The sequence below is a fragment of the Chenopodium album genome, chromosome 22, assembly GCF_948465745.1.
Source record: "Chenopodium album chromosome 22, dcCheAlbu1.1, whole genome shotgun sequence".
NCBI lineage: Eukaryota > Viridiplantae > Streptophyta > Magnoliopsida > Caryophyllales > Amaranthaceae > Chenopodium > Chenopodium album.
In genome coordinates this window covers 13,162,919-13,226,750 of record NC_137855.1, presented here as the reverse complement: position 1 = coordinate 13,226,750, position 63,832 = coordinate 13,162,919, and the positions used below count along the sequence as shown (strand labels likewise).

Below are 63,832 nucleotides of genomic sequence, written 5' to 3'. Positions count from 1 at the left end.
CCATAAAGGTGCTGAGCTCTCAACTCGTCTCTGTTGCATGACGTACCACGCGGAAAACCCCTTATCTGGTCCAAAACAACAACAAGAGTACCAATAAAGGAAAGATCAACAAGAATATCCGGTAAGATGGGAGCCGGAGGTGCTTAGCTTGTAAATCTACAAGAGTAGCATCATTGTAAGGGGCAAGACCAGAAGACAAAAGAACCCTGACCGCCGCAGTGTAATGTCCGTCACAAATATTTCTCTTACATTGCTTAATATTACGCTCAGATAGATCATGGTCCTCATCAACATTCTATAAAGGTGGAGACACATCAACCAACGTGTCCCGCACAAGTTACACACAACCGCCAGACTCACACCAAGAACGAATGGCAGAGGAGTTATCCTCTTCCTGTCGTTAACGCCTGATACCCAAAGTACACTCACGATTACTCCGCGGAGAAAAGGTTTTAAGAACACAAACAGGCAACACAAGCAATTGAATCCAACAAGAGATAGATGTCATCAGGCTTGTAAATCACCTTATCAAGCGCACCTTTAATTTGAGAACCTGAGAAAAACCCAAGCGACACTTAAGAGGGATAGATTTCACCGAACGAAACTGCTTAGATAGCAAACTATCAAGGAGAGCAACATTGAAAGCAAAAAGAGGCTCACGATGCACACTAGGAACAAGATCAAATACCTTAGAAGATGAACCATGCGGTTTAGGAAAACCATAAAGAACAAACTGAACAACACCATCCCTAGAATCAAGTGGGTCCACAAAATCATCTGAACTAGGACCATGTCGACATTTCATACAAACTGTACAAGTCTTGAAACACTCCCCATATAGCCAAATTCCCATACGACAATAGCCAAATCGGAAGTAAGAGATTATTATTATTATTATTATTATTATTATTATTATTATTATTATTATTATTATGAAAATAACAAAAACCTACAAAGTCAATCAATTTACAAGAAATTGGTGGGGAGCCAAGATATAATCTGGGCCCCCACCCCTCTAGCTATAGCGAACCCGATCCTGCTGAAGATGTAAGCAGCTACACGAGCACCAATATCTTGAGTCTTAGCGAACGCCTGAACCCGCTTCAGCAACGCAATAGCATCCTTCTCTAATTCCCCCAACAAAGAATAGGAGAAAGGAAGAAAACCGTAGCCAATAGCCCTACAACGCGCCCCATACTTGTCGCGCTTCCACTGAGCCGCCGCCGACACAACACGACCGGGAACGAAGTCAGACAACCCCGATTGTGTCAAAGGTGAAGACCCCGTCAAATCAACACATACATCAAGGCCTCTATCCCAGGAATAAAGTAGCACATATGCTGGTCGTAGAGCCCCATCGTTTCCTCCAATCAACCCAATGTTAACCTCCTTTTGAGCAGAAATCCCAGACTGAAAGCAAATATCTACAAGGTTGTCACAAACGACATTGTGCCGATGTTTAATACCCATCATCCCAGCACAAGACATTGCATGATCCCCATAAATATCCCCGTCAAAAACCCTTGAGCAAGCAGAACACGGTGTAGAAATGGAGAACAAAGGAACACCCAACCGATATCAAAGAACACCACAGTAAGTCTTACCATTCATAGTCTGACCCAAACCCGATATTGGGACCGTCCGCAACCAAGCCGAAGAGTGATCCCCCTACTAGGACTTCCATAAGGCTACCTGACGCGGAGTTAAGGAGAAAGTGGAATTCGCAGATGCAGTGACCTTCGTGAAATATATATCTGCCAACTTTTTCATGAGTTTGGGGGCAGCGATCTCACTAGGGTTACTCATAAGGTCAGTCTCCACAGCCTTATTTCATTATTATTATTATTATTATTATTATTATTATTATTATTATTATTATTATTATTGTTATCATTATTATTATTATTATTATCGCATTATTATTATATTCATCAAATATTAATTATATATTATTATTATTATTATTAAAATTATTATTATTATTATTATCATTATTATTATTATCGCATTATTATTATTTTTATCAAATATTAATTATTTATTTATTTATTATTATTATTATTATTATTATTATTATTATTATTATTATTATTACTATTACTAGATTACGGTAATAACAATAGATTTGTTTGCAATATCATTGGATTAACTACAGACCAAAATAAAAGATTTTAAATACATATTTAAAGATTTTTCGTCAAAAAAATACATATTTAAATATCATATATAGCATACAAAAATCATAAGCTTATACACAAAATAACAAAAATTATTGTGAAGTATTAAATCCAATCCAAAATAGTGCTGACTTTAAATTGAGGAACTATCCATGTAAAGATGTAATCCTTCATTGAAGCTAAGACTCCTTAGAAGCTTAAATGTGATCACAAACTTCAATCCTCTAAAATTTTAAGATTTTCACACACAACCGACAACTAATGCAATATATAAAACCTTTATTAAAAAAATGGAATAAACAAATTCCAACTTGAGGAACAAACCCAATTTGTTATACCAAAATACAATTAGCAGCCATACCATCAATTATTCCGAAAAAAACTTACTTATCTTCATTATAAAGTAAATCATCATATCAAATGTTAATCGTATTAAAATATTTCGTATTTATTAGAGTTTGGTTGTTATATTTATGTTAATATTGTATATTTGGCAAGTTTATCTTGTTAGGAGTTTTAGGCAAGTTATGTATTGTGTATATATATGTGATTATTATCAATACAAAGGTGAAGCCGTTTTCTCCAATATTTCTTGAGTTTAATATGGTATCAGGCCTCTCTAATTTCTAGAGATTTTTCTTCGATCTTGGTTAGTTTTTTTTAATTCCGCATATTGTTTGTTTGATTGAGAATTTAGGCTTCAATTTTTTTTTTTAAAAGAAATTTATTCAACCGCAAATTTAAATTAATTTGCTCGAAATTAGAGCTCACAAACCCTAATTTCAAATCTGTTTGGTTCATTTTTTTTAACACACACGCATCTTTGTGTGTGCTGGTTTGTGTGTGGTGCTCCGAGAGAGTGCTACGAGGTTTTGTTTTGTTTTTGGTGTGGTGCACACTAAGAGTGTGTGCTGTGCGTTGGTGTGGTGCACGCTAGGGTGTGTGCTGTGCGTTGGTGTTTGTGTTGTGCGGTGCTAATCGTTGTTAGTGCTGCGTGTGTGTGCTGCTAGTGTGGCTGCGTGCATTCAGTTTTGTTGCCTCTGTTTTCCTTTTGCTGCTGCTGTACCGTGGTTCGTTTGTTGGTGCAACGCTTTTGGTGCTGTGAGGTTTGTTCTTGTTTCGTGTTAGTATTGCATTTTCCTTACGTGCAATTCTTCCTTGAGGTAGGTGCTTGCCTCTTCATTCTATTTGCTGCCAATTTTCTTCATTTTTGGAGTCCGTTGGATTTTTCTTGGTTTGTGGGCTTTGGTTTGTGGATTTTGGTAGTACTATTTGGTGGTTTTTGTGCTTCCTATTGGCTTGTATTGTTCTTTGGTTCCATTGCTCGTGTCTGAGTTTGTTGGTTGAGCTAGTTGGTGTGTTTGAGTTTGGTGATCTTCGGTGGTTATATTGAGTTATTTGGTGTTCTCTTTCAATAGGGGCTCAATCTAACCGCATATTTGAGCGTCTTAGTGACGCAGATCGTAGGAGTGTTCCTACTATCACCGATGAGCAATGGAAAGAACTTTTATCTGTCGTTCAGTGCTCGAGTTCTTCGTCTATCCGCACCTATAATTCTGTCGATTGGCTCATTGATACTAGAGCTTCAAATCATATGTCTGGTAATATCGATTTATTTACAAATTTATCTGATATTTCGTCTCCTGTTGGTTTGCCTAATGGGAAGAGCACTACTGCTACAAAAGAAGGGAGAGTTATTCTGTCTGATAATTTAACTCTTCGTAATGTTCTTTATGTTCCTGCTCTTAAATGCAACTTGTTGTCTGTGTCTCAGTTGTTAGAAAAACAATATTATTCTGTTATGTTCACTGACAAACTATGCATTATTCAGGACCGCAATTTGAGGAACCTGATTGGAGCGAGGGAGCAGTGTGATGGGGTCTATATTTTTCGTCCGGTTCGTGCTCGACCTTCTCAGGCAAACAAAGTGGTGATTTCAGATGCGAGTTTGTTATAGCACAGACGTCTTGGTCATCCATCGATGCAAGTGGTTAGTTCCCTTCCGGGAGTTTCTCATACCTCTCATGATCATAATAGTTCTTCTGGTTGTTCGTTTGATTGTGATATTTGTTTTATGGGGAAGCAACCCCGCAATTCTTTTCCCTTGAGTATGAGTAGGGCATCTGGTATTTTTGACTTGGTTCATTGTGATATTTGGGGTCCGAATAAGATTGTTTCTAGTGGTGGTGCTCGTTATTTTCTAACCATTGTTGATGATTTTTCTCGTGCTACTTGGGTATTTTTGATGGTTGGTAAATATGAAGCTTCACAGTTGATTCGTGAGTTTTATGCTATGGCTAAGACTCAATTTGGTCGTAAGGTGAAGGTGGTCCGTAGTGACAACGGCCAAGAGTTTCTCAGTTAGGGGTCTTTCTTTGCTAAGAAAGGTATTTTACATCAGACGTCGTGTGTTGACACGACTCAGCAGAATGGTCGGGTTGAACGGAAACATCGTCACATTTTAAATGTGGCACGCGCTCTTCGGTTTCAGGCAAAGTTGCCTAAGTATTTTTGGGGTGAGTGTGTTATGACGGCTGTACATTTGATTAATAGGACTCCGACTCATGTTCTCAAGGGTAAGACACCTCACGAGTGTTTGTTTGGTCAAAAGCCGTCATATGATAGTCTTCGGGTTTTTGGTTGCCTTGCTTATGCTGCGAATCGTCCTCGGATTAAAGATAAGTTTGATTCTCGTTCCCGAAAGTGTATGTTTGTCGGGTATCCTCATGGAAAGAAAGGTTGGCGTTTGTTTGATTTGGATACAAATGATTTTTTTTATTAGTCGGGATGTGACATTTTTCGAGGACAAATTTCCATATCTGGATTCTCTTCCTGATGATCGACGCCTGTTGTGGGAGAAATATTTTTCCAACCCACCGTTGTGGGAAGACGACGAAGTTGCTGCATTTGAGCATAACGAAGTACATTTGGGGGGCGACACCACCAAAACAGCGGGCACCGCAGCCGGGCCGCGGGAGCAGGCGCCTAGCCGCAGCTCACCTGCGGACCGTACTGTCCAGCAGCCTGCAACGCACCCCACATCAGGCCCCTCCACAGCCCAGCCGCGGCAGGCAGCTCCTACACGCAGCCAAGCTGTGGCCTGCCGTGACCAGCAGGGTGCGTGCCTGGGCAGGTCTGCTAGTAGCACCTGCGAGCAGCAGCAGGTGGCTGCCCAGCCGCCACGTGTGACTGTCCAGTCGGGACCAGCTCCGGCGAGCTCCGGGCAGCTTGGTAATGCTCCGGTGAGCTCCGGACAACTTGGCAATGATGGTGTTCACTTGGGTGAAAGTGTTATTGTTGATGAAAATGCTGAAATTTTGCCTTCGAATTTGAAGGGGAGTTCCGGTGAGGTTAGTCGTCAAGGTTTAACCTCGGGAGTAGTTCTTGAGCAAGAAATTGTCAACAAAAATATTTTTATTAATCCGGAATTTTTGAGGGGGAGTGCGTCGGATACTTTGGGTCGTGGTCAACGTGAAAAGCGGCCTCCTTCGTGGCATCGAAATTATGTCACTCATACTATCATCACTGAAAATATAGACCCCTCTACATCAACTGTCGTCCCTCCTCAATCACATTCCTCAGGTAAACCTTTCCCTATAGCTTGTCAGGTTGAATATAATCGTTTTTCTAACAGACACAGGTGTTTTCTGGCGACGATCACTAAGGGAAAGGAACCGTCTTCTTTCAATGAGGCGGTTAAAGACGTCGGTTGGCGTAAGGCTATGCAAGATGAGATTGATGCTCTAGAACGCAATGGAACATGGACCGTTGTGGATCTTCCTCCAGGCAAGAGGGCTATTGGTAGTGGTTGGGTGTATAAAATCAAGTACACCGACAAATCCAAAGTAGAATGTCTCAAGGCTCGTTTGGTTGTTTATGGCAACCGTCAAGTTGAAGGTGTTGATTATAATGAGACGTTCGCTCCAGTTGCAAAGATGACTACGGTACGTATCCTGTTAGCTGTTGATGTGTCTTTGAATTGGAAGTTACATCAGATGGATGTTCATAACGCGTTTCTTCATGGTGATTTGGATGAAGAAGTATATATGCAGTTTCCTCCAGGGTACGGTACTCCGACTCCTGGCAAAGTTTGCAGGTTGGAGAAATCTTTATATGGCTTGAAACAAGCCCCGAGACAGTGGTTTTCTAAACTGTCAAGTGCTCTACGAGGTTTTGGTTTTAAAAATTCCCATGCTGATTACTCTCTATTTAGCTATGTACAGGGCAGTGTTTCTTTGCACGTTCTTGTATATGTCGATGACTTGATTATTGCAGGCTCCTCTCATGATGCTATTGTTCGATTCAAAGCCTATTTGAGCAAACGCTTTTATATGAAGGATTTGGGTTTGCTTAAGTATTTCTTAGGCATTGAGGTTGCTCGGAGTCCCGAGGGCATCTTTCTTTCCCAACGAAAGTATGCTCTAGATATTTTGACTGAGGCAGGTATGTTGGGTTGTAAACCCATTGATACTCCGATGGAGCAGAATCATCGTCTTGCTCATGCTTCCGGTGAGCCGTTTGCTCATCCAGAACAGTATCGTCGTTTGGTTGGTCGTTTGGTCTATTTGTCGGCCACTCGACCGGAGTTGAGTTATTCAGTTCATGTTTTGGCACAGTTTTTGAGTGTTCCACAGGTTTCTCATTGGGATGCGGCCATTTGTGTCTTGCGCTATCTTAAGGGTAGTCCGGGACAAGGTATTTTGTTGCGCTATACAACATTTTTTTTTGTTTTTTTGTTTTATAAGAAAAGCATACAACCTATTCATTTCATGCAATTCAAAGTCTAGACTGTTGATACACTAAATTATATGGCGTAACACAAAAAGAGCTCAATTCATATCATTTTGCAAATAGTATCAATAATCTGAAACCATTTTTAGTCAAATTTTCTAAATTAAAATTAAGACAGCATTAAAAATTAGATTTAAAAAAAAAACGAATAAAACATACCGACCGATACTGTTGCCGCAACAAAGTATAGAACCCAATGTCATCTCTCTTTCTCTCCTGTCAAAAATGTACGTTTTTTTTAAATTTTTTTTTTAAAATCCCGATTTAAAAAATGAATTTTTTTTTCTCACAAAAAAATGAAGAAACCCACAAAAGTAATTGAAACCCATTTCGCACCACACCAAAAACCCCAAGGAAATAAATTTTGATTATATATAGTAGCATAACCAAATAAGGAACCATCAGTAGCAACAACAATAATACAAGCAATGACAACATAAGATATCACCTTTCATTTGTAATTTTTTGCTTTCTCCTTCGCCACTACCACCGCCCCCATCGATGATGTTGCCATTACCGCTCATCTCTTGCTAGAATGAATGAATTCGAACTATAATATTTTTTATATGTATATATGTATGTATTTCTTTTTTTTCGGTAATAAGTTATATATGTAATTACCAACTACCTTACAAACAAATAAGAAATGAGGACATGAGAGAAGAGAAGAGGAATGCTAAAAGTGATTTTGATTATATACAGTAGTGGGAACTAGCTTTTTTTGGTTTTTTAAAAAAAACAAAATCTTTTCTTAGAAACAATTTTGTACTCTTTTCTCTCTCTAATGTTACTTGTTTTTTTAATAGAGGACTTATTAGTTGGTACTTGTATTAAAATAACTTGTAAATCCAAATATTGTTTCTACCGTATGGTTTTAGAAATTAATAAATAAATCATGTTACATGCAAGCACTGCCATTGGAGTAATGTAAAAGATATTTTTTCCTCTCTCATAATTAATGAATTGACTTCATGGTTTCTTTTATACGTAGTACAAAACTTAGCCCTGAATCTTGGTATTACATAAATGAGTCAAAGGTCAAAGCTAAATACAAATAATTATTGACAATTTAATAACATCAATTCCCAATTTTAAAATTTTATACTCCCTCCGTCCCCTTTTGATAGTCCCTTATGGGCAAAATTTAGTCCCAAAATATTCACCTCATTTGTTTTTCCCAAAAACTATTATGAACCAATTTAATTTAATTTAATTTTTTTTTTTAAAAAAAAGAACTAAACATAAAGGACTTCAGAAAATTGATAATATTAAATTGCAATATAACAAATAATGAATTCAAATATGAACAAATCTAAGTGCCCAAGTGAAGGAAATTGATTTTGGTACACCCTTGATTGATATTGGCACACCTTCATGTGAGAAGAGTATACAAAAAAAATCTTTTGATCTCACATAAGGTGTGGCACCATTAATTTATGGTGTGCCAAAACCAAAATCAATTCCCTCAAGTGAATAATAATTTTTTTTTCCATTAATTACACAACAAATTGAAATTAGTTCTATTATACTTTGCTCTCACATAAACATATGATTTTAAATAGTAATTGGGTGTATAATATGAGAGACACTAATAAGATGATCTACTTGATATGTCTAGCTAATACACGGTAGGAGTAATAGTTTTGTATCTTATCATAATGTTTCTCCAAAAAAAGAAAAGTTATCATATCATAATCAACATAAAATCATGTTAGTGATTGAAGTTAAAAGATGGGTGTTGGGGTTTAGATTCAGAAGAATCCCATGAAATAGAAGGTTGAAATTAAGGAGTAAATAAAAAGAGGGGACCAACCAATTACATGAAAAGTTGAAGTGATTGGTATTTGGAGAACCAAAAATATTGATGGGTGTAATCATTTCATGTCTGACCTAAATACATTGATTAATCATACCACTCGCATACGCATCACGCTTTATGCATGAACCCTTTTGCCCCCTTTGTTAAAATTCTTTCATTATCTTGCATGCAATGACTACTTTGTCCTTAGATCCAACTAACTAATTAATTAGCCATTTTAACTACAACGAAACCAACTTAGCAACCCCATCCATACATACCATATTCTTAAAATGAAACTAAATCAAAGGAATATATTAGGGTAGTAATGATATCATTATTCCACACATTACAAGTATACTTCGCATAAAAGAGTATAAAGTTGGTATATATCATTTGTTTCAAGAAGAGTCCAACTAAATACAAGTATATTCTAAATCATATAATCATGCGTTTACATTTTGTTATCATATCAGCCTTTATGAGTTTAGATAAGTTAAGGACCTGTTCACATTTACTGATTTGTTTTCCCATGTACTTTTATTACTTTATCTCTCTACTTTTTTGCATACCCAATGTCAATTTACTTTTTCAATGCACTTTTACTATTCTTATTTGTGTTTATTAATTTCCGTGAAAAATGCCCATAACGGACTATCAAAAGGGGACAGAGGGAGTAGTTGTCGCTCTACAAACAACAAGAAAAACTAAATTTAAGTTTTATAAAAGTTAGATAATTGATTTATTGATAACACTTACTGGGTATTTACTTCACTATAATACTTCCTTCTAATCTAGATGGGAGAAGTGTACCGCATGATGGGTTTATATCCATTAAATGATGACAATGGTTAGGTGAGATACTGTAGCAAAAAAAAGAAGTAATTGTTTTTGACATTATTAGTACTTTACTTTATAAAACAGAGAAATTAATTAAAACAAACTCAAATACTTTAAAGCAATTAATATAAATGTCAATACATCTTTAGATTACTGCAATACCATCCTTTACAATTTAAAACTACTTACACTAAATAGATTACGCAAATAAATGTGATAGTTAATTTTTGTATATACTAATTCTTTATTTAAAATTATTATGTCCTACATTTGTTTTATCTATTTTTGCTATTATTTAGTAATACTAAATATGTCAAGTCAAATCAGAATTAACGACATGAAAAGACCTCCGAAACGTGCGTACGTTCTTCCGATCCCAACGCTTTGTGAGCATTGTGGGGTAAAATTGTTCAGAGGTGAAACAATTAACCTATGCTGCAACCAAGGGGAGATTCGACTTGTCCCTATCCATATACCAGATAGTCTGCGCAGCCTTTTTTTGTCACTAGACAGCAGTTCTGAAAGTTTCCGCAAATACATTATTCTATACAATAACATGTTTGCGTTCACATCTTTGGGTGTGAAAAAAGACAAGGAATTAGCACAAAGACATCGTGGTATTTATACTTTTAGAGTTCAAGGACAAGTTTATCATTACATAAATGATATACATCGAAATGATGAGCAGCCACGATATCTACAACTATATTTCTACGACACAGATGTCGAGTTTCAACATCGGGTGTCAATGTTTAAGGACCTTGATCCACATGTTATTGGCCAATTAGTGCGACTAATGGAGCTAAATCCGTATGCCCAATTTTTCCGCTCGCTCAAGGATGTTAACATGACTGACACGAGTCAAATTATAATCCAATCTGATCCAAATCAAGATCAACGCACTCATAATGCACCTACTACTTCCCAAGTTGCAGCAATTTGGTTAGAGGATGCAGGTTCATCTGCTCCACTTGAGCGCGATATTGTGGTTCGTGCACATTCAGGTGTAAACCATCACATACTGCATTATTATGGATGTTATGATCCAGTACAGTATCCGCTTTTATTTCCTTACGGGCAAACTGGTTGGCATCGACGGATATACAGATACAAAACAAAGTATCAAAAACGACAAGAATGTCCTACGTTTCCAATCAATGAGGTTCTGGTTCAGACTGTTGATGATCTGCTTGAAGCTGAAGAACAAGGTGCACTATTTACCAGTTTACGTGTAAACAAGGTTACTTTTAAGTAACAAAAAAAAAGGCTAATTCAATTTTTTGTCTTTTTTTAATGTAGGAATTCACTCTTCCGTATCTGAGAAAAAGGTTTCTTGCAGAGAGTATTACTGCTATCGATTACAGATTCGCATAAAAGATTCCTCCTTTCTTTTGCGATGTGGTCGTTTACTACAGCAGTTCATTGTTGATATGTACATCAAAATTGAAACTTCACGTTTAGATTTTATTTGCCGCAACCAGGACACAATCAGAGCCGAACTTTACCAAGGTATTCTCGACAGCTTGAATACTGGTATCTTACACGGCTCCAATATTGGACGCGACTTTATTCTCCCTCCATCGTTTATTGGTGGTCCGCGAGATATGCGGCGAAGATATCTTGATGCAATGGCTTTAGTTCAGCACTATGGCAAACCTGATATTTTCTTATCCATGACCTGTAACCCATCATGGCCTGAAATCACAGACGAACTGCTGTCAACTGAAGAGGCGCAAAATAGGCCCGATCTAATTGCTCGAGTTTTTCATGCAAAACTAGCAGAACTAAAAAAAGACATTGTTGGAAAGAAACTGTTTGGCGAGGTTGCAGCGTATGTTTACGTGATTGAATTTCAAAAAAGAGGATTACCACATGCACACTTTCTTATTATTTTAGAGTCATCCGCTAAGATTAGAACTTCAGATCAATTTGATGAACATGTTTGTGCAGAAATACCCGAACAAGCACATAATCCTCATCTTTATGAAGCTGTGTTGAAGCGGCCCCTGTGGAAATGATAATCCAGGAAATGTATGCATGTGAAATGGAAAGTGTAAAAATCATTACCCCCGAAGCTTTGCGGAGACAACATCAACGAGTCACAACTCATACCCTATATATCGGCGTCGTGATGATGGAAAAAAACATTTGGTACGAAAAGTACAGCTTGACAATAGGTGGGTAATACCATATAATCCATATTTACTTGCAAAATATGATTGCCATATAAACGTAGAAGTGTGTTCTACAGTAAAGGCTGTTAAATATTTGTATAAATACATATACAAAGGTCATGATCGAGTTGTTTTCGCACTATCTAACCCCGACGAAACTAGCATGGTAGGTGACGAGATCTCATCATTTCAGAAAGCAAGTTGGATATCACCACCAGAAGCTGCTTGGAGGATTTTCAGATTCCCTTTGAATGCCATACACCCACCCGTTGTTTCTCTACAAGTACATCTGCCGAATATGCAAACAGTGACATTCCGTGCACAAGAGAACTTACAGAATATTGCATCAGCTTCAGCCAGCCAACGAACTATGCTAACTGCATTCTTTGAGATCAACCAAGTTGATGCTTTTGCGCGTACATTACTGTACCAGGAATTTCCTCAACACTACACATGGCATCCAAAAAAAAGGGAAAAATTCTGGCAACGACGTCGATCGAAAGCTGCTGCGATTGGCCGTATTGTACATGCGCATCCCTCAGAAGGTGAACGCTTTTATTTGCGGCTATTACTTGCACACATTCGTGGTCCAACCTCTTTTGATTATTTGCTGACCTTCAACAACATAAGATATTCTTCATTTCGAGAAGCAGCATTCCAACGAGGTTTACTTGAAGCGGATGACTCTATAGACAAGTGCTTACAAGAAGCTTGTCAAAGCCAGATGTCGTTTGCTTTGCGACGGCTATTTGCTACATTGTTAGTACACTGCAACCCTGAAGACCCTAACAGTTTGTGGGAAAAATATTACCAATATCTCTCTGAAGATTACAATCATAATTTCCCTACTGACAAAAAAAAGGCTCGCAAACTAACTGTGAAAAGCATTTGTTACCTTGTTGAATCGATGGGAAAGTCTTTTGATACTTACAATTTTGGCTTACTAGAACTCAAAGAAGACGACTTGGAAATAGGAATGAAAGAAATTGAGGAAGAACTTCAGATCCCTATACGTCCAGAAGAAATAAATGCAGTTGAGTTGCTTAATGATGAACAAAAACTTGCGTACAACACTATCTACAATAAAGTGTTAAATAATAAACCAGCTGCTTTCTTCGTAGATGGGCCTGGTGGCACTGGAAAGACTTTCTTATATTCTACACTACTTGCTAATGTAAGAGCAAAGGGTATGATTGCTTTAGCAGTTGCGAGTTCTGGAATTGCTGCATCGGGCTTGTCTGGAGGTAGAACTGCAAATTCTCGGTTCAAAATCCCTCTTGATGTTGACGAGATACCAAGCCCCAGTATTTCTAAACAAAGTTCTCTAGGACAACTCATTCGTCTTGCAAGACTTATTGTATGGGATGAAGCGCCAATGGCAAAGCGACAAACGATTGAATACTTTGACAGATTGCTACAAGATGTTTGTTCGAATCAACAAAAATTTGGGGGAAAAGTTGTTCTATTTGGTGGTGATTTTCGACAAGTATTACCTGTCGTACCGAAAGGAAGTCTGCGTGAAGTTGTTACAACGAGTTTTGTGATGTCTCCTTTATGGCACGAGCTCCAGAAAATTCACTTAACACAAAACATGAGAGCAATCAACGACCTACCTTTCTGTAACTTTGTGTTGCAAATCGGAAATGGCACGCCTCCTTATGAAGATGGGAAAAATATAGAGCTACCCAAGCCGTTAGTTATTCCATACGACAATGAACAGTCATCTCTGCATCTCTTGGTGAATAGTATCTATCCTGATATAGCGAATACGACTTCTGAATCATTCTTTGCAACAAAGAGAGCTATTTTAACCCCCAAAAATGAACATGCTGCAACAATAAACTCTCTATTAGTTCAACAACAGCCAGGAAAAGCTTACGAGTATAGAAGTTTTGACGGATGCATAGACGAGTCGAGCGAACAGTACCCAACTGAATTTCTCAACAGCCTTTGTCCATCTGGTCTTCCGCCTCATCATTTAACTTTGAAGGTAGGCAGTCCAATAATTTTACTTCGAAATATAGACTTAACATCAGGCTTATGCAACGGAACAAGATTAGTATGCAAAGCATTTTTCCCTAATGTTATTGATGCTGAAATTATTGTTGGACATCGTTGTGGCCAACGGGTTTTTATACCTCGAACCCCGTTGCAGCCTTCAGCTACGGATAAGTACCCATTCAGATTTACTCGCAAGCAATTTCCAATCAATCTGAGCTTCGCAATGACCATCAACAAGTCTCAAGGTCAAACACTTGATAGAGTTGGCATATATTTACCACAACCAGTTTTCTCTCATGGTCAGCTGTACGTTGCATTGTCTCGTGCTAAGAAAAGCAAACATGTTCAGATATTGATAAAGCCCACCACAGATGAATTAGATGGATGGAAAAGAACTAAAAATGTTGTATGTTATGAGATTTTAAGGCGCGCTGGAATATTGTAAACCACTCTTTTTAAGTATACGGTATTAGCAGAAGGTTAACACACTTATTTTTTCTTTTACTTTACATTATATGATGCTGTTGCTATTTTATTGCTCATAACGTGTACTGACAATGCATTGATGACAGGTTCAAATTATAGTGCAGAACAACATAATGGCTACTCAACAACTTACCCTCGCCAGACTGACAGCCCAGAGCAGAAACTTTACTGTGACCGCTAAACTAATAAAGAAGCACCCACCTAAAAAATCCCGTAGCGGCACAACAAATTTACAGCAGCTGATTTTTGAAGACGCAGAGGTATATATATACAACTTATAGAATATTCATTATCTTAACATATTTACCAATTATTTAATATTGAAATTGCCAGAAAACACAAATGAGGGTTGTGATCTTTGAACGAGATATCGAGTTATTTTGTAATCTTCTTCTTGAGGGAAAAGAATACAACATTACCAACTCTATCATAACTCGTACACCTGAAATGTTTACTGGACAACAGCAATTGTATCAGATGACAATCAACTCTGCAACACGAGTCCGTGAAACACAACAACAGTTTGAACCAAGCTCATACTTTTTCCCACTTAACCAGGTTTTGGATCTTGTTGGCAGATCCGATCAAATAGGTAAATATTACTTACTATATACTAAAATGTTGTAATTACTATGTCTACATAGTGACTACATCTAAATTAATTGACATATGATTAATTTTTTGTTTTACTTTTTTCCTAGATATCATTGGAATTGCTATTCACGTACATGATACAGAAACCATTCGCTCTAAGAAATCTGGGCTGCCTAATGACGTGCGTAGGATTGAGATAATAGATTCCAAGTATGTGTATACACTATATTAATACAAATTGGTTTTCCACTACGTATGTTCTTTAACTTAATTAAATCTATGCTTATTGAACATTTAATTTCTTCTATTTTTGCCAGCATGAAGCGTGTTAAATTATCAATGTGGAATAGTTTGGTTACACATGAAGCTGTTGCTATTGCTGACATTATAGACACGATGCCTGTAATAGAAGTTTCTCGCGTCAAAGCATCAACTTTCGATGGTATACAACATTAACAAATATTTATAAAATAATGAGTACGACTTCATTAATTATCTTTTGCACATATGTTTACAGAGGGTTCATTCAACACAACCTTCGCTTCTACAGTGAAAATTAACCCAAGTAATCCAGAAGCACAACTTCTGCGAGACTGGTAAGCAGAACTTCTAAAACTGGTTCTATTTAAGTACTAATTTTTACCTACCTAACAATGTTCCTTTATAGGGCGGAAAATAATAAGGATGAAATTCGAATCCTTAAAAATTCATTCGCAATCGTAGCAGCAGAAAGCTCGCAGCAATCTGAATTAGTGATTCCAGTTTCACAATTACCTGAACAAGAGGTAAATTACATAATATGTTTCACTACACAAATTAGAGTGAACAATATAATGTTTTGTATAACTATATCATGTATTTTTTTTTACAAGTCTGGAAAAACACTGCGGATCGTTGGACGCATTATTGACATCACAAACAAAAACAGTATAGTATACAATGCTTGCAATGTCTGTAGCAAACGATGTGACGTTGAAAAGGGATCGGTATTTAACTGTCGCGCATTTAGCTCCCCGCATGTAGGGACGTCCGAACCACGGTAATTGATAAATCACTACTAACAACATAGCATACAATCACTGCTTTTCTTTATTCTGTTAACTATATAATCATGTGTAATTATACGCGTTGTAGAACTGTACTGCATATTACTTTTGCTAATGATAGTGGCGACATACCGATTACACTTTTTGGTCATCTTGCTGAACAGCTGATACATGATCACGCTAATCACATAGCTACGCTCACACTACAGGTACGTATAATTTGACTTATTACTATTACCTAACAATTACAATTTATATTAAGTTCAAAGCTATAAACAAACTTAGGAGAAACATTAATCATTTTTTGCACAATTACAGGAGCAGAGATCTCTTGTAGACAGCTGCATTGCAACGTTGAAAGACAGGGAGCTTACCATGAAGATGACCACATACATGTTGGGAGAAGGATTTCAACAGCTCCGCTGGAAAGCTAAACGCATAATTGAAGCTTAGATGTATAACAATTTTTAGTCGTATTTATGAACGTATGTGTATAATTTCACGCTTTTAGTCCGAACTTTGTTTCCTCAGACAATTTCAACTTTAAAATGTATTATAAATAATGTTTGTTTGAATACATATGTATTTTTACATGTAGATTCACATTAAATAACCTTTTGTTTTACGTATTTATCATGTTTTAATGCTTTACTCTACAACATAATCAATCCTGTACAATTTATTGGGATACCAAATACATAAAATTAATATAATATATTCTAAGCACATAGGATTTAATAATAAATTAGAAATGAATACACACACACACGTGTAAATTGTACAATTTACACTATAGACACTTGTGCAGTATACATAAAACATAATACATGTCTGACATGTGTACTGTAAAACAATTTTTGTTTTGACACGCGTGTTTGAAACTCAATACGTAATAAAGGTTCACTATGAGGTTTTTAAAGTATGCCTATAAACAGATATAGAAACTGAGATTTTCTCTCAAAACAATAGCTACTGCAATTCACTTCATACGTAAAAAATTCATTAGCTCACATTAAAATACTAAGTTCTTAACCAGCATATAATGGATGAACCACGAAGAGTCCTGGAAACAAATATCAAAATAATTCTACACGATATACTACTTCAGCTGGGATTACCTCGAGCAGAATTCGGTATATATGCTGTCACCAACGATGAAGTAAAAGCTTATATAGATATAAATGGTATTCCTAATGTCCCATGTCCTGTACGATTTATTGGGACACCAGCTACTCGAATTGGTCCATCACAACAAAACGCTGCTAGACAAGCACTCAAATTTCTTCAGCAAACTTACAACATAGATGTTGGCGACTATAATTACTATCAATTGAAATTAGAAGAACACAATTACAAACAACTTTTACAACAAATGCCAGCAAATTTTACTAAACTAAAGCTTTCAATTATATTTATACATGTACTTATCTTTAATAACTAATGTTATATATATATATATATATATATATATATATATATATATATATATATATATATATATATGTGTGTGTGTGTGTGTGTGTGTGTGTGTGTGTGTATACTCTCAAGAGTTTATATTATGTATAATATATTTATGTAAGGACTTTTATAACATATATAGGTTTAGCAAAATTTAGATATTTGTTCTGCAACAAGCTTTACTTATGTAATACAATAATTGTATTGTAAAAATAAAATAATATATACAGTTTGTACATCTATTCTTTTTCTCCCAACTCTTTCATATTTTGTAACTATTTGTATAATACTTAAAACTGTCAAACATCAATTGGTTAAAAAAAAAAAACAAAAAAAACTTAAATATATACTAACCAAGTTGTTGCCCGCGTGCGTAGCACGCGGTGCCACAACTAGTAACTTAAAAAAAATAGTTATGCACTTATGCCACATTACCTTCACCCCACAAGGCCACAACCCGTAACAATCTAATATGGTCTAAAGCAATAAAATAAAAAATAAATATATTGCTGCAGCCAGAATTCGAACCAGGATCTTTGCTTAGTAAGATTTAGCCGATGTGCTACTGCAGCTTTTAGTGATACTTATTTACAATCAAAAATATATACTATGTAATCTAGTAGACACATTGGAACTTGCAAGTAGGGCTGTACACCGGTCCAAAACCGGACCGGACCTGGACCGGACCTGTTAGGACCGGGACCTGAATTAGCCAATTTTGAGGACCGGGGACCGGACCTGATTCTACAGGTCTGGGTCAGGTCCAGACCTGAACAATCAGGTCCGGGTCAGGTCCAGACCTGAACAGACCTGTTTTGTGTTTTTTTTTTTTTTTTTTTTTTAGAAAATAAATAACGTGTTGGACGGCTTGGACTTGTTTACATAAAATCTGAAAATATCTCCGGTCCCGGTTTTAGACCTGATTTTTATTTTTTATTTTTTATTTTTTTTACTCTAAAAAAATCAAATTGAAAATTAAAAAAAGTACCTACTAACAAAATTCAACTAATAGTTACACAATTACATTGAATTAATTTCAGACTTCAGATTTCACATTGAAAAAAAAAAAAAACCAACAGGAAGCACTAAAGCAGGCACCACAACGTCCCCACACCGTGAGCCCAGATCTGGTGGTTGCTGAGTCGCGGAATCACGCGATTTGGTGGGTTCTGGGTCGCGCGATTTGGGGGTCCCGATCTAGTGGTTGCGATCATTGGAGCCGCGGGACCTAGTGGTTGCGATTGCTGGATCGGAGCCACGCGAGAATGGTGGATAGCCGCAGCCCGTAGGTGTCTTCGTGGTGGACTGGTGGTTACCGATGACTTAGTGAGGCCGTGAGGACTTGAGGGAGATTGAGAATTTGAGGAGAGAAGGTCAGAAGGAGACCATGAGAGAGAAAGGAGAAGATTGAGAGTGAGATATATAATTGAAAGTTACTGCTAGGGTCTGCTACTATTGATAATTTACAAGAAAAAAAAAGCATCTTTTCGGTTTTCAGGTCCAGACCTGAAAACCCCGGTTTTGGACCTGATCCGGACCGGGACCGGAAACCTTGAATTTTAAGGACCGGGACCGGACCTGAATCTACAGGTCCGGGTCAGGTCCGGTCCCAACAGGTCCGGATCAGGTCGGTTTTCAGGTCCGGTCCTGTTTATGTACACCCCTACTTGCAAGTAAGGGATTTCCTCTTTTCAATAGTAATCAATTAAACATTTCCAATTTTCAAAAAAATAAAAAAAATTAAACATTTCCAGAAAATTGATTTCAAGACTTTTTCGCTCTCACTCAGGTAAATCAATGTTAATCCTAATATCATTCAAATATACATTAATTTTTTCAATTTTTACAAGTTTTCCCCCAGGTTTTGGGGTTCAGTAGCCTTGAATTGAAGCTGAATTTAATGTAATGGCAATTCAATTAGTCAAATTCATGTTTAAATTCTCAAATTCTGTATCATTTAGTTTAAATTCAACAATAAGAACGATTTCTTGTCTCTTCGGAGACATCTGATAGAATAAGAACGATTTCTTCAGTACAATATGTAACATCTAGGGCAAGAGACCCAACATTTGAGAAGTATATGGATCATTACAAGAAGCTTGTTAAAGTAATTGCTATTCAAGACTTAATCTTGGCAAACCCTAACAAAAACCCACCTTCAGTTTCAGTTGATTTCTTGTCTAGGTTGTCCCAAAGACTTCACCTTAACAGGGGTGCACCGTCGTTTCTTCGTCGGTACCCTCATGTTTTTGAGATTTTCTATGATCATACTAAGTCTATGCCTTATTGTAAATTGACTGATAAAGTGGTTGAGATTGCTAAATTGGAGGCGGGTGCTATTAATGAGTCTTTGTCGTTGGTTGTGGAACGATTGGTTCGACTGTTGTTGATGTTAGTGTCTAGGTCAGTGCCGTTGAGGGCGGTTTTTAAAGTGTGGAGGGAGTTGGGTCTGCCTGATGATTTTGAGGAGTCTGTTATTGCTAGGAATCCTCAGTTGTTCTTGCTTTGTGATGGGAATGAGCCAAATACCCATGTTTTGAAGCTTGTTGGTAGTTACCCTAGTGATCATTTTACTGCCGCGGTGGAGGATTGGCGGGTTTTGGAGTGTTGTAAGGAGGATTCGAAGGTTGATAGAACGGAGTTGCAATATAGTTTTAAGCAAGGGTTTCCACCTGGAATGAAGTTGAAGAAGACTTTTAGGACAAAGGTTAGGGAATGGCAGAAGTTGCCATATGTTGGGCCGTATGAGGTTGTAGGAGAGAAGAAGAGAGCAAAGGTTGGTTTGAAGGGGTTGGAGAAACGAGCTGTTGCTATTGTTCATGAATTCATGAGTTTGACTGTTGAGAAGATGGTGGAGGTGGAGAAGATAAGTCATTTCATGAAGTGCTTTGGGATTGATTTGAATATGAGGGATTTATTTTTGGATCACCCTGGGATATTTTATTTGTCTAACAAAGGGAAGATGCATACAGTTTTCTTGAGAGAAGGTTATGAAAGGGGACGATTGATCAACCCAAATCCGGTTTATGAGGCCAGGATGAAGCTTCTTTATCTTATTATGATGGAACGCCGTGGAATGTTAACTATGACTCAACAGCCAGTCAATGGGAAAGATGATGTGCAAGACAAAGATAAAAAAAAAAAACAGATTTCTGCTTCTTCCGTTTTAGAAAATACTGGCAGAGATCAATGATATCAGAGCTAAGATGGTGGGTACATGCTTATCTGTTTCCATCTTTTTGATCATTCTAATCTAAACAACAATTGTTGATAACAATGTGAAATTAATCTGATAAGTTTACTACTGTCTCTTTAGGTTAAAATGCTTGACTGATATTGGTGTGGAGAGATCTCTTTTATCTATAGTTGATTACATTTCACATTGCAGCATTTCATCAAAAACCTTATTATTATATTAACAAAAGTGATTCTGTTTATTCATAATTTCATGCTGAAATTTGTAATTTCTAACATTTCCAGCTTTCTATCTTCTGAGATTTAGTGCAATATGTGATGCATATTTTAACTTTATGAATCTTTACTCATTTATTACGGCATATACTTCACATCCGTATGAGATGTATATTAATTTTGAGGTATTGACATATCATCATTTCAAATTGGTTACTTAAGTATTGTCTTAACAATTTCTTACTCCGTAGTGTATTATGTAGAGAAATGTATGATAGATTTTGGTAAAAACATATAAGGATGACTATAACTGGTTAGTTAATGTATTCCCTACAGACAAGATTGTTTTTTGTTATTTGATGTACTCTTACCCCCTCTCTTTTGGTTGGGGAGTGGGGGTGGAGGAAATATCATACATGTGCTAATGTGCTATATAAAAAACCTGACATATCTCGTTAGAGACTAGAAGGGCATAAGTGATCACATATACATCTAGTCATATATATGTTCCAAATCATATATCCTACTTTTTTTAATGCTGTTTTAACAGTGGGATTTTATCCGTAACAGTGGTATTGAATTCTAGCGAACAAAATTTTGAGGGATATTTAGTCAAATCATTCCGCCTTTCAGCCCTTAAATTGGGATGGGGGCAATTCTGAAAGGACTGTTAGATTGTACTTCCCCTCATAAAGTTGAAGGGAACTTGAACTATATGGTTTTGTTCTGTGGTGGATGCTTTGTATGTTTAAGAAATACTTGAATTCAAGTACCATTTGTGTTGCTTGTGAAATTGTTTTGTTTAACTGTTGATGTATGCTGCTGCAGATCAAACTGTTTGATTACTGAAAACATAAGGTTGGCAATGGAGCCTATTCAATTTATTGCCATAGCTCCTAGTTAAAATTCCATTACTTTGGAGTTTTAGAGGGTGATTTGCAGTTGATTAGAAGTCAGCAATCCAGAAGTATATTAAGACTTGCAGAAAGTATATTCAATTTATGCATGACAATCTTGATAGGTGAGCAGATGAATGATCATGTTTGTAAATTTGTACCTGCAAATTGTTCCATTTTCTGGGTTTGATTGCAGCTGCATAAAGATACAATGTGATCCATTTTACTCTATGTAGATTAATTCTGTCTCGCTTTGTTCTTTCAGAAATGATCTTGTCTTCTACATGTTTCATTTTGATCATGGTTACCATGGATACCATGATCAGTTCATGAATTTCTCAGTTGGATGTATGCCTTCTATTTTCTCTCTTCTTTTAATCTTTCCTTTTCCCAATGGTTAGATAGATGGTGAGGAGAGAGATCGTTGTTGGAGGAAAGAGTGGAGAAATGCCTAGCTATTCTGCTTTTCCTTTTCCCATGAATTTCTCAGCATTTGTCTGCATAATATCATTAGCTTATCTGCTTCACAAACTTCAGTTTAATGCTGATCATTTTTCAGGAAAAGCAGTCCATAAAATACGATACTGTGTCATCCTTTTGTTAGCTGCACTTATGGGAATGAATTTTAAGATATCTTAACATTTGGGATCTGAACTTTGAAATCTTGTCATGCGCCAAGGCTATCTTAATCACACAGTGACTAGGTATGTGTTCTCCATTTGGATACTTTTTTATGCTTGCACTTGCAGCTTTATTATTGTTGTTTGAATCTCCTCAAGTCCTCAAGGCTATATGTATTTTGCTCTTTTTTTCAAGTAGAGTATACCTGTGCTAATGCACAAGGTGTGTCAATCATATATAAACTTATATTAGAAAAGAAAAAATAAATAAGATCAACATAAGTTACTGTTTGGAAGTTCTCATCAATTATAATTTATTTTTTTCTCTTGGGTAGTTATATTAAGTTATGAAAAGTTGTATACGAAGTTTTTTGGAAGGATTGCTCGTAAACTCACCAATAAGATTTTTGGAGAGATTTGGTGATAGCATACTCTATTACTTCGTATTATATTTTGTATAAGAGTAGAATGCATGTTTACATGCAAAGATAAACGATGTTGAAAGTTATGGGAAATTATTGGCTCAAGATTGCACATTAATTGAGGATTACAGGCTTAGAGAGTTGTGATTAAATTTTGAACTATTGACCCACATATTAGGGCTTCAATGTTTTGCACCTCGACCCTCTCAAGATCAATCTTCCTAGAGACGTGCCATCTCTTAAAAAACACTTGATTCCATGATCAACATTCTAACGTCTTAGTACTATAAACCTCAACCTTCATTTTTCCCTATCAGTTCACTTCTTCAACCTATTTCAGATGTTACACCTTCATCAAGTTCCTTTATAAACAACACAAAAGATAACACATACAACCTCTCAAATTCTCACATTTACGTCTTATACAATTAACATGTTACTTAGACAATCTATTGCCAATTGAGATCACAATTAACATTAAATCCTTAAGCATAGAACCAAGGAAGTCTATTAACTTCACAATCCACCGGGTGGTTTGAAACAAGCAAGCAGACAATGGTTTGCCAAATTAATTTAAGACTTAGAGATCAAGCCTATGATTAATCCTAGGATGACAATTTCTTACTATAAAAGGGCTTATCACCTTCAAGGCTTCAATGCAGTATATGTAGATTATGTAGTTCTAACAGGACTAATACTAAATTTCAGAATCTCAAGGCTCAATCTGCAAAATGCATTCAATATTGAAGCCTTGGGAAGTTGTAACACTATCTTCTTAGCTTTCTCAAGTTCTGATAGGAATCATCTCATAATTCCAAATTCTTCTTGGCTTGAATCAGCTGAAAATGAAGGAAGTAGAACACAATTTCCTTGTTTTTTTAGAAGTCGAGTACAGAGCAATGGCAGTTGCAGCATATTTGAACTAACGTTGGTGGTGCATTTACTAGAAGAGACAGGGCTGGAAAATCTCTATACAGCCAAGATTCCGGTGTTCCACAGCATAAAAAATAAATACTACCTACATAGATATATACTATCATTTTACACAAGTCAAGGTACTTGAAAGTCATTTAGTTAATTGGTATTGACATGTTAATACATAAAAAGATGATTTTCTATGAAACTGAATAGTGAATATATGTTCATTTATTTGATTAATACTAACATGTGAAGGTGGAGGAAGTCGATCGCTAGTGTAGCCACCATAAGTGGAACTGTTTATAGGAAATAGATTTTCTTATGCTAAACCAAACAAAAAGTTTGACAATTCCTAAGAAATAAATTTTCATGAGAAATGCAACTTCTTTTGAGGAAATATTTTACACATCTAACCAAACAAGTACTTAAAACTATTTAAATGTTTTTTTTTATGCAATAAAACTATTTAAATGTACAGTTGTACTCTATAAACATTATGGCCACATTAGAAATCCCTTCGTGAGGATTGTTTTCTAAAGTTTCTTTTTATAAAATACTCTGTATGAATAATTAAAGCACTAATTAAATCAACAAATGATAAAGACTTGGCTGCTATCGCTACAAAATGGACGTGATCTTCACCACTCCAGATCAAACCAACAATGTCTAATCTAAAATATTAACAATTAGAGCCATACTAGTAGTTATCAAAGAATCAAATAATGATAGGGTACATAAGTACGATATCATGTACTCAATCAAATTGTTATAATATTAGTTGATGTCAAATTTATTCATTCTTTTCAGTTTAATTAATTTGGTAGGTCTAAATTAGTAATGAAAAAAGCATGAAAATGCCCGCTGAATTACACATCAATGACAACTACAATTAACAAATTAAGGGAATCTCTAAACCATGTCAAACTATTTGCCTTCAATTTTTGAGTATTTATGTAAAGTCTGCTCATCATTTATCTTATCATTCATTACTCTCTTTATTTTTCTCTCTTGTTGACAACATAGCTTATCGTTATCAGTTTTATCCTCATTTCAATCTTCATCAACAATAGGTATGGATTCTAATTTCAATTTTCATTACGCTTTTTTATACTACCTCCGTTTACATATTAGTTGCAACTGGAACATTCTATACCTCACAAATAATACCCTAAAGTTGCAACTAATATTTAACAGAGTTAGTAAATGTATCACAACTTTTATAATTTTTCACTATTTACACACCCTTTTTCATGATATGTACACTAAGAAACATATAATTAGTCACTGTATAAACATTTAATTATACGAGTTTACTACGAGTACTTTTTTGTAGGCTTTCACTGGTTGAAAACTATGTTAAGACAATTTTTAAAGTTGGGTCATTTTGTGTTATTTATTAGTTTGACTATTTAAGATGTCATCAATGTTCTTGTTCATCATTTTATTGAATTTTAACTCAAAATTAAACTTAATATCGAACTACAATTTGTGTAATTTTGACATTTTAATATAAGAAATGTTTCCAATACAAGCATATATTGATAAAGGGTGTATTTTTTCTATATAATCCTTCAATAGATGTTAAGTATATTAAAACAACCCTTCAACATGTCGATAAGGTGTACAAAGGCACATAATCCCTTTGACATTCAAACAAGACATGCAACATTGAAAAATTAGTTAAGGTCAACATTACAAATATCCAAATTAAGTAAAAAAAAAATCTAGATAATCCAATGGTATGTAATTTTAACATTGTTTTCCTTATATTTATTTTAATCCTTCATATAATCATGTGCTCATTGTTTGGATATCTCATTCATATGTTTTTAGGTGAATTTTCATTATGGAAAACAATAACCAATATTATGAAAATGGCAACAATACCAACAACAACAATAGTTGCAATAGCAATATGCCAACGGTAGATGACACAAACCTTGATTTTTCAAACTTGGATATGTTTTCCGTAACAAACATGGGTGAACTTCCTCATAGTGCATCTATGGACTATATTCTAGAAGAATTGTTGCAAGAAACTCATGCTTGTACCGATACCAATACTCGTGACTTAAGTGAAGATCGCAACCTTACACATGATGACTTTCACTTGCAATCTAATGTGTTTCATACGTCGTCTAATAATGAAGAGAAGAGTAGTGACAACGACGATTTTGTTCACATCAACGAACATAAAGGTAAAAAACGAAGAAGGAAAGCTCAAGGATGTAACAATAAAGAAGCTGTACGCAAGTATCGCGAAAAGATAAAGGCAAGGGAAGCCATCCTAGAGGAAGAGATTCAAAAGTTAAAGGATTCAAATCAAGAGTTGTTAAAGAGGCTAGAAGGTGAGCGCGCGTTGCATGCTGAGATTTCGGGGCTTAAGTGTTTGCTTGTTGATATACGTGGGAGAATCGAAGGGGAGATAAGCTCTTTCCGGTATCACAAACCATCTATTACAAGTACCAGTTTTCATGGTTATGATCATAGGAAACTATGCAATGAGCATTATGGAATTGGTGGAAAAAAGGGGCATTTAGATTCAGTGTTGTATGATGGTGGTGAATCTATGAAGGTTAATTACATGAAGAGTCTAGGTAATAAACCGCCAAAAGACATTTTTATTTTTGGACAAGAATTGGCCAACCTTTAGTTGTTCAATTGGCAATTCAACTATTCAAGCACATAAGCATTTTTATTCATGTCAAATTTGGTTTTATCTTGATGTTCAAATTAGAAATTCTATGTGGATTCTTGAAAATAAATCATAATACACGCTTGAACTTTTCATTTACTGCTTGTTATCACTTACCAGAGATAGTGATTATACTAGAAAATATTGTGAGAGATCGAATTTATGGTGAGACATACATAAGCTATTGGACATTTGAACATTTCAATATTTCATAAGCCTTTGAATATCTACGTTTTTGAGGTTTAAATATACGTTTGTAAATACAAATTGTTGAAAATTTCATACTCCCCCATTTCTTTTTAGTTGACACGTATGTTTAATCACTTTTGTCAATGCACAAATTCAACCATTAGTATCTCTAATTACCGATAAGCAAAAAATATAAAAGGTTAATATTTTGAAACTATATAGTGACGAAACTGATAAAATCTCACATGAATATATTTTTCATTACGTAAAAATAAAATGTTAATAGCAGTTAAGTCAAAAAGTCAACTAAAAGTAATATAATAACATACTTTTTTTCACAGGGTGGATGGACACGCGACAAACACACTCACTCGTTACTTTTTAAATTTTTTTTATTATTTATTTTTTATTACGGAGTAATAAGAATAAAAAAAATAAAAATAAAAAAAAACTTGAACAAGTTACATTCATATATGCAAGTTTTCCTCTTCACCAAAAAACAAATGCAAGTTTTCATTATATGTTGACAGTAATTTATAACACTTACACTTTCATTGTGAATTGCAATAATATTCATGGTAAGATGATCAATACTATGTATTACGTATTGTATTTATTTTACATATGTTCGTTTTACTACGTATTGTAAGGGTCTGTTCTCTTACGTTGAAATTCAGTTCAGTTCAACACAGCACAGCTCAGTTTAGTTCAGTTCAGCTCAGCTCAATTCAGTTCAGCTCCTAATTTCCTTCTCTTATAAAATATTCATTTCATTTCAGTTCAGTTCAGCTCCTAATTTCCTTCTCTTATAAATTATTCATTTCAGTTCAGTTCCATTCAGCTCCGTTCAGTTCAGTTCAATTCAACTCAGCTCCTAATTTCCTTCTCTTATAAGATATTCATTTCAGTTCAGTTCAGCTCCTAATTTCCTTCTCTTATAAAATATTCATTTCAGTTCAGTTCAGTTCAGCTCCGTTCAGTTCAATTCAGTTCAGTTCAGTTGAGTTCAGGTCAGTTTTGTTCAATTCAGATCAACTGAGTTCAGTCAATGAGAATAGGCCCTAAGTGTATTGTAATATGCTCGAAATTCATTACGTACAGTATAATATGCTTTGTATTACATATTACGTATGATAATCAAAACACAGTGTAAGTGAACATACGAGTACGTAAAATAAATACAATAAGTAATACGTAAAATACGCATTGCAAGTGTTATAAATTACTTTCAAACGGAGTTTTGATTTATAACACAATATTGATTTCGAGCATATTATAATTAATATTGTATTTATATACGTATTGTATGAAAGAACAAGCATATGTTTTTTTTTTTTTAACTACGCAATACGTATTGTATTTATTAGGACTCACTTGTTCTTTGTAGCCACAGACAACTTCTAAACATCACTTAGCATATTATTACTCAATCTTCTTTCTCATTAATTGGGCACTTTAGCATACAAATTCCAAAACGTTACATTATTAATACTACGGAGTACTAATTATAATATGCTCGAAATGCTCCAAACCTCCAAACTATTTGTAAAGTGTGTATCAATTTCTTTTCCTTATGGATTAAACAACGGACCTAGTCAACCCAACAACCCAAAAAGTTATCGATGTGACCACTCAATGACCCCAATGACAACACAATCTAACAATAAGCAAACACAAAAGATTGAGCATACTACCATATACAACTCGTTACAAAAAATTGTTGTATTCAAAGAAAATTAGAACCACTTATTTGATATGTACTACGTAGAAGAGAAAGGCGTCCTATTGTATTGAATCGGAAGGCGTCCTATTGAATCGGAGCCGTTCAAATAAGCTTGATTCTTGAACACAGATGATTCTTGAATTTTTATTCAGCAAAGACCATACTACTTTTGTATTCCTGAATCTTACACAAACATGCTTGAGCCTTTTCAAGAACAACATCAACCCTATCTCTATGACTTGTTACCTTTTTATTATTATATTCATTTTTACAATAATCATTTTCCCATCTTCCATTTTCCACCTTCCTCCTTTTCAAACTCACCCTTTTCCTCTTCATACTTGTTGATGCTGCAAAACCCACAAAATAAAACAAAGAATTAGAATTTAATGACATTCCATGGGTTAGAAAAAAATAAATAAAAGAACTCTCTTTTAATCCGAATTTAGTTGTCACGTTACAACTTCAAACGTGACAATTAATTCCGAACAAATAGAGTATTCAAGAACGAAGCAAAAACCCGAAAAAAGAACGAACCTTGAGTGGTGGCAGATGAAGTAGTAGGCAAAGGTTCAGGAAGAATTTGAGATTCAAGAAGAGTGATAAATGATTTAAGCTCGTTTTTAAGGTAATCAAAACGATTAGGATGATTAGTTTCAAGCATTTGTAATTCTTCCTTTGTTTTCTCAATCATTCTATTCATTTTCTCTTCTAATGGCGGCAGATTAATGCCCAAGAATATGCAATGAAAAGGGCAATTAATTATGGAAAATCAGAAATGGGGTAGAATTCTTCCTTTGGTTTCTCAAAGATTTTAAGGGAAAATTATTGGAAATAATAAGTTGGAGGTTTTGGAAAGTGGAGAATTAAAAAGGCAATTGGCAAAAGGAGAGTAATATAGTGGAGGGAACAGAAAGGTCAGGGGTTTGGGTCATTCTATGCTGTCTTGGGCTTAGTGCTGGGACAGGATACATAGATTGCATATATTTATATCATCCCAAAATCCCTATAAATCTGAATTTTGCTTGCTCGGAGGAACAATTTATTGTGGAATATCTAGTCCGACACCACTAAAATCTAATTACTGTCAATTGGGTTCACGGTTTGATTTTGGTTTGGGTTGATACGAGTTTATTTGGCTCGCGGGTTAGATTGAGTCGGTTTTGATAATTAGTGGTCCAGTTCGGTTTTAGTTTATTATTGTAGGGTTACAATTGGGTTGATACGGGTTTATCTGACTCATGGGTTAGATTGAGTCGGTTTCGATAAATAATGGTCTAGTTCGGTTTTAGTTTATTATTGTAGGGTTACAATTTGAATTGGGTCGTAATTGATTTGGGTTATGATTAGGGTGGTTTGATATGGGTCTGTGTAGGAGAGCATTTGCCCTGTATGCAAGGTTAGGTTCAAATTGGTTTGAATTATAATTGAATTAATTATTTACTTTGATTTTTCACATTTATCAATGGAAAACTTTGTTCAATAGAATCTTTAATTATCAATATACTTGTCATAAATTATTTAATCCCTACCTTATAAAAAGTAGAAAATAACTCTTAGGAATAGTGTGCTACCAATTATACCCTCAAAAATGTGTACCAAATTGTGTGCAAAATGTGTATTTACTTTTTTACCCTCATTAATATGTTTACTATCATTAGTATATTTAATGTCTTTTTTTCTTTATTCATAAATTATCAATTAATTCAGTTTTTTTAAACAAAAAACATGTAATGTTTTTTTTTTTTTAAATAAAAAAATTCTAGTGTTTAACACTTCATATGATATTATTATTATTTAAAAAGCAAAAAAAAAATTGTATATACAAAGAGACGATTTATAACCAAGATACTGTTTATTTTTACTCTTTTGTAATTGCTCTTCTTATTTACTATCTTTTAGTCCTTTAATTACATCTATCGTTAAGGTTTATTAGCTTTTGAAATGTACATATAAAAAACGTTATAGAATTTGAATGAGATTCATATTAAATAGTACAGTGATATTTGAGCAGACGTATGTTATCAAGAGGTATAAAGAACTTAAAAATCCTAAAATAACATAAATCAATCAAAAAAAATTGTATATACAAAGAGACGATTTATAACCAAGATACTGTTTATTTTTACTCTTTTGTAATTGCTCTTCTTATTTACTATCTTTTAGTCCTTTAATTACATCTATCGTTAAGGTTTATTAGCTTTTGAAATGTACATATAAAAAACGTTATAGAATTTGAATGAGATTCATATTAAATAGTACAGTGATATTTGAGCAGACGTATGCTATCAAGAGGTATAAAGAACTTAAAAATCCTAAAATAACATAAATCAATCGATGGTAGGAAAAAATTAGCTGGTATTAATTATTGAGAGAATTTAAGAGGAAAAGATATACATTATTGAGTTTTTAGCTACAACATTTTACATATTATTACTCCATAGTCCATGCATATGACCACAGGTCCACAGCTCACAAAACAATCATTTGAAGAAAAATACGCTAAAAATATTACATTAAGTATTATTAAAACATGCACATCAATTAAGAGTTCTAAACTAACACTCGGCGCTTAAAATATGAAGGGATGCAAATCAATTAATTATTATTTAATAATAATTTTGAAATAACACTATTAAACTGTTTAGGGTTTTAAAAAAATAATTGTCTTAAAAGATTTTGGTGGCTTTCTTATGCTATTCTACAAATTCACCACATATACACATAAACCAGATAGTGTACGTACTAAAATTACCATGTCTAACACCTAAAGCAACGGTATAAATACATGCCAATGCAAATTCTCCGCAAGAGCTAAACCCTCTTAAATAGACATGGTTCACACTAATTTATTGTGGACCACTTATAATAGAGATACTATGGTTGTTTTATTTATTTAAAAAAAGGTCACTATGTTAAAATAATGGTCATTATGTTAAAATAAAAGTGATTGTGTTTTATAAAGGTCATAAGAGATAAAAAATTTAAATGAAAATTTTAAAATACCGGTCAATATGAATATAGGTCACTAAGTTAAAATTAGGATCATAATATCATACTTCAGGTTTGCAACAATATTAAAAATCACACAAATTTTATTAAAGGTTACTATGTTAAAATTAAGGTTACTATATTTAATATTAGGGCCACTATGTTCAATACAAAGCCAGTTACGCACATGTAGAACATCGGGTCTACAATAATATTATTGTGAACCAGGTTCATACAAGTTTTTCTGAGATAAAACATCCAACATTTAGATTCTAAACATTGCGATGTCTTAACAAGATTTTGACTGGTTTTTTCTTATATATAAATCACTAACGCACATTTGTTAAAGTGAAGCATGTAAATAGTGCTAAAAGTTGGGGTTAATATCAAATATGGTCCCTAAACTAACGTATTTATAGCATATTAGTCTCTCAACTAATGGGTGAGACAAATTGATCCCTCAATCACCTAAGAATACTATTTCCGGCTAAATAGTTTAGGGACCTTGCCTATTCATCAATAGTTTAGGGACTTTTTAAAATTATGTGGCATTTTTTTTTTTTGACAAAGTGAAAATTTTTAATTATTATTTAATTTTAATAGTTTAATGACTTGTAAAAATAAAAAAAAATAGTATAAAAAGACTATTGGACTTATTTTATGAGCGAAACATGGGAGTATTTGGGAGTTGGGACTATTGAACTTTGGAAGTAACCTTTCAGGCTTTCACCCTCAAAAAAGGGGAGAAAAAAAATGCCACATAATTTTAAAAAGTATTTGAGTAGGTACTTGGTAAGTTGGTATTTGAGTCTGTAACGCACCCGCGACAAATGTTTTGAGCATATGAACTTTTTGAATGATCAACAACAATTTGAAGAACATATAGTAATGAATTTTCTTATTTATAAGTGCTACATTTTTTTTTTTTACATAGTGAATTTTTGGATAATTTGCTGTACAAACATGTTATACTCCCTCCGTTACGATTTACTCGCAACAAAGGAGGGAATTGCGGACTCCTAGGCAAAATATCATAATCTTGATTATTGAAAAATAAGGGATGTACTTAGTATTTATCCAATAAAAACAAAAAATCAAACACCAAGCACCACAACCACGAAACCACCACCACCTAGCAACACCACCCCCTAACAAAACCACAACCACGAAAACACCACCACCCAGTGCACCACCAACGAGCCCAGCACCACCAACGAGCCCAGCACCATCAACGAACCAGCACAACCACCACCTACAAACCCACGAACCAGCACCACCACCTATCACGAACCACCCAGCAAGCAAAAGAACCAACCAGCAGCACCGAACCCAGTACAACCCACCACCACCCACCCCAAAACCCACAACCCACAAACCTAGAACCACAACCCCGAAACCCACCACCCACAACCCGCAAACGCCCAACCCACGAACCCTCAACCCCAAAATCCACAACCTATAAATCGAACCCGAACCCAAAAACCCCAAAATCCAAAACCCAGAACTCTTTATCATTAATTAAAGCTTTAATTGGTCAAATTTAACCATAGAAACTCTAGATCTAGAGTTTTAATGGTTAAATTTGACCATAAAAGCTTCAAATATGTGCTTCACCGGCAATGGCAAAACAACAAGAAGAGGAAGAGAGAGAAAACGGAGGTGGCCACAACAAGGACGACGGTAGTGATTTTCGGTGACGGCGGTGATCGAATCGGGGGAGATGAACAAAGAACAAAATTTCTGGGTTGATGATTATAGAATGGAGATTGGTGGTGGTGGTGGTGGTGAGAGTGAATATAGATTGTAGGTGAATGATTTTGGTGGAAACAATTAAGTTAATCAACGTTTTGATTTAAGTTAATAAGTTAAAATAAGTAGTTTAATTAGGGTGTTTAAAAAAAATAACGGTAAATTTGTCATTTCACCCTAAAAAACTTACTAAACAAGGAAAGAAAAATTTTTGTTGCAAGTAATGTGTAACGGCTATTTATAGTAATTGTTGCGAGTAAATCGTAACGGAGGGAGTACATTAAATGCTAATCCTTAAACTATTAAGTTATTTAGTTTTTCGGAATTTTTTTTTAATGTAATAATAAGTATTTTTTAGGAAAGTCCCTAAATTTTTTATGACGAAGAAGGCAAAGTCCCTAAACTATTGCCAAGAATGCATTGTAGGTCCCAAAACTAATGATGACTAGGCAAGATCCTAAACAATTTGATCGATAATAGTACTCTTTGGTGGTTGAAGGATCAAGTTGCCTCACTCAATAGTTGATGGACTAAAATGCTACAAATACATTAATTAGTTTAAACGTATTTAACCTTAACTCCAAACAGTTGGGTAACTACAAAATAAGTAAAAGCTAAATAACTACAAAATACAGTAAACTAGATTAGGTCCGTGTCATGCACGGTAATTTAACTATTAAAAATACTTTTAGTATATTTTACAATAAGCAGTAGTTGTCATCTTGAAAAAAAAAATTAGAGAAAAAACAGTTTTAGGAAGCGACACAAGTCATTTATAGAGTCTGTTTCTTCCTATTGCATGGTTTAATATTACGTTATAGATGGAATAGTATACATACAAAATAATAATTTATACAATAAAAGATATGGAAAATATGTGATTCACAAATATATTTTCTTTTAGGAAAGTGAATCATAATTTAATGATTTGAGGAATATATATATAAAGTCTATTTTACAATAAGAAGTATAAAAATTAAAAATTAAAAAAAAAAATTTAAAAAAAAAAAAGATTTTGAAGGGAAAAAACAGGAAGTGAGACGTGTCATTCCTAGTGTCTATTTTAGTATTATGTTATTGATAAAGGGAGTATAAATACAAATGCAAAAGGGTGCAAACTTCAAGCGAAGCCTGAAAATATGGATAGGTTTGGCGGGCTCAACTAGAGTTCGGTAAAAATAGGCCACACAACAAGCCTCAATTTTGATTTGTGCTCGAGCTAAGCCCATAAAAAAATAAAGTGAAACGCAACACCCACATTTCTCCTTAACGCCCACATTTATGACATAGAAAGACAAACCTACCGTTCTTTTAAAACTATAAGATAAAATACTACCTCCGTTTCATAAAATCTGCAACAAACTTAGTTGCACATTTACCAAGGCAAAATTTCTTAAGCAAAGATTAGTATAAAAGGGCATGTGATTAATTGGATGAGAGAGAAATTAATCACCACCAACACCCACCTTGTAACCCACCCTCTCACCACCACCAAGATTTGAAACCTCACCACCACCACCCAAAACCCACCTAACCAACTCACACCACCACCAATCAGCTCACACCACCACCCAAAACCCACCTAACCAACTCACACCACCACCAATCAGCTCACACCACCACCCAAAACCCACCCAACCAACTCGCACCACCACCCAAAACACACCCAACCAACTTGACCAGCCACCAATTATCAACTCGCACCACCACCCAACGAACCCACCTGACTAGCCGACAACGAACCCACCTAATCAACTCGCACCACCACCCAACCAACCCGACTAGTCGACCACCAACGAACCCACCCAATGAATCGAAACAACCACCTTACCACCTCCAACAAACCGAAACCCCAACAAACCACCAATAACGTAGATCTAAAACCCCAACAAACCACCACTTAGATCTAAAACCACAACTTACCACCATCCAATTTCGAATTGGAAAAGGGGCAAACTTTGAAAAGCGGAAAAGAGGCGGCGGCGGCGACTTTGAAAAGGGGAAAAGAGGGGCAGCGGCGGGGAACTTAAGAGGGGAAATGATCGGTGACTTGATCTGAGTGGTGGTGGTGGTGCGGTGGTTGTAAGAGAGGGGAGAATAGGGCTGGTGGTGATGGTGGTGGTCGTGGTTGATTGAGAGGGAGGAAAGAGAAAAAATTGGTGATGATGGTGGTCTGGTGGATGTGGTTGTGAGGAGGAGAGAGAATGTGGGTAGAGGTTTAATTATGGATAATTGATTTGGGTTATAAAGTTAATATGATGTTTATTTAAGTTAAGTAAATTTAGTAAGGGTATAACTGTAAATTTACACCAAAAAATTTACTAAATTAGGAAAGTTTTTTTTTGTTGCACATAATGTGTAGCTTCCGTTTTAGGTAATTGTTGCAGATTTTATGAAACGGAGGTAGTATATTCTCTCCGTCTCTAAATTACATTCCTACTTCTAACATTTATTCCTCACATAAAAGAGAGAAGTAGAAATGTAATTAAGGACGGAGAGAGTAACAAATTATAGCCCATGTTCAATAACATGTGTAATACGAGTATTTCCACCGTTTTAGGCTATTAGCTAACCATTTTATTTAGGCATGTTTGCTAATACATAATCACATACAAATGTTTTAAATTATATGCAACTAAAAATTATAGAACTTTAATAGTTGAAAAAATAGATGTTAGGAGGATTTTAAACAGACCCTCATGATTTTATTTTTTTTTGGTCTATCTAATTTATGTGGATAGTGTCCCAAAAAAAAAAATGTAAACTAAAAACAAAGGAAAAATTATAACTAAGGAAGTAAAATTACTAACCAAAAAAAGTTTGACAAAAAAAAACTTTTTTTGGGTTAGTAATTTTTGTAAAAAAAAAAAAAAAAAAAAAAAAAAAAAAAAAAAAAAAAAACAAAACCAAAAAAGGTTTTTTTTTTTAAAAAAAAAGTCTTATGTAATTTATGCGAATAGTGTCCAAAGTCGAAAACATAGCCGCTAAAAAAGAAGTATAACCAAGGAAGTATAACGATTAACTCACTCACTCAAACTAAACAGGTTAATAAAACAAAAGAACATGAGTTAATTCAAGCTCTTGTGTCTGCTTTTATAACCTTCAGTGTTACTCTTCTCTTAGTCGTTTGACAAACCAGTAAACTTCCACCAAATTACACCAACCAAAAAAACAGGACTCCATTGAGTGGTAAGCTTCAAATCTATAAGAGAATCCACCCTTGAGTACATATATTTATATCATGTACTGAAAGTTTATACTGATAATTATCAACTAGTTCAATCTCAAGAACCACCAACAGTACATTAACCTTGATGCAAGTTTTATAAACTAGTTATATTACTACTAATGGTACCACAAATGATTATATAGATGTGTATAATGTCCTGCAACCAGTAAGCATAACATCAAGTATCAACGAATGAATGTGTATTAATTAATTTATACGTAGTATAAGATTCGGAAATAATGCAAACCTCACCTTCCCCCTCCCCTCCCTAATATCTCTATTTGTTTAATACCCCTCTCTATCAAATCAAGGTCATGAGTAAGGCCGCCGAGATATAGCACTACAAATTCCATGATCAGCACATTAACACAAGATTAGCACCCATATACTTGGATTACTAAAGCCACCTTAAATTCATGACTCATGAGAGAGGGAGATTAAAGATGTATTCCGAGCAAATTAAGAAAGTCTAGAACTCTCCAAGTTTGAAAAACCCAACTCATCCCATTAACACATTTTATACGTTAATACTCGGTAGGCTCCAAAACAGTATGAAACAAACAAGCTAACTCAATTTGCTTCTCTATACACATGATGTGTTGAAACTAATACTAAAAGATAAATATAATAATATTAGATAAGTATGAACAAGTAAAATAAGGGACTCAATAATATTTATTCATGCTTAACTCACGAAATACAAGAGCCATATATATAAGCTAACAAACAACAAATAATAAGCTAAAAAGGTGGAAACATAATGCCATGATTAAACCCACTAACTTCTAAATTCATTTGACTCTCTAACTTAACGGAATGACCAACATAATACTCCTAAAACTACTGACCCAACTTCCTAACTTATAGCTAACTTTTCATGCGTGCACAACCCATTGTTTTGAAGCAGTACAACCAACGCACCCCCTTGTTTCAAAACTACTCATTACTATGGACTACGAACTACCAGATACTAGTTAAGCAACCACGACCACGAACATGCAAACACGACAATGAACTCACGACTTTAATCTCGACACACCTCGTAACCGCACATTTGACTTGACTTTAGAAGAGTCTGCCCTCTTCTTCTTCGACCTTTTGAGCATAGTTGCTTTGTTCACCACCTTGCTCATCTCTTTGTTTATCCCAACAACGGTCTTCTTTGTGACCGTACCTCTTGCAATAGTAGCATTGAACACTACTCATAGATAAACGACCACGACCACCACTTTCTTCACGACCTCGACTATAACCACGACCACTTCCATCACGACCTCGACCACAGCCACAACCTTCATCATTATAATGTCAACCATCCTACAATTTTCCTCTAACTTGAAAGGCTTTCTCTTCAACATTTTCATCAGCACACTTGTCCATTCACTCCTCATGAGCCATCAAAGAACTCATCAAATGTATAAGTTACATGTCCTTAGACTCTAAAATTGCAGTCACAATATGCTTATAATCTCTATTCAAACTTCTTAATACCTTTACGAGTGTGAAAGTCGTAATCAACACAGAGACGGGTGTGAAAGTCGTAATCAACAGGTGTGAAAGTCGTAATCATTGCCCTCCAATTGACCATGTCACCTTGCATCATACCAAAAATCTTTGGTATTATCTTGGAAACTTCTCTCTGCGTTGATTACGACTTTCACACCCGTAAAGGTATTAAAAAGTTTGAATAGTGATTATAAGCATATTGTGACCGCAATTTTAGAGTCTAACGACATATCAACTTATACATTTGATGAGTTGATGAGTTCTTTGATGGCTCATGAGGAGAGAATGGACAAGTGTGCTGATTCGAAGAGAAAGCCTTTCAAGTTAGAGGAAAATTGTCGGATGGTTGGTATTATGATGATGAAGGTTGTGGTCGTGGTCGCTGTATGGGTAGTCGAGGACGTGATGGAAATGGTCGTGGTTATGGTCGAGGTCGTGAAGAAAGTGGTGGTCGTGGTCGTTCATCTATGAGTAGTGTTCAATGCTACTATTGCAAGAGGTGCGGTCACAAAGAGGACCGTTGTTGGGATAAACAAAGAGATGAGCAAGGTGGTGAACAAAGCAACTATGCTCAAAAGGTCGAAGAAGAAGAGAGCAAACTCTTTTAAAGTCGAGTCAAATGTGCGGTTACGAGGTGTGTTGAGATTAAAGTGTCGAGTTAAAGTCGTGAATTCATTATCGTGTTTGCATATTCGTGGTCGTGATTGCTTAACTAGTATGAGGGCACTTCGTAGTCCATAATAGTTTTTCATGCGTTTTGAAGCAAAGGGGTGTGTTAGTTGTAGTGCTTCAAAATAATGGGTTGTGCACGCATGAGAAGTTAGTTATAATTTAGGAAGTTAGGTCAATAATTTTAGGAGTATTATGTTGGTCATTCCGTTAAGTTAGACAGACAAATCAATTTAGTATTTAATGGGTTTAATCATGGCATTATGTCTCCACCTTTTTAGCTTATTATTTGTTGTTTGTTAGCCTATATATATGGCTCTTGTATTTCGTGAGTTAAGTATGAAGAAATATTATAGAGTTCCTTATTTTACTTGCTTCATACTTATCTAATACTCCCTCCGTCCCTTATTGATAGTCCCTTATGGCCAATTTTCACAGGATTTAATAAACATGAATAAAAGTAGCGAAAGTACATTGGAAAAATATATTTACATTGGGTATGCAAAAAAGTAGAGATAAAGTAATAAAAGTGCAAGGAAAAACAAAATTTACATGGAAAAGTTAAATTTGCACAAATATGGTTGTAAATTGGAGAGAATCTTGATAAAAACTCAAAATTAATGGTACTTGAAAAAAGCAAATGGAAGTATCATTTTGGGACTTAAAATTGGCCATAAGGAACTATCAATAAGGGACGGAAGAAGAATTATTATTTTTATCCTTTAGTATAAGTTTCAACATGCTGAATATCATGAGCAATTATGCTGGATTAAGAAGTCTTAATCTTACATAATAATATAAATCTTGTAGGACACTCAACAAAATTCTTTGAGATTTAAATGATAAAATACTAGGACATATCATCGAGGCATAACACATCCTACTTTAAAATTGCCTTAATAAAAGGCCCTAGCTAGCATCACTTCAATGAAGACTCCCTGCCTAAAGCCATTCTTCCTAGATAGTTTAGTTAGCTTTAGGAAAGACTTGCCCTTTCCCCGATGGCCCAATAATAGGTAGGGAAATATCACACCTATTGTAACCAAGATTTGTCATTCTATACACATTTTCCCAACTCTTTTTCCATACTTGTGTTGATTCAATAAAGTAATTTTAGGTTCAATCATTGTTTCTTCCAAAAAAAAAAAAAAAAAAAAAAAAAAAAAAAAAAAAAAAAAAATCAATCATTGTTCAAATTGGCATTTATATTCCATTTGAGCCTTGTGGACATGGATATCTCCCGAAACCATTTACCAACTCACTCCAAGTGAAATTAAAAATTTATGCTGGAACCAATTGCCAAGGAAAAGAGCTTTAAATACCTTATCCCAACTCTTTCATATATCATTTGTTCCCTAATGTCCTAAACCCCAAAAAAAATGAAAACTTTCAGTTCAATAACTACATTAGGACACAAAAAACTAACTGGAATTTCTAATCATCACAAATTTGGAGCATTCTAAAGTCCCTCTAGTACTTTCTGTTATTGATAATTGATGAGGCAGCATCAGCTACAACCCCTACAGCAGATCCACTATTCACTATACAGCTAAGTAGGCTATACATTTGCTGGCAACCTAGCATTGCTGCAGACAAACTTCTCCTCGTAATATTACCTTCTCTGTTTATCAATGCCATTAGCATTCCCATTCAATTACAGATTATATAATTTATATTGACAGCTAAAACTAATAAGTCAGCAGGCTTTCGTAAGATCTAGTTCAATCTCAGAAACCACAAAGCAAGACTAAGACAGGTTTAATGTATATGTGTGAAATCTAGTTGAGTACTACAACTAATTGCTACAAAATGAATTATTTTAAGTTTGCAATAGCACAAACAAGTTATATACATGCTTAATGTCCTGTGAATCAACGAAAACAATGGATGAGAAAGTATAGTCTATCTTAAGAATTTGTGAATAATGAGCATCTCCCTAAAACGCTTTTTTTTTCTAACTTGCTCAATCAAGTAAATTACACGAGGAGCTACCGAGATACGACACCTAGGTTGCACTGATACGGATACGGGGACAAAAACGGGTACGGATACGGGGACGGGATACGGCAATTTTTTTTTTCAAAATACGGGTACGGCTCGGATACGGAAAAAAAAAATCAGCAAAATATAAATCCAATAAAAAAAAAAAAAATATTACCATACCCACTACCAACATTTTGAGACTACATTCAACTGCACAATGTAAAAAAAAAAAAATTACCTACTGACATTCTCATTTAATGTCACTACAATTCACTATATTATCAACAACAAATAAAACAATTAAAAAAGAAAACAAAAGACTTACAGAAAGAAAGAAAGAAGAGAGTCAGAACGAAAGAAAGAACTCAGAAAAGCAGGATGCCTCGCAGGTGGGTCTCCAGCGAAGAAGAAGGTGGGTCTCCGGCGCCGCCTTGAACCAGGCGTCGGTTGTTGCAGCCTCCATGTGAGTCTCCGGGTCGCCGCCGTCAATCAAATCGCACAGGGAAGGAGAAGATGAAGGAGTTCGAAGTTTTAGGGTTTGTGAGAATTGGGGGAAATCGAGTATGAGATAAGTTTTGTTCTGATTTGGGGTTTTTTTTAAAAAAAAAATTGGGCTGGGCTTCTTGGGTACGGCGGAATTTTGGATTTCCTGTACCCGAAACGTATCCGATCAAGACCCTAGCCGTCCCCAAAATGACGTGCCGTACCACTTTTGATGGGGACGGATTGGGGACGTATCCTAGCCGTCCCCGTCGCGTACCCGTCTCCGAGACGTTTCGGGTACGGGAGACGGCAGCCCAGAGCCGTACCCGTGCATCATTGTACGACACTATCCATAATTCTAACATTACCCTATCTACGCGAGATTATCAACACAAAATGCAACAATGCTATTCAAAGATCACCTAGAACAACTCATCACTTCTCCAACAACAGATAGTCACAACTTTTGTAAGGATACTCAAACCCAATTTCATTAAATTCAGAGTATCAGCAGAACAGCAATTGCATCAAAACTATCATCAAATTATTCACCCAAACTATAATTTTTCAGAACAAAATTTACTAAAAAAACAAATGTAACAACAATAATTTCAGTAAGCTGCAAAATTAAGCAAGACAAGAGAAAGAGAAAAATACTCTTGATTGTTGTTCTTGTTGTTGTTGTTCTTGTTGATGGTAGAATTACAAAACCACAATATTCCCGGATTTGAGATTAATACTCTCAATCGTAAACCGATCACTGGTTAACCTCCTCTGAAAATTCTGACGAAACGGAAGAAATGCAACAAATCCAGCAATAGCAACAGAATAACCACCTCTAACTTTCCCAACAATAAACCCTTTAACCTGCGAATTCGACCGCCATTTCTTGCTTAACTCCATCCAAGCTCGCTTCTGCCGGTACCGCCTCGGCAGAACAAGCAATGGTTCACCCGCAGCAACCGCATTCACATCCGCCGATCCACCTACTAAATCATTAAACCTCGCAGTAGCCCGCTCTTTCGCCGTCGAATCACCGGCTACCAAATCAATGAAAAACCTCTCTAACATCTGCTTGTTAATCAATGTTTCACTTGAAGCTAAATCCAGGAATCCAACCCGATTCTCAAACCTGATTTTGTTCTTGTTCTTCACCCCAATTAACTCGTCTTGTAGACAAATTCTAGGGGTTCCAATTCCTGAATCAACCAAGAATACATCTTCGCTTAATCGAAGAACATCAGATTGTAATGAATTTCCGCTGCTTAATTTGAAGCTTGAATTTGATTTGGGGAATAATTGATTCATGTAAAAGCTGTGGTTTGAACCAGAGATTTGAGATGAGGAAGAAAATGGTTGAGATTGTTCACCATTTTTAGGGTTTTGCGAGGGTTTTGAGTTGATTGAGCTGAGTGAGAATCCATTGTTGGAGAGAAGATTGGAGGTCCGGTGGAGGAGCGCGGCGGAGTTGGGAAGAACCCTACGAGAAAGTTCCAGTAATTTGGTCATGTTTGGTTGTTTTTTTTTTTTTTTTGGGATCTGATTCATTTCAGTGGGGAAGTAATTGGGGCAATGCAACCAGCCAAGCACTGATTTTTTTTTTTTTTCTCTTTTTTTTTTCTTCTTTTTTTTCGGTTTTTTACTTTTATCACGAGGTTTTTTTTTTTTTTTCTGAATATTAAAATTAAGGAAAATTTGTGAATCATTAGCATTTACTTTGTAATTTTTGAAAACAACTACGGAGTCCCACTTAAGAAGATAACTACTATTATTAGAAAATGTGTGTTGAATACCACTACAATTTAACGGTAACAGTTAAAAAAACCGTATTGTAGGGCCCACATCAACCCTAACTAGCCACTACTCCCTACCTGAACCAAACCCCAACCACCCACCCACCAATCCCCTACCTGAACCGAACCTAAACCACCCACCACTCCGCTACCCAAATCGAACCAGTCGCTCACCACTACTCCTCGAACTTAAATTGAACTAGCCACCCACCACTCCCCCACCTAATTATGCGAGTGTGAGTGGGGGTGTTGAGGTGAAAAAGAGGTGATGTGGTGGGGTAAGATTTGGCAGCGAAAGGCGTGGAGGAGAGAGAATAGGAGTTTGTCAAGGTGAAGTGGTGGTTGGATAGGTTTTGGTTTACGACTAAGGGCTAGTTGAGTTGGTGGTCTTGTGGGGTAAGTGGTGGGTGGTTAGGGTTTGATAAAGGTGGGCTCTACAAGACGGTTTTATAATAGTTACTGTCAAATGATAATGGTTCTCAAACAAATTTTCAAATAATGGTATTTGTTTTTTTTAAAATCCTTAAAATTAATCCATTTATAAAAAGTCAAACTACATCTATTACGATAATCAAATTTAACAAATACATAATTTGAATCAAACACAAATTTTCTTCATAAAAACTAAGATCGTCAAGCAGATATGCAATCTGGAACATCTCCTGCTTATATCGCTGAAAAATGCAGCCTTGTTGGAGAGACAATTTAAAGATCCCTAATAGTCATGAGGATGATTTTAATAGATTCATCTTACCGTATTCGAAAAATTAAAAACTTTTATAACCCCGCATAATTTTTCATCAACGAAACATTTTACGAGGGTAATTTCATGTTTACTCCCTCCGTGTCTTTTTAAGTGATACATTTTCCATTTCCGGCCGTGTTTTTTTAAGTGATACATTTCCTATTTTGGAAAAACAATACATTAAAATATTATATCTCTCTCCTCTCATGGTCCCCACCCAAATCCAATACTATTTTTTTATTATATCTTTCCTCTCACATATATTACTTTTCAATAAACTATTAACCCCACTATCTTTCTTTAACAATTTTTTAATACTCCACTACCCCACTTACCTCTTATTTTATTTAAGTCAATTAAATTGCCTAAAACTATGTGTCGGTCAATATGTATCTCTTAAAAAAACACGAAGGGAGTATATACCCTCAAAATACGAGGGGCTAAGACATGTGCAAGTCATGTGAGCATGATTTCTCAATAATTTTGGATTTAATTGCAATTGTTAATCATAATGGATGTAATTTTAATTTAGCCAAAACTAGCTTGCAGGGATTAAGTTTTAAAGGAAATGAATTTTAGAAGGATGTAAAAATATATATATAAAAAAAATGAAAAAGTTACATAAAATTCCTTTTCAAAAGTAATTTTATTCAAATCATCAATGTAGATAATAGTACTCCGTATATTCATATGTTGTCATGAATTATGTATGTTCATTTAGCCATTTAGGATAAGTATTTTGTTTAATGTTTTATTTTTTATGTTAATTAATATTGTCTAATGGTGATGATTTGTATTCATTATGTGATTGTCAAATGTTCGTATCGATTTGTGTTTAAAGTTCAAGGTTTTATATATTTATTCTAAATAAATTTTATGTTCATTTCAAAAATCCTTTTTCCACATGATCGATTTATTACAATCTTACATAAAAAATATATGTTTTTTTTAGAAGAGTACTATACTGATAATTATTTCTACATTTATTGATCTTGTAAGGCCCTGTTTAGTTTACTTGATTTTTGCTTATCTAATCTAATCTGGTCTGGTCTGATCTGGTTTGATCTAATCTGATCCTATTGTCTGATTTGACCAATCTTTGACCTTAAGTACGATAATATGTAAGATAAAATATATCAAGTGGGATTTTGTTAGATTCGTAATAATGTGTATTTTATTAATATGTAATTTTCATAATTTTTTCATTACGAAATTAAAGATACTTAGCGATAAAAAAATTGCACATCAAACGATGATCTGATCTAAACTTATATTTTTTCTGAAATAAGTAAAGTTAAGGTGAACTAAACAAGGCCTAAGTGATTTGATTTAATTTTAATTTTAATTTATGTTCATAATACAAAGGCCAAATGTATATTTTAGCTTAGGATCATAGCTTAAAAGTCATGATATTCACATTAGTTATGTACATGTTCATTTTCAATAACTTGTATGTTCATTTTTCAAAATTTTCTATTTATATTACTCTCTATGTCCCCCAATTGTTTACTTCATTTGCCTTTTTTAGGTCTCCCCTAAAAATTCCTTCATACTACTTTTGGCATGTTTACCCTTGTACTCTCTCTATATCTCTCCTCATTGATATTAGTGTCAACCCATGTGCATCATTTTTTGCCCAAAGCCTTAATAAAGTGAATTTATGATTTGGGCCAAATAATTGGGGATAGAGGAAGTATCAATTTAGTTTGCTTCACCTTATAAGTAGAGGTGTTAAAAACGGATCCTACTGACTTAATCCGAAATCGAACAAAAAAAAAAAAGCCAAATTTAGATCAAGTATTAAAAATACATGGAAAAGCAAAATTTTATATGGGGAAGCTAATTTTGCACAAATATTGTTGTAATTGATGGGTTTTTTTGTAATGCAAATGAGTCGACCATTTTGAGACTAAAATTAGACCAAAAGGATTGAAGTTTTGGGGACGGAGGGAGTAGATAAAAAATATTATTAATTTAAATATAAAATAATTTACAGCTAGCTTAACCATTGGAGCAACAAATAGCTTGAATTGTTGTAGCTTAAGAATGAAGATGATTTGTCATGCCAAGATATTAAATAAATTAGCCAACCATTATAATTGCTCTAAGATGTAAATAAGACCCTCTCCAATGGTGAGACTCAAGTAAATATTTTTAGAAGAGAGAGAGTATTTTTTGTAATGTATACCAATAAGTTGGTATCTAAACTTAGCAACTCCAAACGAAAGTTGCTACGTTTAGATACGTTTGGAGTTGCTAAGTTTAGATACTCAACTTTGAGTCTCATTTGACAAAAAGTGTAGGCCCTTGTAAATATTGTAATATATTTTGTAATTTATTTAAGTTTTACCTTTTTGTTTTATGGAAATTTTGCATTAAACCGCCTTTTATAACCATTTTTTTGCAAGAAACCACCTTATAAATTTTTTTTCGCAAAAACACACCTTAATCTGAATTTTTTTTGCAAGGCCACACCTTTGGCCGGAAACTCGACTTTGACCTTGTATTATAGTCAACCACGTGACGCCCTAAAACCACTAACCCTCCCTTTTTCGGCGGCCAACCAATTTCCCCACCCACTGCCGATGTCGGCGACCATCTCCCTACCTTGGCGCCGATGATCTTGCTCCCTTCCCTTTCCCACAACCCACAAATTCTCTCTCCTCCTCTTCAACCTAACCACCATCACTTCCCTCACTCTCACTACCCAAACCCCAAGATCCACCACCATCCACTTTCCTAAAGTGCCGCCCCCAAATTCTCTCTCCTCCTCTTCCTCCCAAAGCACCGTCGTACAATTTATTGACCCAGATCCAAACTCCGCCGTTTGTCAACCGCCATGGATGTTGCACTTCATGAAGATACGGGAATGGGTTTGGAAATTGTTTTTAAGGTTTTACGGTTGGGTTTAATCATCAAGGACGGGAATGGGGAAAGAGAGGGGATGCGGTCGCCGGCGACGAAAGAGAGAGGTGGTCGACGACCACTAGAAGTGGGTGGCTAGGGAAAAGGGAGGGTTAGCAGTTTTAGGGTGTCACGTGCGAGGCATGTGGCCGGGTCAACCCCGGAATACAAGGTTAAAGTCTATTTTCCGGCCAAAGGTGTTGCCTTGCAAAAAAAATTTTAGATTAAGGTGTGTTTTTGCAAAAAAAAAATTTATAAGGTGGTTTCCTGCAAAAAAAATGGTTATAAAAGGTGGTTTAATGCTAAATTTTCTTTTTTTATTATTATTTAATCTTACAATAATTGATGGGCCATAAATTGAAAGTGACATTTGTATATTTTAAAGAGTCTCACCATTGGAAAATTAGACTTAATATGGGTTGCTAAATAGAGAAGTGGGTATGATCTCATAATCGGAGGTAAAAAAAACAACTCATTTTGTATTTTAATACTCAAATTTAAGTCTCACCATTGAAGCCTTTCAAAAAAAAAAAAAAAAAAAAAAAGTCTCACCATTGAAGATGGTCTAAGACTGAATTAAACCGGAGTAAATTTTAGCCCCATCCATTTTTATTTTTAGTTTTTTAAACAATTTGGCCCCATCCATTAATAAATATGTAATCGTCATATTACACATTTTACACACACGTCCAAGTCCAAAAATTGCAAAAAATTACAGCTTCACCAATTCACACATTCCGTTGACCAATTTTCTTCCTTCCAAAACCCACATTTCAAAATTAGATATTATCATTACTCATTACACCACTCAAAATGAACTTCCAATCCAAAAACAGCTCATTCACCTCATCACACCTTCACCTTCCTATTCCTATATATCCCCCTTCCTCCCTTTAGATCCGCATTTTCTCTTTCTCTCTCCTCCATAAATACTTCCACAACCATGGACGTCGAAAAAGCTGCGCCGGAAACCTCCCCTAACAACCTCCACCACCGCCACAACCACCGCGACTCCTACGCCGCCTCCGACGCCGGCGACGCCACCACCACCACCGACGCAACGCCGTCGGTGGAGAAGATGTTCGCCGGAAAAGTAGTTCCGACATGGCGGAATCAGCTGACTCTTCGAGCTTTTGTTGTTAGCTTGATTCTCAGCGTTTTGTTTACTTTCATTGTTATGAAGCTTAATCTTACGACTGGTGTGATTCCGTCGCTAAATGTTTCGGCTGGATTGTTAGGGTTCTTCTTTGTTAAAACTTGGACGAAGTTTCTCGAGAAATTTGGGGTTCTTAAACAGCCGTTTACTCGCCAGGAGAATACTGTTATTCAGACTTGCGTTGTTGCTTCTTCTGGAATTGCGTTTTCCGGTTAGTTCATTTTATCTCTTTCGCTAATTATTTTTGGCTCGGTTTTAATGTACGCAACTCGTAAAATTAACTTAGGAATGTATGACAAAATTGTAGGTTGATTGAATTATTAATATTTAGTTAATGCTTGATGTTTAATGTTTAAATTTTTGCTTTATATGATTTGTTTTTTTTAAGGTTGAGTACATCAGTATTCTTTATCTTATTATAGTAACTTTTTTAGGATTAAATTAACAGATATAGTAACTTTAATTTTTAGGATTAGATTAACTGACGGATAATAATGAGTATTTTTATAATTTGTACTCGTATGTAATTTTAAGGTTGTCCTGTATATTTTTTGGATCTTGCTAACAAACGCTTGTGGCATTGGATAAACATTTAAAATATTATCTAAAATGGAATTAATTTAAGAAAGTATGACAAAATCACGCGTTGACCAAAGCTTAGTTAGCTTTTGCCATATTTTTTAAGTAATTCCAATAATGTAAACCTTTATTTGGAACAAAAGTGGTAAATATTTGTATTAAATTATGTTACTTTTTTTTATAAAAAAAAGGGGGGGGGGGGGGGGGTTTATATGACAACAAAATTTTTGGGACATCCTACTTTTTAGGAATTGGTCGTGAATATGTGAGTAACGTGACAATAATGTTTTAGAAACATCCTGTTTTTTAGGAATTCATTCAATTACAAATTTTCCCGTTATGCAAACTTTTCAAGTACAACATATCAACGACTAAATTAAAATATATTATTAGTATTACGGAGTATAATTGATCGCAAAATTTGCATCATTGATACAACATAGAGTCGTGTTATAGAGTAAACACTTTGGAACCTTTACACGTGAGGGTTGCCCACATAAATGATTAATGAGTCTAGTGGAGTATAATTTGTGATTAGTGATTGATTAATTATTTATTTAATTGTAATTTAAAAGTGTTATGAATCTAATTGATGTCACTTGATTCGTTATCATTTGAGTATCCCACATAAGTACATAACAATGGATGTGGACCAAAGTGAAAAATGAAGATGCAAATTTTTATTTTGTGAATATTTTGGTGTGGGCCCCACAAGCATTTTCATACTTTTTTCATTTTGTTGTTTCTGGAAAATTTGGGCCCACTTAGCTCAAATTTATTTTGTTTATTAAATCATCGATGTTATCACCTTTCCAACTTGATTTATGGTATGGATAACATTAGTGAGACAGATACAGAGTGAGTGAGTGACCGATTTCGCTTGGAGAAAAAACTCAATTTAAATTTTGATTTTTATGAACACAATAATGGACACAATAATGAACTCAATTTTTTCAAATGTTTAATAGATTTGATTCAATTCGATCGACCTAATCAACCTATTTAATGGAATGGACTCCTTTAATTAGATTTGCAAAGTTCTAAAGTGAAATATGATTTAATTTTAAATAAAGTTTTCACGTTTTTACTTTTTTGCCTAAGGTCCCGTTCACTTCACCTTATTTTTGCTGAATCTAAATTATATTTACTGAACTTAAATTAATTTTACTGCATTGAAATTATTTTTGCTGAATTGAAATTATTTTTACTGATTTTCTATTATAATTCTTCTTTGAGAAAACTGAATTTTATAAAATTAACTTATTTTTACTGAACTGAAATTATTTTTACTGATTTGAAATTATTTTTACTGAACTGAACTTATTTTTTATGAACTGAAATTATTTTTACTTAATATTATTTTTTATAGTGAAGTGAATAGGGCCTTACTTGTAATTATTATTTGAGTTGTTATTGTATAGAGTTATTTATTATACTTCATCCATTCATTTTTAGTTGTAATATTTGGTATTTTGTGTCATTGATCATATTTGCCTATTTACTAACATACAAATCCTAATCTAATTTATTAGTCAAACACCATATTCACATGTAGTTGGACAAAATTGACTCATGTTAAGGCTTCAAAGTAATCAAATATCAAATCATGGCCAACTAGTCCACAATATCCATATCATATGTCAAGAATTAAAACAATTTTAAATAAATTTTATCAAAGGGACACAGAGACGCATGATTTATCTTTCATTGGAACGTATTTTTGGATTTTTTTAAAGCAATAAATTTATCCTAGAAAACCAATAAATCTAAGCTAAGCACATCAAAGAGGAAAAAAAAAAAGAAGAATCATTGTTGAGTGGGTGTGTGTAAGAAATGATTAAAGAACGAGAGAAACTACATAAAACGTTGGTGTAAGCTAAGAAAAAAATAAATAAGTACGAGTAAGAGAGTTTATATAGTCAAAGGGATTTGTTAAAAGTGAAATGAAGTGAAATTATTAATATAATTTTAGAAGCAAACCAAAATGAAAACTATTTAAGAACTTTTAGAACTAATCAAAATAGAAAGTTTTAAGATCATTTTAATACTATTTGTTAAGCATTAAGGGTCTTGTAGGATAGATCATGAGGCAAATCTCCTCACCTTGTTTGTAATTTGTATTGTTCATGTGGGTTCATTAGTAATTGTGTGAGAGATCAAGAGTGATAAATCTCATTAAAGGTTAGATTTATTTTCTTAAGATGGATGTGAGAGAGTTAGTTTGTAACTACCTTAAAGGAATTAAATAAAACATTAAACTTAACTGACGGTAAAGAGCTGAACCATTAGGAGGTTTGTATCTTTAAAAATTACTTGTATAAAGTTAGCGTATAAAAAATAAGGAATTTTTTTGATAGATAACACGAATCATATTAAAACGATGCCACTTATCAAGACAAGTCCAGTTTGTTTTTGTTGACTCACAGCTCATATTCATATTTTCCTGTGATTATTATCATCCATGATAGTTGAGTAGCGTACTATTATAAACTGTAAACTGTTCCATTTTCAAACTATAGTTCTTCATATGATATAGTCCTGTTAGTTATTTTACATAGTTGATTATGACATATTTGATATAGTATGTATATTATAAACTAATTTTGAGTTTCAGCCAAAAGCTAACTAATAGAGTATACAAATTATGTGCTGCAACCTTAAATTTCAGCTTTTGTTGAGTTGATCCTCTAATATGCAAAGCCACCATTACAAAAAATCATGAGCTCAAATTTGTATATATTGTGTCTACTACTAGTCTACTACAACTAATATGACTTGTGTAAAAAGATGTCATGTGAGATTTGTTAGATTTGTTCTAATGTATAATTTTTTCAATATTATTATAGATAATTAAATACTTGTACTATATTAATTATTATAGAATTAAAGTGGGTTTGTGGGTCTCACAGTTTGGAAACTTTGAATATGGACTTGTAAACATAATGATATTTCAGCAAGGTGGACCAATGTTTAGCAAAAGAAATTGCACCAAAATTTTCTCTTTATGGAATAGTATTTACAACACAAGACCCGCCAATGTGATAATCTCAACTACCTTAGTAAAGGTGGGGGCAATGCAGGAGTTGATCCACATTTTTTTTTTGTTTTTTTGAACAAATATGAAAACACAAATAAAAATCTACATAACATTAGTAAACATAGCTTAACCAATCCGCTGTAATTTGAATTTTGGTGCACCCTTTGACACAAACTCTGTCACGGAGTACTGGTCAACATCTAGTCGTTTGTACTTTGTAGAATTCCTTTGATAAAAAATTTAGATTTGTAGTGAAATGTGGCGGGTTAGTGCTAAAGACAAAGTGTTAGAAGTTGTCATCTCAAAACGGATATTTAATTTCTTGATTGAGGACTTGAGGTTGAGGATTGTACAGCATTAGAGTAATCACAAGCTGTTATTCTCATGCTAGTCTTTATTCAACTTTAAACTGTCTTAAATCGTACTGTTAGATTTTAATTGGCTGTGGTGGTGTGAAATTTGGATTATATCTTGGAGTCTGATCTTTTAAAATCAGTTGTGACTTGCTTTCAATCTTGATTTTTTTCCATGAAAGTTAATCTGATGAAAGCTACCTGTTATAGAGTACAGGACTACAGGTTATCAAACCTCATCAAAGGACTAAAAAGAGTTGTAAGTGTTGATTCAAAACAGTAAACAACTCAACAAAGTTGTACAAACCAAGGTTGGAAATTAGATTATGGATCCAACATGATGCTCACCATGCATTAAAAGAGCACATGTGAAAGAACATGGCATGATAAATGAACATGTGTTATGGTGTTTTATATTATGTCTGTAGCTGTTGTTTATTGCTAAACAATGATGATTTTTAAAATGAGCTCAGGTAATTGTTTGTTTTTGTAAGTACATGGTCTTTTTTATCTTATTACATTGAAGAAATTAATTGGACGTGCCATAAAGTTGAATGCTACGGAGTAACATTACTAAGCAACCAGTTACTTATTTGTATTTGAGGAGTTGAGCACATCATCTAACTTATGGCTCTATGCCTCTATTTCTGATAAGAGTGATAACTCTATTGCAGTACCCTTTTGTGACACTCGTTGAAAACATTTCTTGCTTTCTGTTACACTGTCTGCAAACTATTCGACTCAAGGAGAATGATAAATATTTTCTTTTATCATCATATAAAGATACTATGGAAAACAGGGAAGTTTATAAGTAGGTAAAATAAATAAATAAAAACTTCTCTCCTAAATTGAATATTTGTGCTCTTACATTGAGCTGCTAGGCTGATTTGCTTCATTGTTCTTAATATATGTCATTGGGTGTTCAACGATATGAGCACAATTGCATCGTATTGCTGGGAAAATATGCAGGATGCCCGTGAAAACATTCTTTTGTGCATAATATTATACTTGAGAGTAGAATACTTGAGTAACTCAGATGCAATTAGTCCAGCTTATATTAATGCATTATGGTTCCGCCATACAGCATTGTTGTGTTTGTCCTTAAACTTTGCATTAGAGGACATAGAGGTGGCAGCTTGATTTGAAGTATTGATGTAGCATAGCTTCTTGATCTTGCTATGTTTTCTCCTCTTTATTTTATTGTGTTATGTGTAAATTGTCTTTCAATGTATTGTACTTAATCTTATTTTGTGCAACAGGAGGTTTTGGTAGTTACATTCTTGCAATGAGCTCAAAGATTGCGATCATGGGAGACAGAGGCTTTCAACACGACACCAAGGACCCACGTCTGGGATGGATGATTGGGTTTCTCTTTGTTGTTAGCTTTCTTGGTCTTTTTTCAGTTGTCCCTCTTCGGAAGGTTGGTATATTCTTCTCATCTTAGTCATGTCTTACACCAAATTGAATTTTCCAAGGTGATCTGGCATGTGCTAAAATTGTTAATTTTTCACATCCACCCCAAACACAGTTTGCAATTATTTTGATTTAGAGTTCTCCTTTCCTGGAGATAATTGTAATTATTAGCTGCTCTGAATTATATGCGGCGTAGAAATTGTTATAAGATCTGTAGAACTCAAAATTGATGCACTTAAAATGAAACACGTGGTGCATGTAAAGTATTCCCACCAGGCCACCACTGCGATTATTTGATTTATTTTTATGCTAATCGACTTGATTATACAGGGCTCCTTCATATTCATTTTCTAACTTAAACCAACTCCTTATTCTGTTTCCTCTGTCTTCCACTTTGAACATCATCCAGCATCAGCTTCTCTGATACAACTCATGCATTTAATCAGACACTTGGTTGATTGTTTTGTTTGCTGCTATTGTTGACCTGTAATTTTCTTTCACTTTTCTCTTTATGCCCACTTAAAACTTTGTTTAGTTTGATACAATCTTAACTTAACTAAATAACGGCTACCTTTTACAGATTATGATTATTGACTTCAAGCTTATATATCCTAGTGGGACTGCTACTGCCCACCTAATCAACAGCTTTCACACCCCAAAGGGAGCCAAATTAGCCAAGTAAGTCTTTTAACACAGTTCAATGTATCGCAATTGCCTCCTGACCGCATGGCAAGACATTTGATCTGACTTGATTTTTGCTCTCATCCTTTGATTACAGGAAGCAGGTAAAGACTTTGGGCAAGTTTTTCACATTCAGCTTCTTGTGGGGTTTCTTCCAGTGGTTCTTCACAGGAGGAGATACTTGTGGATTTACAAATTTTCCAACTTTTGGCTTGAAAGCCTTTAGCTACAAGTATGCATATGAATATCATTCTGCCTCTGTTGATCCTTTGAGTTAATTAATGATGTTAACAATTATAGTTCCACTTCTCATATAAGCATCTCTTGTGCTTTAAAGTTTAAATATCTAAATTTTTAATGAACCACTAGTGATGTGAGTTGAATGGATACGTACTGTTTGGCAAGCTGAATGATTTTTTATTTCTTCAACTATATTCAAGTTTACACATAATTCAGTTCTGACCTCTGCTTGCTTTTGTGTTGGCATTTAATCACAGGTTCTACTTTGATTTCTCAGCAACTTATGTAGGTGTGGGTATGATATGCCCATATCTTATTAACATATCTTTGCTACTTGGAGCAATATTATCATGGGGAATCATGTGGCCCCTTATAGAGACGAGGAAAGGTGTCTGGTATGATGCAAGCCAAACAAAAACCATGCATGGTTTGCAAGGTTACCAGGTACCTTGTTGTTTCATATATTTCTGCAGTACTCCAAAAGAAAGATGTGCATAGAAAATTTAATCTCTGATTTTCTTGCAGATATTTATTGCCATAGCTATTATCCTTGGTGATGGACTCTACAACTTCATTAAAGTCTTTGGGCGCACGATTTTCGGTTTGTACAAGCAATTTAAGGCCAAAGATACAGGCACTATTCTTCCTTCTGAACATTCAGATTCTGATGACTCTGCATCACAGTCATATGATGATCAACGGAGAACTCGGTATTTCCTCAAGGACCAAATCCCAAATTGGGTTGCTTTATGTGGCTATGTTACCATTGCCACAGTATCTATCATTACACTGCCTCACATCTTCCATAGTCTCAAGTGGTACCACGCCTTAGTCATGTATATAATTGCACCAATGTTGGCCTTCTGTAATGCTTATGGGTGCGGGCTTACTGACTGGTCCTTGGCATCAACCTATGGAAAATTGGCTATCTTTGTTATTGGTGCTTGGGCTGGTGCTTCGCAGGGTGGGATTGTCGCTGGACTAGCAGCCTGTGGGGTCATGATGAATATTGTTGCCACAGCATCAGATCTTTCCCAAGACTTCAAAACCGGATACATGACACTAGCATCTCCCAGGTCAATGTTTGTGAGTCAAATAGTAGGTACAGCTATGGGCTGTATTATCTCTCCTTGTGTCTTTTGGCTGTTCTACAAGGCCTTCCCTGATATAGGCGAGCATAATTCACAGTATATGGCACCCTATGCCTCCATATACAGGAGCATGGCCACTCTTGGAGTTGAGGGATTCGGTACATTGCCAAAAAATTGTCTGACACTGTGCTTGATATTCTTCGCTGGAGCTGTGGCCATCAACGGGATCAGAGACTTTGTGGGGGAAAGATGGGCAAGATATATACCAATTCCAATGGCTATGGCTATTCCTTTCTACATCGGAGGTTACTTTACCATTGACATGTGTGTTGGTAGCTTAATACTTTTTCTCTGGCAGTGCAGTAACAAAGCCAATGCTGACGCATTTGGACCTGCAGTTGCTTCTGGGTTGATTTGTGGGGATGGAATATGGACTCTGCCAAGTTCTATACTTGCTTTGGCTGGTATTAAACCACCCCTCTGCCTCCAGGTTGTTCCTAGGTTACAAAGTTGAAAATTTTACGATTTCTTTCTTGTCATAGGTGCAATTACTGTTATATAGGTTTACTAGCTATACCAATTGTAGATTCTTGTAAGCTGTTTCAAATCTGAACACTATACACGTTAAACTCTATATGTACTTTTTTTAAGGAAAAACTCTTATATGTACTGTGTTTGAGCAAGCTGCCATTTACATGGGTAATACAGCAAAATCTGTTACTAAAGATCTTTTGCTTAATCTGACTAACATTACTCCTTAATCATGTATTCATCTTAACTATACTACATTCAATCCAAACATGTATAAATAACTAAAATTGATGAATAGCATTCATTTCCTTTCTTTTCCAACTTAAGTGCTCCACTGTTTTGAATAGCTTCATCATTCTATCTAACAAATCAATAACAATCTATAAACCCCATTGGTGAGATTTATACAAAACTTAAGCATTAATGAGCTCACGAACAGAAGTCTTTGAATCGTTCACAGATATATTGACAAATTCAGACAGTATAGACCTGAATTCTTCCCCCGAGAGTGTTTCTTTCTCTAGCAAAACATCTACAAGTTTATCAATTGCATCTCTGTTAATTCTGATATGCTGCTTCGCCACTTCATAAGCTGTCTCAATTATACGACGTACACATGCATCTATGTCCTCTGCTAGCTTTTCTGACATTGAATTTCTTGCCAACAACCTCAGAACTACATCGCTTTGCTGAACTGCTGGATCAATCAAAGCCCACGGTCCAAGTTCTGACATTCCAAACATTGTTACCATCTGTAACATATGAAAATTTGACAAGATTAGTCAATATTTCATGATTATTAGTTAAGCCCTTTTAGCCTCCTTGAAGAAATTGATCACATTCAGAGTATATATACCTGTCTAGCTATTTGTGTAACTTGTTGCAGGTCTCCTGCAGCACCAGTAGTGATTTCTGGTTCACCAAAAATGACTTCTTCTGCTGCCCTTCCCCCAAGACCGCCCACTATCCTAGCAAATAACTGCTTCTTTGACACAAGAGTTGGGTCTTCATCCGGCATGAACCATGTAAGACCTCGCGCTTGGCCTCTTGGTATTAGAGTGACCTTCTGTACTGGATCATGTCCTGGAGTCAAAGTCCTGCAGATTTGCATTTGCAATTCAGATAAGCCCTTCATAAGTATATGTTTAGAGGAATCTGATGGTAAATATGAATTCCCATTAAGAACTATTTTAGTTTTTGTAATTTATACCAAAGAAACAGATAAAATTGGTACTATACAAAAGAATAAAATGTCAAACCATATTAGTTTGTATGGTACTTACGCGCTCACAGCATGTCCAACCTCATGGTAGGCCACCAACATCTTGCTTTTCCCATCAGTCATTGTGGTTCCTTCCATTCCTGCCACAATGCGATCAATTGAGTCATCAATCTCCTTAACAGTAATCCTTTCTTTTCCTCTTCGACCAGCTAGAATGGCAGCTTCATTCATAAGATTGGCTAAATCAGCTCCACTGAATCCAGGAGTTCTCATAGCAATAACACTGAGTGAAACATCCTTATCTAGCTTCTTGTTACTGCTGTGAACCTTTAATATTTCTTCCCTTCCTTTTACATCTGGTAATCCAACTGAGACCTGTGAATACAAACCACCTTAGCAACCGCGTAAAACTAATTCTGCCTAATGCATGCACTTCTTCTCACATACTCAGTAAAAATGTCTGAAAAGAAGTAACTTTGTTGGGACATCCTAGCATATATTACTGTACTAGAATAAGAAAACCAGAACAAACCTGCCTGTCAAATCTTCCGGGCCTAAGCAATGCCTGATCAAGAATCTCAGGCCGATTAGTAGCTGCAATGACAATAACTCCTGTATTCCCAGCAAAACCATCCATCTCAGTAAGCAACTGATTCAAAGTCTGCTCTCTTTCGTCGTTCCCTCCACCAATGCCTGTCCCTCTTTGCCTCCCAACAGCGTCGATCTCATCAATGAAAACCAAGCAAGGAGCATTTTCCTTGGCCTTTTTGAACAAATCTCTGACTCTGGATGCCCCAACTCCTACAAACATCTCAATGAATTCAGAGCCTGAGAGGGAGAAGAACGGTACTCCTGCCTCGCCTGCTATTGCCTTAGCCAGCAGGGTCTTCCCTGTTCCTGGTGGTCCAACCAACAGAACTCCCTTGGGAATTTTTGCTCCTACTGAAGCAAACTTCTCTGGGGTTTTTAAGAACTCTACTATTTCCTGAAAGTCTTGCTTTGCCTCATCAACTCCTGCTACATCGTCGAATGTTACTCCTGTGTTTGGCTCCATCTGAAACTTGGCTTTGCTTCTGTATTACAAGTTTACAACAAACATGATAATTATGTCATGATTTTCGCTACGTGCAGATGTAATAGTTGATTTTATGGTAGCTGCTAATTCATGCTGTAACTGTTATTCAGCTTCTATAACATTAGATAGTTATGTCATGTTAAGAAATTATGTGATATCTCAGTTGCTAATCTTATAGTGTTTCACATGTGAAATTAACTAATTAAGAGCATCTTCTAACTTGTTTAAGCTACTAAGCAAGTTTATTACCTCTAGAAATATAAGATAGAATGAAAATCAGATACCAATTAACTCATAGTATAACTTTTACATTTGGTTATTAATTAATATGATTCTTTTAACATGTTAGATATCAATTTATACTACTCCAAATGATTAATGTTGCTTCTGTGTTATGTGTCTAAAAGCCATAACACTTTGATTTGCTTGTGAATTGTTAATTATACGCAATTTAACTATCATTTGTATAATTGTAAATTATACGCAAGTTTAAATATACTTATGTGAGCTTTTGTTAACTAAATGAACACATAAATTGTTAAACATTTCGAACTCTCACAAAATTTCTTATACAAAATATGACAGCACATCATGATAACAAAATTGTGGCCATGATTTTTACTGCTAATAAATATTCAAAACAGTCTTATTGAAAAATAAAATTCTAATATAATTAACAAAAAAATAAAATAGATAAGAAAAAAATTACTCACCTGCCAAGCCCAAAAGGCAAGTTTGGGCCTCCACCAGGAATATTGGGCCTGGAAGCCCTAAAAAGCAAAGCACCCAAAAAAATCAAAGGAAAAGCAAGATTACTCAATAAATCAAGTATTGCTACTTCCATATTAACCTCTGGAGGATTAACAGCAAAATCCACATTTTTATCCTTCAACTTTCTCACTAACTCAGGTGGTAAACCAGGCAGTTCAACCTTAAGCCTTTGTATTTTATCAAGGGCATTGTTGTAAATTTCTACCACCGCGGACCGGCCATTCTCAATCAAGTCCACCTTCCTCACTACACCTTCATCCAAGTACTTCAAGAAACTTGAGTATGATATCCTATTTGAAGCTAAATCTATTGGGCTTGGTGGTTTTGTGACCTCCGCGCTTGCTGGATTGGGCTTTCCACTTAGTAGCCCAGCTCCAGCTCCTCCAACTAGGCCCAGCCCACTTGATAAGAGCTTCCTCCTAGGAATTTTAGTGTGTTTTGTGTTTAATTTTGGTGTACTATGACATGGGTTTTGATCATTGTTGCTTGTTTTGGGTAATTGTGGTTCTTTTGGAATATCTTGAGATTTCCATTTTGGGAGATTGTAGTGAGAGTGAGATGGTAAAGAGAGTGAAAGTGCAGGTGCCATGTTTTTACCCTACTCGAGGATCAAAGCTACTAAGAAATAATATTAAAGCTCTACAACAAACACAACTTTTACTGACTGCCTAAAACGATTGCTAAAATGCAAATATAAGACTTTTAAGAAGGAAAAAAAAAAAAAAAATTCAAACACCGCTATTTTATTCAATGTTTGTATGAAGGTCAAGGGAAAGGGAATTCGGTATATAAATAGAAGAATTTAGGATGATTCTAGGACATGAAAGAAATTTTATTTAGGAAGTTGATATGAGATATTCCTCTTAGATTTTTACATTATCCAATAATTCGTTTTCTATAAAGAAGAATCTGGATTTATCTCAGTTTCTTCATTATTTGGAACTTTGCAACAATCACTAAACTAGTATTAGTGACAATTGACAAAAGGGTCTTTCTTTTAACGTTGATTTGCAACCATAAGTTTGGTTATAGTGTTAGGGGCCATACACTTGGGAATTACTTGAGCAAAATGCTAGGGCCTTAGTTTTGTGGTTTAGCTATCACTATCAGTAATATGTGTATGACTTTGTAAAAAAGACCAACCTTTGTACGTACTTTATTAATGGCAAATTTAACAAGGACAAACACAACTTTGGTGTAACTAATTCAACCCAAAAATTTGTACAATCTACAAAAAGATCATAAATTACAATTTTTGTTAAATTAACAAAAAATGCCTTAAATTAGTGATAATTGTAATTTGTCACGAGGGCCAATTAAGCATAATTTGAATATATTGACCTAACACGAATCTGGCCATATGCCCAATATATTGTGAATGAGAGGCATACATGTTGACGGGCCATGAATCTATGCATCAGTGCATGATGTTATTTCATGAGCATGATGAACCAGCGCGCATAGCATAATGCATCGGTTTGTATGTCAACCTGATTTTATTTTTGTCAATTCAACAGAGTAATCGAAAATATTAACTAAATTTATCGATCTAAACCCGTTGACATGGCACATAAGCTAAGTTATATATGAATTCTATTTTTGAAAGACCAACACAACATGACTTTTCTTACCCGGTTCATAAATGAAAACTGATACGTACCCGGTTATAGTGATACCGGTGAATCGGTGATTGATACATCTTCCTAATATCTAGTATTCCTAACATGGCAATCGGCGAAAAACAAGTATCAACCAGCATTGCCTCAATAAATGCTAGCTTCATTTTTTTTTTTTTCATTTTTTTTCCCAATTCCTTGATTCTATTGCTATCACTCTAAGATTTACCTCACCTTTTTCTTTATTTGACGTGTAATTCTTATTAAAATTTAATTTCCACCGGAATCATTTAAGTCTTCATTCAATGAACTCTAACCTCTTGTACTTCTTTGTTATTACGTCCATGACATTTCACATGTCATTACCAAAATATAACCAAATAAGTAAATTAAGCAAATTAAGAGTAGGATTTAGGGTCTGTTCACATTTACTTAATTTCAGTTCAGTTCAGTTCAGTTCAGTTCAGCTCCAATCAGTTCAGTTCAGTTCAGTTCAATTCAGCTCTTAATTTCCTCTCTCATATAATATTCATTTCAGCTCAATTCAGTTCAGTTCAGCTCCAATCAGTTCAGTTTAGTTCAGCTCCAATCAGTTCAGTTCAGTTCAGTTCAGTAAATGTGAACAGGCGCTATTCACCCTGATTTTCAAATTTGGCTTACATAAATCAAGACAACTGGGAATGACAATATTAAAATATACATGTGCTTTAAGCAAATAGACGAAAACCCGCATGGATGAGAAGCGATGATGGTTGAATTGGGTGATGGGTCAAATCGGATGTCGGTAATGCTTTACTCCATTATTCGTTAACATATTTGCCATATTTTTTTTATTGTATTTGTAACAAAATACAATCTCTTTGAGTCTTTGTAAGCTATTCAGCAAAGATGATGAAGGAAAACATATCTCTTATATTATTTAAAATCTAATATCCCAACAACTCACCCTTCTTACCAACGATTAATTTCATGCAATAAGAATTAAAGGTAGTATATCATTTTATTTTCTTGTACTCCATCCGTCCCCATTTGATAGTCACTTATCCAATTTTGGTGCCCTAAAATATTAGTCACATTTGATTTTTCCAGGTACCATTAATATTAATTATTTACCAAAATTCTCTCCAAGTTGCAAAAATATTTATGCAAATTTAACTTTCCCATATACTTTAATTACTTTCGATCTCTACTTTTTTACATACTTAATGTAAATTTACTTTTTCAATGTACTTTTTATTTCTTATTCATGTTTATTTATTCCCGTGAAAATTGCCTATAAGTGACTACTTAGCCTTAAAATCAAGTAATTAACTGAGTTTTTTCCAATCCATTAAATACAAAACTAGGTACTCCATATATGCTGCATTTCCAATCCAAGTTCTTGATGTCTCTATGATTTAGTGCAAGACTTGCATATATGCCAATTATAGTAATAATGTGCTACAACCATTTTCTTTTTTTCCAATTGTGGAAGTTAAATTCACGGATTTAAGGCGATTTTATGTTAGAAAGGTCCTTTTTAGGTGTTGGATACTTGGAATTTTTTGTGTCAACTTGTAAATTTGCATGCAATCACGGCCTTATTCATTATGACCTCAACAACTTTACCGCCCATGCAATAACTATCTTACGAAAGCAAATTTAGCCTTTACCCTTTTTGAAATAGTCGACACTATTTCAATCTTTTACACAAATTTTATTTATTGAGCATATTTTTGTTGGTGTTTAGAGAGCCACAAGGACGAATGATGAGAATCGATCGCAAGATCTCTTGGAATCGGGAGGGAATCTCTAACCACTTGAGCTATCCCTCACTCTCATATATTGAGCATATTATTAGGCTTTGAAATTAAAATTTAGGAGAATACAAAAACTAGGGGCTTCAAAATCATGGATTTCTTTGAGTCGTATTTATTATATGAGTATGACTCTCAATAAGTTGGCATTGAATTGGCTCTATTTAGTTTTTGACCCTTGGACCATTTGATGATGTGACTTGATAATAGACATAGTTTAAGTGTCATCGTACTACTAAAACAAACCTAACAGTAGTATGACTATTAGGAGATCATCATTGATGGTAGAAAACTCGATAAAACTGTATTTCTGTTAAAAAATAATTAACACAGTCAAAGTTTTTTATATGGAGTAATAAATTTGTAATTTATGTCAAAGTTGGTATATGAATAGTAAAAAAAAATGTCAAACATGTCAATAATTACGGGATATAGGGAGTAAAGGCCTGTTCACTTCAGCTTAATTTCAGTTCAGTTAATTAACTTTAGTTCAGTTCAGCTCCAACTAGTTCAGTTGAGCTCCTAATTTCCTTCTCTCATAAAATATTCATTTCAGCTCTATTCAATTTAGTTCAGCTCCAATCAGTTCAATTTAGTTCAGTTCAGCACAGTTCTGTAAATGTTAGGCCTGTTCTCTTCAGTTTATTTTCAGTTCAGTTCAGCTTCAATAAGTTCAGTTCAGTTCAGTTCATTTCTTGTCTTAATTTCCTTCTCTCATAAAATATTTAGTTCAGTTCAGCCCTAATTAATAAATTCAATTCAGTTCAGTTAATCAGAATAGGGCCCTAAGTCCTCTTTTTCATGTTACATATACTCCATCCGTTTTTAAATAATTGCTTCAATTTCCCTTTCCGAGTGTTTTTAAATACTTGCTCCATTTCCTTATTTGGAAAGCTTTTATAAAATTTAATTAATTTCTCTCACCTAGTGGATCCAACAACATTGATTTCATATTCTCTCTCTTTCAATTCTCTCCAGTACTTTTGGTTTTTTTTTTTACAATTTTTTATTCTTCCACCAACCCCACTACCTTCATATTTTATTACTTTCTCCAACTTCTCCTAAAACTCCACGCATGAAGAAATAGAGCAGGTATTTGAAAACGGAGGGAGTATCAATTAAGGATATTAGCTTAGAAGACATAATTCAATTGTACGTTATGATAGATCTACATTACTATATGTACGTAATATTTTACAAATTTAATTTTCTTTTTAGGCAATGAGCTAAATTTCACTGAAATTAGTGCAATAACATATACTTTGGAACATTAGTAATAAACTCTAGAGTTAGTGGATATAAAAGGGTGCATGCATTGATGGTTCATGGTTGGGGGTATGGAAGGAAGAAAGAAAATTTTGGACGTACAATCTTACGACTTGTTCCTAGCAATCACATGGTTTAAGAAGGGAGACTAGAATTTGGTGAGTTTTTGAAGTGAGACAAATGCAGGTCAATTAGACTTTTGCATTGGTAGCAATTGCTTTACATTAGATTGCACGTTTTTTTTTTTTTGATGCATTAGATTGTACGTTATGATTGTATGTACTATGTCGTTAATTCAATTGTACCTTAATTAACTACCGATATTCTACGTTAATTCAATTATTAGTAATTGGATTATAATTGAGATTGTACGTTAATTAAATAATTATAACTCAATTGTACGTTAATTAAATTATTACAAGGTTCTCCTAAAAAAAATTACAAGGCTATTTGACGTAGTTAATTAACTACCAAGATTGTACGTTAATTCAATTATATTATCATTTAACTACCAATGAGATTATGAGAATTATAAGATTGTATGTTAATTAACCACCAATGAGAACTACCAATTTGACATAATGAGAATTATTAGAAGTCCATTTTAGTTTTCATTCAAATTTTCAATCTCAAATCTGAAAATTTCAAATTTAAATTTTATAGATTTGTATGCATATTATTCATCTGAACTCGAAATATTGTTTACGGTGATGC

The 63,832-nt window shown here is 34.8% G+C and overlaps 4 protein-coding genes across 4 annotated transcripts; 2 read left to right on the top strand and 2 right to left on the bottom strand.

Moving 5' to 3' along the window:
• The first annotated feature begins 16,949 nt into the window (after positions 1-16,949).
• On the top strand, positions 16,950-22,182 carry LOC145603982 (protein ROOT PRIMORDIUM DEFECTIVE 1-like). Its single transcript, XM_081659945.1, has 3 exons — positions 16,950-17,148; positions 19,345-20,574; positions 21,605-22,182. The coding sequence occupies exons 1-2, from the start codon at positions 16,950-16,952 to the stop codon at positions 20,556-20,558; spliced, it is 1,413 nt and encodes a 470-aa protein (XP_081516071.1). The 3' UTR covers positions 20,559-20,574; positions 21,605-22,182.
• Positions 22,183-41,313: 19,131 nt separating this feature from the next.
• Positions 41,314-42,449, bottom strand: LOC145605383 (small ribosomal subunit protein bS1m-like). The gene has a single exon (XM_081661426.1). The coding sequence runs from the start codon at positions 42,395-42,397 to the stop codon at positions 41,552-41,554; it is 846 nt and encodes a 281-aa protein (XP_081517552.1). The 5' UTR covers positions 42,398-42,449; the 3' UTR covers positions 41,314-41,551.
• A 4,655-nt stretch (positions 42,450-47,104) lies between these two features.
• Positions 47,105-55,366, top strand: LOC145604638 (putative metal-nicotianamine transporter YSL7). Its single transcript, XM_081660543.1, has 6 exons — positions 47,105-47,658; positions 52,676-52,836; positions 53,410-53,507; positions 53,608-53,742; positions 54,008-54,194; positions 54,276-55,366. The coding sequence occupies exons 1-6, from the start codon at positions 47,235-47,237 to the stop codon at positions 55,353-55,355; spliced, it is 2,085 nt and encodes a 694-aa protein (XP_081516669.1). The 5' UTR covers positions 47,105-47,234; the 3' UTR covers positions 55,356-55,366.
• A 419-nt stretch (positions 55,367-55,785) lies between these two features.
• Positions 55,786-59,327, bottom strand: LOC145605198 (ATP-dependent zinc metalloprotease FTSH 6, chloroplastic-like). The gene is made up of 5 exons (XM_081661237.1): positions 58,383-59,327; positions 57,127-57,667; positions 56,656-56,969; positions 56,229-56,469; positions 55,786-56,124 (listed from the first exon to the last, which is right to left on the bottom strand). The coding sequence occupies exons 1-5, from the start codon at positions 59,027-59,029 to the stop codon at positions 55,786-55,788; spliced, it is 2,082 nt and encodes a 693-aa protein (XP_081517363.1). The 5' UTR covers positions 59,030-59,327.
• Positions 59,328-63,832: the final 4,505 nt, after the last annotated feature.

Excerpts from the sequence above, each read along its gene's own strand:
- LOC145603982 (XM_081659945.1), top strand. The coding sequence starts at position 16,950 with ATGGATGAACCACGAAGAGTCCTGGAAACAAATATCAAAATAATTCTA. Across the intron at positions 17,149-19,344 it reads GACACCAGCTACTCGAATTG|AACGATTTCTTGTCTCTTCG; the intron begins GTCCATCACAAC and ends TTCAACAATAAG.
- LOC145605383 (XM_081661426.1), bottom strand. The coding sequence starts at position 42,397 with ATGAATCAGATCCCAAAAAAAAAAAAAAAACAACCAAACATGACCAAA.
- LOC145604638 (XM_081660543.1), top strand. The coding sequence starts at position 47,235 with ATGGACGTCGAAAAAGCTGCGCCGGAAACCTCCCCTAACAACCTCCAC. Across the intron at positions 47,659-52,675 it reads TTCTGGAATTGCGTTTTCCG|GAGGTTTTGGTAGTTACATT; the intron begins GTTAGTTCATTT and ends TTTGTGCAACAG. Across the intron at positions 53,508-53,607 it reads AAGGGAGCCAAATTAGCCAA|GAAGCAGGTAAAGACTTTGG; the intron begins GTAAGTCTTTTA and ends CTTTGATTACAG.
- LOC145605198 (XM_081661237.1), bottom strand. The coding sequence starts at position 59,029 with ATGGCACCTGCACTTTCACTCTCTTTACCATCTCACTCTCACTACAAT. Across the intron at positions 56,470-56,655 it reads GTTGGACATGCTGTGAGCGC|GACTTTGACTCCAGGACATG; the intron begins GTAAGTACCATA and ends GCAAATCTGCAG. Across the intron at positions 56,125-56,228 it reads TTACACAAATAGCTAGACAG|ATGGTAACAATGTTTGGAAT; the intron begins GTATATATACTC and ends CATATGTTACAG.